Source organism: Spermophilus citellus (genome assembly GCF_964194105.1).
Source record: "Spermophilus citellus genome assembly, chromosome: 2".
NCBI lineage: Eukaryota > Metazoa > Chordata > Mammalia > Rodentia > Sciuridae > Spermophilus > Spermophilus citellus.
Window position 1 is genome coordinate 198418536 of NC_138183.1, and position 53514 is coordinate 198472049.

Here is a 53514-nt window from a genome sequence, read left to right on the forward strand (position 1 = left end):
AAAACATGGGTACTTCCTCATTAGCACTGTCTTTTGTAAATTATGAAATAATTCAAATAACTCCTGTGATGAAGTAAACCCAATAACTGAGGTTTCAATATTTTTGGTAACTCTGACTGCATATAAGCTGTCAGAATAGATATTAATAGGCTCATTTGAAAAATAATCTAAGGCCAAAATCAGGGCTTGAAGTTCTGCCCTTTGAGCTGAAGTATAAGAAGTTTGTATTACCTCTGTGTGAACACGGCTAAAGAAACCTGCCTTACCAGAGCTGGAACCATCTGTGAACACCGATAAAGTTCCCTCTATTGGATGAGAACGTACAATCTTTGGAAAAATAAGTGATGTTAATGATGCAAATTGTACAATCTTATCACGAGGATAATGGCTATCTATCTGGCCAGGGAAATCTGCAAAAGCTATCTGCCATGAAGTAGAAGTTTGAAAAAGCCAATTAGTCTGTTGAACAGAAAATGGAATAATTATGATATCAGGCTCAGATCCAATTAATTGTAAAATCCTAGTTTTACCCTTAATTACTAATTGAGCTGTAGAATCATGAAAAAGAAGTAATGTTTTTTGAGGGGAATGAGATAAGTAGATCCATTCAATAACTCCTAATCTTTGCCATATGGCTCCTGTTGGGGTATGCTCAGTTGGAAATATTAATAAATACAGTATTTCTTTAGGATCTATTCTAGTAAGCTGTGCATTTTTAATTGCAATTTCCACTTTCCTTAAGGCTGCTTTGGCCTCCAAAGTTAGTTGACGTGGAGAGGTTGGAGAAGGATTTCCTTGTAATATCTGAAATAAAGGACTTAACTCAGAAGTAGTTAACTTTAAGGATGGTCTTAGCCAGTTGATATCTCCTAATAGTTTTTGAAAATCATTAAGGGTACGTAACTCCTTAACTCTTATCTGAAGATTTTGAGGACGGATTGTACTCCCTTGAATTATCTGACCTAGATATTGAAAAGGAGATACCTTTTGAATTTTTTGAGGAGCTAGACATAAACCCATAGTTGTAAGGGAAGCCTCTAACTGAGTAAAAATTTCTGAAAGTATTTCTGGATTAGCATGGGCCAATAATATATCATCCATAAAATGAATAATGTATGCATCAGGGAAGCTATTTCTAATGGGATCTATTGCCTGATCAACATATTTTTGACACAGTGTAGGGCTATTACGCATTCCCTGAGGAAGGACTTTCCAGCAGTATCTTTTAACAGGTTCCTTAAAATTAACTGCTGGGACAGTGAAAGCAAATTTTTCACAATCTTCAGGATGTAACCTTATAGAGAAAAAACAGTCTTTTAAATCTATTACTATCAAGCTATAATCTAAAGGAATGGCTGTGGGGGAGGGAAGTCCTGGCTGTAATGATCCCATAGGCTGAATTGCCTGGTTTATTGCCCTTAAATCCTGTAGTAATCTCCAATTTCCTGACTTTTTCTTAATAACAAAAATAGGTGTATTCCAAGGGCTAAGTGTTGGTTCAATATGACCAGCTTGAAGTTGTTCCTCAACTAATCTATGAATTATTTTAAGCTTTTCCCCTGAGATGGGCCACTGAGAAATCCAAATAGGCTCTTCTGTGAGCCACGTAATTTTTTCAGCTGTCTTAAGGATCGGGGAAGTACTCAGTGCCCCTAATAAAAATTTTGTCCTGAAGTATTTACTAATCCTTGCCGTGGAGACTGGCTTGTAAACAGATATTTTTCCTGAAAGGTTTCCCTATCATCTCCAGGAAAATACCTCTGATTAATTTCTTCAACTGACCTTATAGAATTTGGGGTAACTAGTAGCAGTCCCATTTTGGCTAGAATATCTCTTCCCCATAGATTAGCTGGTAAAGACTCTAACACATAAGGCTTAAATATTCCACTGTTTCCATCAGAACCTTCCCAACGGAGATAGTTGGCACTTTGAGCAGGCTGTGAAATTTTTCCTATTCCTTCTAGGTTAGCTAAGGCTGTATGCAGAGGCCATGTCCTGGGCCAAAATCGGCTGGACAACACGGAGCTATCAGCGCCTGTGTCAATAATTCCTAGGAAATTTTTATTATTAATTCTAAGTTTTAATAAAGGGCGTTCTTGTCGCACTAACTGGGACCAATATACTCTGTCCGGCGGTTTAGAAACTGAATCTGCCGGCAGGTGCCTTTCTGAGACACAAGGCAATAATATTAATTGAGCAAAAATATCCTTTGGGGTGAGTCTTAGGGCATAATTGGATCTTACAGTAACATATAATTGTCCTTTAAATTCTGAATCTATCACACCAGGTATTACTTCAATAGCTCCCTTTAAATTATTACGCCCCAAAATTAAACCTACAGTATTCTCAGGAAGTGGCCCGGAAATCCCAGTAGGGATTTGTGTTGGTCCCGTTTCAGGATCTAATTCAACTGTCTCTGAAGGTCCTAAGAAAACTGTCTGTGATCCATGTCTCTGTTCCGGTAAAAATCGCGGACTGTCCTGGTCGGCGCCGCTAGTGACGTCACACTGTGCGACCGTTCCTGGAATTCCCTGGCTCCCACTAGGAGAGAATGCCGGCAGCGGTGAGAAAGCGGGCTGATCCGCGCCATTTAAATCCTCCGCATGGGGCTGCGACCTTAAGTTCACATTTCTAACCTTGGTCCCTAGTGCTTTTGTTAACTTAGCCTCAGGCTGATTTTCCATTTGAATAGACTTAATAGGTCTTTGAATGTCTCTTAAAAGGTCTTCAGGCGGCTGTGAACTCTGGCCCCTATTTTTAAAAAGACAAACTTTTTTTCTTCTTAATTTCTCCCAATTAAGTAAATTTGGAGACTCTTGGTCACAAAACCAAGGACAATATTCACCTACAATCTTTAAGAATTGCAATAACTGAGTTTTCTTTATCTGTTTTCCTTTCTGATTAATTATACTGTCTAAAATAGTTAGATACATTTCCTTATCCGAAGAAGTAGAATTTCCCATTTTAAGTAAATTAACGTCTCTTTCCTTCAATATCTCCCGGTACTTTTGTGACTCAAATGTCACTTTTTCCTTTCTCTTATCTTATTTCTTATTTTCCTTATCCTCTTTATTACCTTTGTGACCCAAATGTCACCTCTTCCTTATTTTTCTCTTTATTCTTTATCTTCCTTATTTTCTCTTTATTTCTTTATTTCTATTTCCTTATCTTCCTTTCTCTTTATTTCTTTCCCTTAATCTTTTTAGCGCGCGCTCCCACTCAATCTAACTAATTCAGAATGCCCCCCTCTTGGGCGCCAATTCTACCACGCGGCCTGCGCAGTGGTTTCATTAATGAGGTTCTGGCATTCAGTTAGCTAGAAGAGATCAAAATAAAACACACAGACAGTACCTTATTTTAATGCTAGGTCCAAGACGGCTCGCCTCCGTTTCCCTGCCTCCAGCCGCCCAGCAGGGCAGCGAGGATTACTCTGGGCTAGCAGGGGAGAGAGAGAGCGAACACGCCGGGGATCAGCCTTTTATTTGGGGGAAACAAGAGATTCAGGGGAGAATTCCATCCAATGAAGGTTGAGGGGGGGCTGCACTCCAAGGTCAAGGTCAGTGATTGGGTCTCCAGGGTCAGTGGTTACGCACACCCCCACACGGATGGGCTCTCTCATCAGGAAAGGGTCGGGATAACTCCGACACAGCCAGAGTGCCTCAGGCCCTTAACGGGAGTCACCCAATCACGTGTCAGAATGGCTCCCCACAGACCTCTAACAATTTACTTAACAGTTTTTCGGTTTGTTTTTTACTGGATTCTAATCTACTATAAAGGTAACGTAACCCAATAAGATAGGATAAAACAAAGCCGAAACAGAATGAAACAAAAACGGAGCAGAGAATGGTTGTATCGATTTTCTCTTTCTCAGGGCCGAATAACTTCAAACCTTGAGCCAACCATTTTTCCCAGTTCGCCTGAGAAAATTCTAGGGCTAGGGAGCTCGAAATAAAAACAAAATAAATCAAAACAAGAACACACTGTTTTTTGAGATGGGCACCCATCCTGTCGCCTTCCCTCAGGGGCGAGCAATTTTACTCACCTCTAAGCTTCAGGCGTTCCCCGCGCGGGCCGCCAAATGCCGCAGTCTTGGCTGGGCACAGAATCATGAGCCACTCAAGCAGGAACAAAACTTTATTTTGAAAAAGCCGCCAATACTCTGTAGGCGCTGGCAAGCCAAACCCGGTCCTCCCACGCGGGCCTCCACCGGAACCGCGCGTTCCCCGGAACCGGGGGTCCCCCGGACCTCCCCCGGAATTCCCTCCTACTATCCTTCCCCAACCAATGGGAACTCTCCATGAGTCCCGTAACATGAATCTGGTAGCAGGCCAAGGTGAACAGCGGGAGTCCAATTTCCATATGAATGTAAATCTTAACATAATTATCTCAGTGGCTAGCTGGCGTCACTTTACAACCAAAGGTGCCATACATTGTATATTTGCTTGTGGCTCCTAGCACCAGCCTGGAAAATTGATTTTTAAACACACCTTAATAACTTTCTTGCTTTCAACTAAAGGGAAAAATATATCTGGCCACATGAGGACCAAGAAGATGGGGAAATGCTGGAGCCACAGATGATGTAAGGATGGGAGGGGAGGAATGGACAGCAGAAGACACCCTGGAGAATGTCTAGGATAAAGCCACTGGCCTGGGGAAAAGGATAGAGAGGGAAAGTCAGGATGAGACTAGGGACAGAAAAATTTGAGGATTCTATACTGTTTGGCTAAGATCCTCAACAAGGGTTTTATCTCTGATGCCTTCATGGCATGATCACTCCAGTCAGGAATTACTTGCCTCCCTGATTCCCACACGTACACATTTGGGAATAAGAATCTTTGGCAAATTCAATTTACTAGGCCTGAATCTAGTGTCATATTTTAGACTTTGACTTTTTTAAATACATTTTAATGTCTATATTTAAGTGGTTATTGTAGTGAATTAGGGCTACCCATCATTCTCACTGCCATAAGAGAAGCTATGATCTACTCATTCAACAAATGTTTCACACAGCACAAGGTTATTGACTGCAGTCCTCAGTGTTCACATTAGATCTTTCCTACTTGTTCATCCCTATTTGCAACTTGGGATCTTTTGACCTATGCCTCCACATTTCCACCTCCTACCTTGATCCTAATAATCATGATTTTATTTTCAATATCTGTATTTTGACTTTTTAATAAAAGATTCCACATATAAGTGAGATCATGCAGTGTCCTTTTTTCTGCTTCTGGATTATTTCACTTAGCATAAGTCCTCCAAGTCCATTCATGTTTTAGCAAATGGCAGGATCTCCATTCTTAAGACTGAAAATACACACACACATAAACAGACACCACTTTCTTTATCTGTTCATCTTTCTATTCAGCTTAAACTGTACCTTCTCTCTCTCTCTAAGCTCCTCCAGACCTTGCAAATATTCACTATTCCCAGAATCCCTAAGATCAATCAGCCTTATCTCTTGGGAGCTCAGGGCAATCTCCAGAGTCAATGTCACACATAATAGTAATGGTGCCTTTATGTATCAGGGGAGAATCAATTCTGGGCACCCTGGGAGTCTTTGCTTTGGTTATTTAGTGGACCACAACTTGGATGCTGGGGGCAGGAAAGTAAGGAGATGCAGGGTCATGAGTTTGGTCTCCACAACCAACGTAATATTTGCTAAAACACACATGCACACATATGTACATGCTCACCCAAGCACATTTTCAACAGGTGTCTTGGAAAAGCTGCCCACTCTCTCACTACCTCACTTTCAGGTAAGTAGTTCCAGGTAAGGGTAGACTTCAAGTTCACATTCCCATTGCCTGCTCCTTGAGCTCAGCTATTGTGTACCTCATTCTTCATCACCACTACAAAATCTTCATTAAAAATATCCCCACTACCTCTGATCCTATATTTACTAAAAATGTGTATTTTTAAATGTTTGAATACAGGATTCAACATAACTTTGAAGTTATATTAATTTTAAAAATTTGTTGCTAAGTTTCATCTTTTATTTCCTGAGAGGGGGAATTTTATTTATTTAGTTTTGTGTTTCTGTTCATTTTTGTTTTGCATATTTTAAGCTCTATTTCTTAATAGAAATAGATTAAGTTCTTCATATATTCACATACATTTAATAACCAAATTTTATTAACAAATAATTAATCAGTCTAGCCTTAATAAAACATTGATCATAAAACAATCTTTTAGATACTGATGCTGTTGTACTACATTATAATTGCTGTAATATTTCAGTATAGTCTTATATTGCATGACATACACTGTCAAAATTTCAGAATCATTTTTGAGTATCTTAACATTCTAATCCTTGTTTTCCACTTGGAAGCTCTTGCTTTTATAATACTGAAGTTCAGGCAGTGTCTTTATTGCTCCCCTCAGGTACTTCACCAGGGTGCCGCCATGACTACTTGCAATGTCACAGGCCACCCTTCTTTCTTCATTCTCCAAGGCATTCCTGGAATGGAAGACAAACACAAATGGATATCTATTCCCTTCTCCTCCATGTACTTTATCACCGTGCTCGGAAACTGCACCATCCTCTTCACCATTTCCACAGAGCGCTCCCTGCATAAGCCCATGTTCCTACTCCTGTGCTTCTTGGCCCTCACAGACCTGGGCATGTCGACAACCACCATTCCTAAGGTACTGTGCATCTTCTGGTTTGGCCAGAGTGAGATCAGCTATGAAGGCTGCCTGGTCCAACTGTTCTTCATCCACTCCATCTCTGCCATGCAGTCAGCCATCCTGATGACCATGGCTTTTGACCGCTATGTGGCCATCTGCAAGCCCCTGCACTATGCCACCATCCTTTCCAATAATCGCATTGGGGTCATTGGTCTAGTGAGTTTGGTGAGAGCCATCCTCTTCATTCTCCCCATGCCCATCCTCCTCCAGCATATGCCCTTTCATGCCAACCGTGTCATCCCCACCACCTACTGTGAGCACATGGCTGTGGTAAAGATGGTATGTGTGGACACCACAGTCAACCGGATATATGGTTTGGTGGTGGCCCTGCTGGTTGCTGGATTAGACATCTCTGCGATAGCCTCATCTTACGTGCTAATCATCCAAGCTATATTGCGCCTCTCGTCTAAGGAAGCCCACCACAAAGCAGTCAACACCTGCACCACACATATCTGTGTCATGCTTATTTCTTACACGCCTTCTCTCTTCTCTTTTCTTACGCACCGCTTTGGCAGAGGTATTCCACCCCACGTCCACACCATTCTTGGCAATCTTTACTTCCTTGTACCTCCAATGCTCAACCCAATTATTTATGGAGTAAAAACCAAGGAATTTCGGGATAAAGTAACTAAATACAGTTGTTGGAGGAAGGAGCCTATAACCATTGCCCACAGGCAGAAAGTTGTTTGATAATCCAGCAGTTGTGGGTTCACGGAAAAAAAATGTTAAATGAATGCCGTGTAGGGGGGAATTGACTAGAGATAGAAACATGTCATGCCAGTAGATTAGCTGATGGGATGTTTATATTTGGACAGAGGGCTAATGGGCAAGACAGTTTCTTGGTCTCAGTAACTCCAAAGCAAGGTAATTAAGCCCTATGAAATAAAATAATGACACCTGCTTTCCATACCTGATAATGCTTGAGCAAGTTATACCTGATAATATATGCAAAAAGCATGTTGAACACCAACACACACAAAATACATGTAAGATGGGGTGGAATGTTTCCATATGGAGAGAACATGAGAGCAGAAAATAATTTGCCCATCACTGATGAATAGTATTCTGTCTGCCAAGGCAAGGCCAAGGTGTGTGTAGACATGGGTGAGTGTTTGTATTTGTGTGTCAAGGAGAGGGTGGGATGTGGAGAAGTTCATCTGAAGGGAGTGAGAAGAGACAGGGAAAGTTTGAAATTGAATTTAGAGTCACTATTTTGTTGCCCCTACTGAAGAAGCATTATATCTGGGCAACTGGACTTGCCACTTCCTTGTAGACCTAGGGAATATATACAGGAAGCAAAATATCCAATTTCCAGAGAAACATCTGAGGAAAGTGGATAAATAGGAAGCTCTTAGAATGAAAATGTTGATATTCATAGTTGTGCAGACTCCTACAGTCAGTTCTTCTGCTTGTCTCTCCTAAATCTAGCATCTGAGAAGAATCTTCTTTAAAGATACAACTCTGAGAACATTCTGTTAAGGGTTACAGTTATGTAACTATGAATTGGAAATTATTATGAAGTGGTATATAAGAATTGTCTAATTTAACAATCAATGTGACTTCCTTTGGGATCAATAAAGGGTTCACCTTTTGAGCCCACTCCACAGATATTTTTTATTAATTTTCCAACTTTTAGTATCAAAATATCTATTTTTATTAAGAAAAATAAATTTTTGCAACTACAGTTATTTCAGGTAGCTTTAGAAGATATTCTTTAAAAATACATTTAAAAGACCCCTGGTAGAAAAAGAGCTTCTGCAGGTATGCATATTTCCAAATCTTTACTTCTCTGTGAGTCTTACTTTTCACAGAGAACTAAATAAGAATGTTACTACTACTACTATTATTTTGCTATCTATTTTTTTGCACTGTTGTTAACAACATATGTGTATTTGGCAAAGCATTCAATTGTGGTAGAATATATAGTAGAATGAAAAAGTCTCTGTTTCCACAGAGTTATATTTTATAGTTCTACAGGAAAACTACAAACTTCGTTCTTTTAAAAATGTGAGTAGGACAGAGGATAGAAATTGAATTTGTTCAGATCAATTCAATTTGTTAATAACAGAAGAGGATGGAGAGTAACCAAGTCTCTTTGACTGCAATATAAGAAAACCTCATCAGAAGCAACCCAGACCTTATCAGACCTTAGAGGAGTTGACCAGGAACGGTGGACTGTTAACATCGGTTACACTGTGGCAGAGCTATCTCAAAGGTAGTCTGTTTTTAAGGAAATTCCTGCTTTGGATTGCTGAAATATACCTACAATTTAATTAGAGAATGTTTAAGCAATGGTTGACAAATGAAAAGTGGAAAAAGATTTCATATGGTAGCAGGTCTTCTCCCACCCCATTCTATTTATTGTCCGCCACTAGTTTCAATATAGTATTAATGGGAATTAATATTGTTTCTATATGTTCTTAAAAAGCTATTTTATTTTTAATACAAATTTTTTTAAAATAAATTTTTCAATATTTTTAAAAAATATTTTGGAGGTTATAGAAACAACAATGTCTGTCACCATTAAGATAATCAGATCTTCTTGTGTACATAAACCCCAAATCCTAAAAACTCAGACTGGGGCATTCATATGTGGATAGATGACACAAATTGGGTCATTATAAATTTGGTATTTGAGTAGTTTAACTTTTAGCTATTTACTAAGTGTGAACTTAAGAAAAAATACATATTTTATGTAGGATAAGATTCATATTTACAGTAATTCTATTTAACATGATATACAGTGAAAATAAACAAATACTATCTGTGGGAAAAATTGAATTATGGTGTACAATTTACACAAAGGCAAATATGTTATTAGAAGGCTTTTGTTTATTTAATTCTCTTAGTGATTATTCTATATCAGCATAGTAAGCCTATTTTATTACTTCTCAAATATTTATATTCTTCCTTTGCATATTTGTCAGTATTCACTTAAGTAGTCGCTTGCTTATAGACAGATGTTTGTTTCTAGACTTTTTTTTAAAAAAAACTACATGAGAACCTTGCTATATTGACTGTTTATTCATTTTTTGCACAAAATAAGTATTACTAAAAATAAATATATAAAAATAGCTACCACATAAAAGGATATGTGCACTTTAAATTTTCACTCATAGCAATTTTTGCCTGATTATTAAATTCATAGCATAAAATTTAAACATCAAAAATATAACTTGCAGAAGGTAAAGATGCTCCCAGATAATGAGTGGTCATATTTTATCATGTGTATTTCTTTCTCAGAGCTGGTATAACAAACTGCCACGAACTGGGTAGACTTTTCTTTCTCTTACTGTTCTGGAGGTACAAGGCCAAAGTAGATTTGTCAGAAGGATCACTCTCTCTCTGAAGGCTCTTGGGGAGCATCTTTTCTCTGCCTCTCTTCTGTTTCTGATGGTTGCTGTCAATCCCTAGCATTCCTTGCCTTGAAACACATCACTAACATCTGTCAGTCATCTCATGGTGTCTTCCCCATATCATCATGGTGTACTTCTCCCTATCATCCTCTTGTGTTCTCCTTCCTGTGTCCATAGATCCCTCTTCTCATAGGACACCAGTCATTAAATTATATCACCATAACCCAGTATAATTTTATTTCAACTTTATTACATGTGCAAAGACTTTATTTCCAAACAAGGCCACATTCTGGGTTGATGTGATTTTTACTGGTTACTCAAACCAGTAAAACACATGTCCATTCAGACATGTGTTTATCATGTAAACAAAATCCTCTAAGTGTTATTATTACAAAAGGGAAATAGCATATTTATACACTTTATAATATATTATTTACTCTAATATTATTGATATCAACCCATGATAGTATATATAGATTTAGTTTTTAAAAACTGTTTCATGTTTTTTTTAATCCTATATTATAGATATTTTGGTTAATCCCAATTATTTGTTTTTGAAAGCAATGATGTAGCTGTGGAGCAGAACTTGAAAAATTATGGATTATGAGCTAAATTCAGTCTACCACCTATTTTTGTAAATAGCCAAACCTATTTGTTTATATATCATATATGACTGCTTTTGTACTATATTGATAGTGTTGCTTTATTGTGACTTTAATACCATTACCTGAAAATTCAAAAATATTAAATATCTGAAATGTTACAGGAAAAATTTACTGACCATTGCCTTAAAGGAATACAGGAGAGGGGGGGGAGAGGAAGATTTACTCATAATTTTCTTTTATCTGACTTAAAAAAATTTAACCGTCAATTTAATATATGGAGAACATATATTTTAAAATGCTGTGGACATTTCATTAGGTCCTGTGAAGAGGGAAAGTGAAACACGCATGACATTAGCACGTTTGCTCTTGTGATGTGTATTCTTATAGCATATAGGTCTTTTGGGCCATGTGGTAAAGTCCCTTATTTTGATAAGCACCTCAACTCCCAAGAAAAGTAGCACAGCCCCCAAAATCTAGAAGGCAGGACTCTAATTTTCATATTCAGTCGTGAACTTCACAATTACAAAGTTGATTTTAAATTATGTTCAAACTGTGGCTATAAATTTTCTCAACATTTTTTATGCATTGTATTTTCATTTTGTTTAACATTTTCTAAGAAAGGGATCATTTCTGTTTAACCATCTAATCTTGCATTTGCTATTTTACATTGTGCAATTGATCTGGTGATAACTATATATTTAAATAATTCAATAGAAATGTCACTCATTACAATGATTTAAAACATGCCAACAATTAATGGACAAGTAAAAGGAAGTCTCATAGAGTAGAGGAAGGACAAGGGGAGAAGGGAGGGAGAACCAGAGGGAAAAAGGGAGATCAAGAGCAGAAATCAGTTTCTATGTAGGTATGAGTTTGTCAAGATAAACCTAACTACTATGTATAATCATAAATCTATTAACAACAACATCAAAAACAACAACATATCAGTTAGGCATTCATCATCACAACAATACAAGTTTCGATTTTCTGCATGATGCACATCACTCTAGATCACTTCAAGTAAAGGAATATCATTTCGGATACAGGTAGCTTCCTTATTACACATGCTTTTAAATATGTACTTCCAGTCTCAGAAATCTTTTCAATTATGCATTTGGATGCATGTTTTTCCTTGCAATAAAATCTTTTGGAATATGTATTTCACCAGGAAGGAAAATGAAGAAAGGGAGGGAGGAAAGAAAGCAGACTTCCATGGACCATCCTTTTCACTCATTTGGAAATACAATGGAGTCTTAGATGGTTGGACAAAAGCAATGTCAGTTGTCTTAATTGTTCATTTACTAGCAGGATTAGTTTTGGACCTGCATCCTATTTGGATCCTCTGCACAGGCATTTGGTTACCTTGACCCGTATTTCCTTCATCTTCATACCATAGATGATGGGGTTGAGCACCGAGGGTAGGAGAAGGTAGAGATTGGAGAGGAGAATATGGGCATGAGGTGGGATATTTTGACCAATATGGTGGGTGACAGAAGAAAAGAGTGCAGGCACATAAGTGACCAGGATGACAAAGAGGTGAGCTGAACAGGTGTTGAGGGCTTTGAAGGTGGCATCTCGAGAGTTGAGTCGTGCTACAGCCTGCAGGATCAGGGCATAAGAGAAGCCAATAAGCAGCAGATCAAGTCCTACCACGAGCAAGATCACAAAGAGTCCATAAATTCGATTGGGTCTAGTGTGGCTACAGGCCATTTTCACCACAGCCATGTGGTCACAGTATGTGTGAGGAATGACCCTGTGGCAGAAAGTTAACCTTTGAAGTCGAAGAGGCATGGGCAGGATAAGAATCACTCCCTTGGCTACAGCCAGCAGTCCCAGGCGTCCAACTAGAGAATGGCTCAGAATTGTGTTGTAGTGTAATGGCTCACACACAGCCACAAAACGGTCAAAAGCCATTGCAACAAGGAGGGCTGATCGTACTACGGATGCTCCATGGATGAAGAACATCTGGGTAAAACAGGCACTGGAAGCTATGTCTCTATCATTGAACCAGAAGAGACACAGGACCTTGGGCATCAGAGTTAGAGTAGATATGAGGTCAGTCACCATCAGCAGGGCCAGGAACAGGTACATTGGTGTGTGAAGCGTGGGCTCTGTGATCACGAGGAAGAGGACAGCACTGTTGCCAATGAGGATAGTCAAAAACATGGAGAAGAAAGGAAGAGATAGCCACAAATGCTGTGACTCTAAGCCAGGTATGCCCATCAGAGTGAAGGTCATGAAGCTGGAATGGTTGAAGAGTAGCATGATGGAAACTTGTTGGTGATTGTTTAAAACAAAGTTTAGACACCTTCCAATGAGATATGCATGGCAGGTTGTTTTTATTTGTTTATATTCTTTTTTAAACTTTATTTTCATTGCTATTTTTTTAATTATTTTTTAAAAAAATAAGTGACAGTGGAACACATGACAATTCTTATTACACATATACAGCACAATTTTTTCATATCTCTGGTTGTATATAAAGTATGTATGTATTATTGCAGTATGTATATACGTGACTGTATGACCAATGTGATTCTGCAACCTGTACAATCAGAAAAATGAGAAATGATACCCCATTTGATTCAAATGTATGAAATGTCAAGATCATTATATTGTCATATGTAACTATTAAAACATAATAAAAAGGTTTGGGAATAAAAATATGGCAAGCAATGCTTTTTCTGTAAGCTCAGATTCATTGCTTCTCTTAATTGGATCACTAGGGAGAAACAAATGTCAACCAGGGAAAAACATTTAGAAGAATATGGGGAAAACTAAACATGGAGTTCCACTATGATCCAGCAGTCCCTATTCTGGGTATGTACACAAACGGTTTTAAGTCAACATTTCAAAGAGATATCTGAATATTCATGTTTATTTCCACATTATTTACAATTGCCAAGTTATGGATTCAATCTAAGTGCCCATCAAGAGAAGTACAAATAAAGAGGAATGATATATACAAACAAATAGTACTTTGACTTCAAGAAGAAAATCTGCCTTTTGTGATATTAATGGAGTTAGAAAACAATATGCTAAGTGAAATAAGCCAAACACAGAAAGACAAATACTGCAAACTCTCTCATGTGGAATCTATAACAATGGAACTCATAAAAGCAGAGTGTATAAATGTATTTACAAGAGACTGCATGTTAGAGAAATGGGCAGCTGAGGCAAAAAGGGGACAACACTTCTGTTAGATGGGAGAAATAATTCTGATTTTTAGGTCAATTAAACTGAATCCTGAATATAACTAATAATTGATTACTGAACATTTCAATCACTGAGAATAAATTTGTAAATAATATTACAAATTTATTTAATATTATATATTAAATATTAAATATTTTGGGTGATAAGTACATTAATATGTTTAACATAATCTTTTCACAATGTATTAAATTTTTTTTTCTTTTTTTTATTGGTTGTTCACAACATTACAAATGTTCTTGACATATCATATTTCATACATTAGAATCAAGTGGGTTATGAACTCCCATTTTTACCCCAAATACAGATTGCAGAATCGCATCGTTTACACATCCACATTTTTATATAATGCCCTATTAGTGACTGTTGTATTCTGCTACCTTTCCTATCCTCTACTATCCCCCCTCCTCTCCCCTCCCATCTTCTCTCTCTACCCCATCTACTGTAATTCATTTCCCTCCTTGTTTATTATCCCATTCCCCTCACAACCTCTTATACGTAATTTTGTATGACAATGAGGGTCTCCCTCCATTTCCATGCAATTTCCCTTTTTTCTCCCTTTCCCTCCCTCCTCATGTCTCTGTTTAATGTTAATCTTTTCTTCCTGCTCTTCCTCCCTGCTCTGTTCTTAGTTGCTCTCATTATATCAAAGAAGACATTTGGTATTTGTTTTTTAGGGATTGGCTAAAAATTTTAACAACACTTTGTGCCCCACAAATAAATACAACTACAATTTGTCTATAATCAGTAAATAAATTAAATAGATAAAACATGTAGCTTAAAAAAAGAAAACAAATGGGAATACACCAAAGAGAAAAGGCTACGCAACATGAGGCTATAAAGTGATAAATAAGCATTTCACAGAAGTAGCAGGTTTTGTATAACCAAATGATTCCCATTCCAGTTCTCTTTTGGAATTCTCATCTAATTTCTGGAAAAGAAAAAGAAGACTGCTTTATCTCAAAACCTGTTTCAGACTTGACTGGTTGGGTGACCTTACAAGATAAAGACAATATGAAAAGCAAGAATTTTTGAGGAAAGATAATAAGTCTAATTTTGATAATAAGTCTAGTTATTTAATTTTTAACAATTCTGAGCATCCCCTGACAGTTTTCTCAATATGATAGATAAGTCATCTTGCTAGATAGGATAAAATTCCTACTCAGTGGTTACAAATCTCAGAGACCTTTTGTTCAACATTATACCTATCATCAACAATTCTGTATCACACACTAAAAATTTTAAGGTGATGGAAATCATAGTTACTGTTCTTAACACAATGATTTTTTTAAAAAATCATATTGCTTACACTTAATCCCACTTTTCAAAGTTCTTTAGGACTCAACTAGGGGAAAAAAGTGCTAAGATCTATGCCATTATGTGATTCTTATTTGAAATAGTCATCTTCCATCACTTAATTTCCTGTCAAGCAATTCTTTTGTGATCTCCTTAGATGGGCACACAAAATATTATGAAAGGAAATATTTCTACCCCCAATCTGTGAAATAGTTTATTTCTGTAAGTCACTGAAGTTTATTATTACAAAATTTTGGTAGACTAGAATAAAACGTCAATGGAATCAACTTTTAATGAAATGGCCAAAAAATTTCATCACCCATTGATAATTCTACACTAAAAGTCTATTTGTTATTAGTTAATAAACACCTGAGTCAAGGAACCTTGGGATAAATATGAAGAAAACAAGCACATCCAAATAATTGAAAAAGTTTCTGAAACAATAAAAAAGTTGGAGAAAGGCTAGAATCAATAAATAAATATTCTAGCATGGGATAATTGAATATGATACAAAAGGATATTTGAGATTCACGATAAGTTTCTCTAGATAGTTAACATAATAATTGTCTTTGTTGTTGTTGTTGTCTTGGCAGTGTTGGGGATGGAACCCAGAGGCTCATGCATGCTAGGCAAGCACTCTGCCACCAAGTTGCACACCCAGTCCCCAAACTGTGACTTTTAAGTTTCCTTTCTTTCTAAAATCCTAGAACTTTCTTATAATTCACCTTAAATTATGGTAACAGACAGACCGGAACAGTCATTTTGTTATAGCCCCAATCTATACAGAGAGAGTTCAAAAATAATATTTAATAATGATAATATTCAGAGATAACAACGCTGAAAATTTTTTTTCTTTTCTCATAGAAAAATATGTCTGCATCTTTCAAGGGCTCCAATAGCTCCAAATTCCAGGTCTCTGAGTTCATTCTGATGGGATTCCCAGGCTTTCACAGCTGGCAGCACTGGCTCTCCTTGCCTTTGGCACTGCTCTATCTCTCCACAATTGGTGAAAACATCCTCATCCTTACCACCATCTACCAGGACCCTTCTCTGAAGCAGTCTATGTACCTCTTCCTGGGCATCCTCTCTATGGTGGACATGGGCCTGGCCACCACCATAGTGCCAAAGAGATCCAGGCAATCTTCTGGTTTGATGCCAAGGCCATTAGCCTCCAAGAGTGCTTTGCTCAGATTTATGCCATTCACAGTTTTCTAGGCATGGAGTCTGGAATCTTCCTCTGCATGGATTTTGATTGATATGTAGCTATTTGTCATCCTCTTTGCTACCCTCTAATTGTCACCAATTCCTTTATCATCAAAGCTAACCTGTTCATGGTGCTTAGAAATGGCTTGTCGTTCCAGTGCCTGTACTTGCAGCCCAGCGTCATTACTGGTTCAGGAATGAAATTGAACATTGCCTGTGCTCTCATCTTGGGGTGACAAGCCTGGCTTGTGATGATAGGAGGCCCAGTATTTGTCAAGGCCTGGCATGGCTTGGAATGCGGAGTGATCTAAGTCTTATCGTATTGTCCTATTTTCTGATTCTGCGCTCTGTCCATAGGCTGAACTCTGCTGAAGGTGTCTCCAAAGCTCTGAGCACTTGCAGCTCCAATCTCATCCTCATCTTCTTCTACATGGCTGTTGTAGTGGTTTCAGTAACTCACCTGGCAGAGACTAAGAATGATTTGATTCCAGTTCTACTCAACGTCTGCAAAACATCATTCCTCCTTCCCTCAATCTATGGTTTATGCACTTAGAAACAGAGAACTTAGAGAAGGCTTCCAGAAGGTGTTTTGCTTAGGTTTACAAAAGAAGTAAGACACTAGAAATCTTCTCCTTGGTGTACATGAACTTTAGCTTCTTCTATACTGTATATTAGACTTCCAAAGAGGTCAGAGGAGTGGGTGCATGCCTTTCAGATCCTTTTTGTTCATGTTTTTACATAAATAACTGTGAAAGCTTCTGAAAAGACAAGACAGAAAAGTGCACATAGTCAACCTAGGAAATAAGTGACAGGAGCATGAATTACATGTCATACTCTCAGAATGTTATTGTATCTCTTTTTATAATCTTAAAACAAGTGAAGAGAAGAAATATTGCATTACATATTTTATCTTATATTTCAATCTGACCTGTGTTGCTTTGCTTTGGACTTTGATCTTTTCTGTTTTCTTTTGAATATACACTCAGAGTCTATCAATAAGTAGCTGGGATATTTCACAAGGTATATATTGAAATATGAATATTAATTTGGTGTTCAGGTCTACCAATAGCTAGAAAATCTATCATATATTATGTACTGTCACTCTCCTTTTAGTTAGATTAAAAAGGGTCATTCTACGTGGGTCTCAGGTATGATGAAAATAATGTGAAGAGTTTCCTTTATTAGCCTGAATCTATTTCTTTGTGAGACATGAATATTTTTTCAGGTAATACAAGAGAGACAAAAGACATGACGTTTTATGGATCTATGAAACCATTTTCTTTAATGACAATGTATTTCGAGACATTAAGATGAATTAAGAAAACATGTGCTTGATATTTTCAGTTTCTCCCAAATAAGCATTACCACGATACATAGGGGAACTAAGGGAAATCAATAAAACAGAGATGACAAATTTTCTCTGTATTTTTATTTGTACATTATAACCAAAGATGCCATGATATCCCAGTACAAAAATGTACACACTACAGTCCAGAAGAATCAAAACTATCATGAATATATGCAAGGGCCTATAAAATGCTGCAAAGCATAAAGAAAATGAAGAAAACATTGTGAGAAGAGGTAAGGAGTGTAAACCATGGATTTTCAAAGTAAACCATGATGTTGTTACAGAAAAGAAAACCAAGCAAAAGTCACCCCAGTGTTTGTTTATTGTGGGTGCAGATTGAAGAGCATTTATTCTACACCACTGTCCTGAGTGTTGAAATCAAGAGGCTTCTCTGGTTTAAGGAACAGCATCCCACTTCATCCCACATCAGCCAAAAGTGTATAACCTAACACAGGATATAGAGGTTTACCACAGAAACCAGGGAGAAGTGCAACTCATTTTTTTTTTTGATTTTGCAGTTTGAAATTCATAAGAACTAACTTACATCCAGTCCCTTTAAGCTACCTGGTCTCTCTTCTAGTGTGTGGGGCTATGTTTGTATCTGTGTGTTTCTATGTGCATACATGTGTCTCTGTGTGTGAGAGAGGTGGGGTAGGGAGAGGATTGTTCTCTTCTCACATGGTCTGGTTTTCCCTGTCTCCCTGTAGACTACCAGTTTCAGATCCAGGTTTTCTAAAGTTGAAGTGTATTCAAATTGAAGGGCTTTCTTTAGAAAATAAGAATTTGAAAATGAACAGCTATTTATTTTAAATGAAGAAAGAATACAACTTTAGAAGCTGCCAGCAGATATCACAGAATCCTGAACAAAACACAACATTTTAAATAACTTATTTTCTGCTATATTATCTATAACATAATTTAAATTGTTTATATTTTGTTGTTATTTTAAGTTAATGGAAATGTAAAACTAGAACAAGAAATTATGCATTGCTCCATTACTTTATGATTTTCTCTTTATTTCCATGTGTACATCTATATATGTGTTTATGCACCATTTTTATGAACTCATTAAAAGTAAGTCATAGACACTCTGCCTGTTCACTCAAATAATTCACTGTGTATTTACAATAATGAAGACAATGATCAATATAACCATAAAACAAAAAATACATGATACTATAATAAAAACTAATGCATAATACACATCTGTATTTTACAAACATCTCTATAATATCCTTTATGGCAATTATGTCCATGTTTGAGATTTTATCCAAGACCAAATGTTTTATTTAGTTATCATGTCTTTTTGTACTATGATCTTTAATCTTGATTTTTTCCCCCAGCTGTCCTGAAGTATGATCAGTCAATAAACTTTTATATATTTACATAAGAAAGTTATGTCAGACTCATTCCCTTGTCCTTCGTACACTACTTTGAATCTCAACATCATGTACATACATAAGACAGGGATCATAATTAGAATTAGCATAAGACACGGATATTAATTAGAATACTACAAGCATATTCCATGTTTGTATCAGTACATCAAAATAGATTCTACTAAAAAGAACAACAAAAACGCCCTTGCATATAAAAGAACAACAACAAAAAGCCCATTTCACAACTAATAGGTGAAACAAAATATCACATTGCATAAGGTATATAGAAACAGTATCTTTTTCTCCATCCTAACCTATTAGTTATAAAGTGATCACAGGACTATGGTGGTTAACATTTCCATGTCTGTATAGATAAGATGTACTTTTGTCAAGCATATAGAAACCATTAAGACAATTAGATCATATTCTTATTACTGAAACTACCCAATTACCATCAAATCCCAAAAGGAGAAATGATAAAAGCAACTTCCATCACAATGCATTAAATTTGGTTATATAATTCTCATTTCCAGTACTGGGTTTTAACCCAGGGGCATTCTAACCCTGAGCTACATCCCCAATCTTTTTTAAAATTTTATTTTGAAGACAGGGTCATTAAGTTGTTCTGAATTTTCAATCTTCCGGCTTCATCCCTGCAATTTGCTGGGATTATAGGCATGTGACATTGAGCTCTGCTAGCAATATAAAATTTTAAAACAGTATTTTATTCAGCAATCAGTAGCATTATTAAATGATGATTATAGTTTATTATCAATTTGGCAGATATCTATTGGCATGAAAGAAAGGAAGGAGAATCTAATACACTATAGAAATTTATTTTGAGAAATAATTAGATCAGAAATGTCATAAAAGTTTCACAGTGATGCTCATTTATCATAACATTTCTTCTCAAAATGTTTATATCTATATATGCCATGTATAAATAAATTGTACACATATGCCATCACAAGAATCCTTTTTTGGAATGTACCACTTAAATAACTTTAAATCAATATAGTAGCCATTATGTTGTAAAACAGTAGCATCATATTTTGTTAAAACAATAAATGCATATCAATATTCATATATTTATTAATGTAGAAATATACCTAACCATTTTCTTTAATAATAATATATTTCAGGACATTAAGATAATTTAAGAAAATATGCATTTGATAATTTCAGTTTTGATGATGTTTAAGACCACTATAATATTGATCCTTCATTTTTCTTACATAAGAAAGAAAACTTTTTAACAAGGAACCCTGTTCACACAAACCCTAACCTAGCTCAGAAAGTAAAAAAAAATCTCCAGAAACATTACTTAAGTGGATAAAGTACTACATTAATAATGAAAGAGATTTAATAAATGAATTATGGTATGGATGCATAAAACATTCTCCTGCTTAAGTACTTTTGATTGTTTTACATAAAGCAGTAAGAAACAAACACATATCTGCCATAGGATTAAGTCTCATTAAAGTAACATACATTTTTATTTTCTTCCTTTCTTGTGTATACTTCCTAAGAGACAAAACACACATAGGACATTATTTCCTTTCTTATCATAATGTTGGCACTATGAATTCAAAGTCTCATTCTTTTTCTCTCCCCATAGAACTTGATTTCCATAGTTGATTTCCACAGCAGCATCTGTGTCTCTGATATTCTGAAATAGTCTCTTGGGGACACATGCATACAATATCCTTTCAAGGATCCATTCATTAGTACAGATATAAAAGAATCCAGAGTTTAACATCTGTGCATGTACATTTATTCTAGGATTGTGTTTTTCTCCAACCAAGACCCTGAACACCTGGACTAGATTATATTCAGCTTACTATTGCCCAACACAAAAATTAAGGTATTCAAAACTATAAAAGAGGCGATAATGACAAGATTATTTTATGTAAGCTGTATGATAAAGTGGAGACGAGTGTTGGATATAAAACGAATTGCTTATTATTTTTCCAGAAATAAATATGATTATATTCACATAATTTGAAGGTGACAATGTTGTGTGTGGTTGGATTGTTTTGGAAAGTGTTTGTGTTCCCAAATCCAGCACTAAAATTCAGTTGCCTTTGGGTGACAATGATAATCCATGTTATTTCTATATCCAAATAGGAAATACTGATTTGGTAGTGATGGATGTCAGGTGTGGATCATTCCCATGAAATGGAGAAATGAAAAAAAAAACACCTAGAGAACAGTTCTGTTGCTTACTTTTTACCTGTTGTTCCCTTATTCTTTGAAATCGGAGTCTAATTTTCCTTGGTTATTTTCTGGAAAGACTGAGCAATGTCTTTGTTTTGTGTAGCAAGATCTAGATAGAACAAGCAACCTCATATGAAAAGAAGAATGATTCAAATAAGTGAATATGGTTTAATAGAAAAAAGTATTACCTACAGAGTTTAAGAATGAGGACAAATAGCAGATAACATCAAAGTTATATTTTAGATGGTGATACTCATGCATAAATATTACTAATTCAGTTTTTCTGCCCACACCTTAGCATAGCTGAATCAATTTCTCTGCAGAAGAAATTAAATAATGATGTGTTGAAATTGTTTTAGGTCTGTTTTACAAAGGCAACTGCTTACATTTGTAGTTAATACTAGAGTCTTTAATTTCGATCTTGGAGAGCTTTGTGAATGTATTGAAGATGGAACTAACTTGTGTAAGCAAAAGACCAGTTATAGTGACAAAGCCATACAATATAACAAGTAATTATGAGAAAATGTTTACCTAGTATTTTAGAAGTACTTCAGAAAAGTGGACAAGTAATCAAAATTTTTTTTTCTGTTTAGGAGTTATTTATTATTTTATTATTCCTTTTGTGTTTATGTGTGTGGCACCAGAGATTGAACCCAGGAGCAATTGCACCACTTAGCTACACACTTATGCCAATTTTATTTTTTGAGGCAGGGTCTCACTAAGTTGTTGATGCTCCTGCTTCAGCCTCCTGAGAGTCTTGGAGATAACAATTTTGCACCACCAACCAGAAATTCCCCTTAGTTTTTCTGTCTGCTTCTGATACATGGATACATATTTAAAGTGTAATAGAACTACCTGCTTATACTTGGATACATGTAGGTCAGTATATAGCCACAGTATCTTTTGCTCCATCCTAGGCCATTACTCTTTCTGCACAACTATAATTAAAACAATAATCTAACATTTTGCACACTTTACATAAAGTACTTTAAATCCAAGAGAAGCTGTGAATGTGCTTTGTGCAATGATATTTACAATGCAATGTATATCTTGAAGCAAGTATTGAACTTTACAGTTAAGAGGTACTGTTTAATGTACTAAAGAGGTATAGAGGGAGGAAAGAATAGTGACCCTATTGACTAGTTCATACTAAATAGTTATAAATTATTGAAACATAATTTTATAAACTTCTTATGGCAACCTTAATTAAATGCATATTACTTATATGTTTCTGTGAATATATACATACATGTACACATGTACAGACTATATATGTTTAACCTAATAATATATGTGTAGGAGTCCTGAAAATATGTTGAATAAAAATATAATTTACAAATTTACTGAGTTGTAAGGACAAAACTTTGTTTGTAAATTTAGTTTTTAAAAGAAAAGCCTTTCTTATGTTGAAAAGGCCAAATTTTATGCTTCATTCTAAAATAAAAATTAATACACTCCTTGAAATTCCAAGGCTAACATTTTAGCTTATGACTAATGGAGTCATCATAAATAGAAAATTAAGAGTGGTTTATAATAAGTCCATATTTTAACTTTCCTTCTGTGTTCACAAAATAAGAATGTGAATGTGTCCTTCATCAATTGTATTATGAAATATCTTATAAGGCCTGGAAATCAAACATGTTGATATAATTAGCTTTAATTTCAAAATGCCAAACATTTTATTTCTCCAAAGTGCTCTTGACCCAAGTGTTTTTCCTTTAAATTCTCTTTGTCTAACATTAATATAGTCTCCCTGATATTTTGGGATACTCTTTATTTAAAAAAATGTCTGTATACATTTTTAAACCTTTGTGTTTTGTTTTTATTCTATGCACTCTTTCAAGCTGCATAAGTAATTTAAAAGTAATTATAATCGTGTTTTGTAATGGGAAGTTTGAATGATTTGTATTTCTGCCCAAACTAACATAAAAATATTATAATATAAATATATATATATATATATATTGTCATTTTATGTTTTCTTTTTCTCTGTACTTTATGACAATGATGATTTATTTATTTATCTTTCCCAGTAATATTAAGGAATATAATCTGTAGTTTTCTTTATTCTAGTGTCTTTTATGCACTCTAAGTGATAATACTTAGATTATAATTTTAGTCATTCTCAAAGTGAATTTCAACATATCATGCATTCATTACTCATCTATTTTTTACATTAAAGATACCTTTATAAATTTGTATTATGTGTGATTTGATTTGATAGACACTGGTGATAGTTTGTTGGACACTGTCCTTAACATACATGATTTTATTAAACTGTGAATAATTCCTAAATATGAATTCATTTTTATGGTATCATCAGATAAGGAGAAGTAAAGAGAATAATTTTTGAACCAATGGATTTCTTACCATTCATCACAGCTGTTGGTAACTGCATTATTTTTGGAGTATTAAGAGGATGAATCACTATCAAGTCTTAAGGACATCTTAGTCTTCCTGATGATGGTTTTTCTTGAATAATGAGTAGGAATTGGTCACATTTGAAGAGCATAGGCAAAGGGAAGACAAAAAGATAGAGGATTGTCCATCACTCACAAAACCAAGAATACCAGTTTATGTAAGTAGGAAAAATAGCAAATAGGAAAGAATAGGATCCTCCCCATTTTGATATGTCAGCATTGTCATAATGCTTCAGGTCTACAGCATTTTCCCATTTCGCTAAAAGGTCTTCTTGAGACTAGGATAGATACACACGTGCTACTTTGACACTGGAATAGCTCTAAGATTTTTGTCATTGCCTAAAATTATGCCCTTGGAAAGTATACTAATTAATCTGTACAATCTGTGTTTTTTTACAGTTTTTGAAAGAAGTTGCCTTGTGATTTATCTCACTTATCTTCCAGATGTTGCTTTATAATACGAAAATAAAACTGTGCATCCTGAGAAATTAAATGATGGCAGTATACTTTAACAAAGTCTTTAATTTTCTCCAGCAATATGATTTTATTTATTTATACTTTATATTTTAAAAATTCTTTGGTAGTAGTAGATGGACAGTATGCCTTAATTTTATTTGTTATGTGGTTCTAAGGCTTGAACCTAGTGCCTCACATGTGCTAGGCAAGCACTCTGCCACTGAGCCAAACCCATCCCCATGATTGTATTTTTAAATAAATTATTATCAATGGTAAATGCCTGACCATAATACATGAAGATGTTTAGAAACAGTAAAAGAAATTACCTGTTACCATTCATAGATTTTATTAATTTTTAATAAAGTCATTTATGTTTAGTACCTTTAACAATTTTCAATTATGAGTAGAAGTTTAATTTTGAAAAAAATTAGAAATGCACATAGACTAGATGTGGGAAAGGATAAGAAGCATGCATCATAAAAAGTGAGAAGACTAACTCAAGCATTTCACTGGCTTGTGAGATCCTAGGATCATTTGAGAAATGCCATTTAATAATTCTAGAATGCTTTGAACAGTGCTTGGTAACCAACAATAAATGTCAGTCATTAATTTTAATTTTATTTTGGTACTACGGATTGAACCTAGGAGCACTTAACTACTGAGCTACATTCCAAGCCCTTTTTTATATTTTATTTTGAGACAAGGTCTCACTAACTTCCTTAGTGCCTCACTAAATTGTGGAGGTTGGCTTGTGATTCTCCTGTCTCCCTGTGTTGCTAGGATTACTTGGTTCACACCACAATGTCTGTCATCAGTCATTATGTTTTTTGGCCATCATGAGATGATCAAAACAATCTGCTTTAAGATCACATTCACAGTGAGTATGCACAATAATTAAGAGTTAAATCAGGTAGTCTAACAAAAATTTTTATTATACTTGGTTACGAATTATGTAATGTGAATCAGTCTCTAAAATAATTAATGTAGATTCATTGTTGGTGATAAAAACAGACTGCATAAGAAGAATTTACTGAATGAATCAATGAACTAACAACAAATAACAAGCAAACAAAGCTGTTCCTTGGCCACTCAAAAAAATTTGACTTATGATGAGAAGAAAATATAACTATGCATCCTGAGCACTTAAAGGATGGCAGTATGCTTTAACAAAGTCTTTTATTTTCCCCAGCAATATGATTTTATTTATTTATTTTTTATATTAAAAAAAATTCTTTGGTAGTTGTAGATGGACAGAACAGCATCATTAAAATGTATAATTTTAAAAAATGTGGTTGATGGGAGACAGTAACCTTAACCTATGCTTTCTGTACTTTTTTCCTATTTCAGCAAAACACATAACTTTAAGCTGATTCATGACCATACTAACTTGATCATGCTGATCTTGAATCAAACAGATCTGATCCCAGCTTCGTTCATTCTTAATGGGATCCCAGGCCTGGAGGACATGCACATCTGGATTTCCTTCCCATTCTGCTCCATGTATGTTGTGGCTGTGGTTGGGAATTGTGGACTCCTCTACCTCATCCGCTATGAGGACTCCCTGCACAGACCCATGTACTACTTCTTGGCTATGCTTTCTCTAACTGACCTTGTCATGTGCTCTAGCACAATCCCTAAAGCCCTCTGCATCTTCTGGTTTCACCTCAAGGAAATTGGATTTGATGAATGCCTGGTCCAGATGTTCTTCATCCATACCTTCACAGGGATGGAGTCTGGGGTGCTCATGCTTATGGCCCTGGACCGCTATGTGGCCATCTGCTACCCTCTGCGCTATTCAGTCATCCTCACCAATGATGTCATTGGAAAGGTTGGGCTCGCCACCTTCCTAAGAGGGGTGTTGCTCATTACTCCTTTCACTTTCCTCACCAAGCGCCTTCCCTACTGCAGAGGCAATGTCATCCCTCATACATACTGTGACCACATGTCTGTAGCCAAATTATCCTGTGGCAATGTCAAGGTCAATGCCATCTATGGTTTAATGGTAGCCCTCCTTATCGGAGGCTTTGACATCCTGTGCATCACAGTCTCCTACACCATGATCCTCCGAGCCGTGGTCAGCCTCTCCTCAGCAGATGCTCGGCAAAAGGCCTTCAGCACCTGCACTGCCCACATCTGTGCCATCGTCTTCTCCTACAGTCCTGCTTTTTTCTCCTTCTTTTCCCATCGCTTTGGAGGCCACACAATTCCTCCATCTTGTCACATCATCGTGGCCAATATTTATCTGCTTTTGCCTCCCACCATGAACCCTGTGGTCTATGGGGTGAAAACTAAGCAGATACGAGACTGTGTCATGAGGATCCTTTCAGGTTTTAAGGACACCAAGTCCCACAACATATAAATAAATAAGCATATACAAGGGGAAGAGAAGAAAATCATTATACCTAAAATTTGCCTGTTTTTTTCAGGAGATGGTAAATTCCTTAGCTGTGTAAGACAATACATCTGTTATAACCACACATATACATACAGATGGAGCTTGTAGAATTGTGCTTTTTCCAAAAGTGCCTTGAGAATTTTAATGTCACTGGCATGTCCAGCAATTTTCTTTGAATTTCACATTCTGATATCTGTGAAAAGGTTGTCTAATAAGTAAATCAAGTTTCCCCTAAAAATACCTAAAGAATAATGAACAAAGTGGAATAATGTAATCTGAGTCTTATTTTCAAATAGTAATTTCCAGATTGATGGCCAGTAGTTACATTCTTCTGGAAATATGTGCTACATTTTTCTTTTCTTTTGGGGAAGTATAGGGGTAGGGGTTGAACTTTGCCACTGAGCCATATACCCAGCCCTTTTTTATTTTTTTGAGACAGAGTCTCACTAAGTTGCTGAGACTGGCATTGAACTTGGGATTCTTGTACTTCAGTCTCTCTCCTGTGGTTACAGACATGTACCATCATGCCCTACTACATATTTCTTCCTTGTTTATTTCTTTTTAATTATTGGATTTTAGTTATACATAACATTAAGATTCATTTTGACATAATTATACAATTATGAAATATAATTTGCTATAATTCAATCCCTAGTACTTCTCTTTTCCTAATCTCCATCCTTCCCTTTTTACCTATCTCTAATATACTGATCTTCTGTATTTTTGTAGTTTTTAAAAAATGTCTTTCTTCAGTGACTTCTTACTGAAGGAGAAGATGGAATACTCCCAATGAGGTCATTACTATTATGAGTTTGAAGTCTTTCAGCATCTTATTAGAATCATAATTTTAGTCTGACAAGGTCTTTCCTAGTCCGGCCACACACATAGTTATTTCACAACAGAATCATTGGCCATTGAGTTTCCTGCAACACACCCTTAAAAAGCATACTCTGGAAAGAGAGGTTATGTTTTTAACCAAATGTAAATATAAATATATATTTATAAATATATATATTTGGTAGGAACCACATGGGAAGCAATTAAAATCCATTGCTTTTAGCTTATTTCCAATCGTGTACATAATAATGAAGTTTGAAACAGGATATTTTCATATTTATTGCTTATTAACTAAACCAATTATTGAAGGAATATATAGAGTAAACTGAACTTTAAACTTTTTATTTGTGCATTAGAATTTTACATAACAGTGGGATTCATTATGTCATATTTGTAAATGTACATTACATAATTTTCTAATCTCCTTCCTGAGTACCTTTATTTTCCTCTTTTTCTCCCTCTCCATGATCACTTTTCCTACTTTACTTGTCTCCCTTCTATTATTATTATTATTATTAATTTCAATTAGTGCATTATATACATATATATGGATAAACTGTGATATAATTGTACGTGAACAGCATAATTTGGCAGATTTCTGTTTTCTCTCATATTCCGAAGCTAGAGAGAGAGAGAAAAAAAAGAAATTTAAAAAGAGGTGTTGGGTGTGGTAGTACACACCTGTAATCCCAGCAACTCTGGAGGCTGAGGCAGGGGATCACAAGTATGAGGTCAGTCTTATCAACTTAGCAAGATCCTATCTCAAAATAAAAAGTAAAAGGGGTTGGGAATGTACTCAGTGGTAAACTGACCCTGGATTAAATTCCAAGGACTAGAACACAAAGGAGGGTGGGTGTTGGTATTTAGGAAATCTTCAGGAAAGTGATCTGCAATTTATTTTTCTATACAACTGCAGAATATTTGTTATCTATCCCACATTCAGTTAACTATAATCAAATTATACTTCTTATTTCATGAATCTTTCTTTATAATCCTATTGCAAAATGTGCAAAATATGTGGCACATACATGGTTTAATGTATTTTATCTTCACGTATTCTTCTTCAGCATCATCGTCTGAAGCATTGTCTATGAACTATTTATTCCTCAGAGGAAGGCAGGCTCCAGGAACTGTTTTCCACACGCTCCTTTTAGGGCACTCTTCTTCAGACAATCCAAGATGTTTTTCCTTCTCTCTTAATCCTCCAACTATACTTCTATTTCCTATCTCCCTTGATTCTCTAATTAATCTCCCCAGTAGTTTTGGCATATATTTTCATACAAGTTTCTTTGAAAACAGATGTTATCATTAGTTATTTTGTTTCAACTTAAATCTGTTTTATTATTCTAAAGACTTGAATCTATTCTTTATATTCTCACTGAGTAGATTAATATATCTCTCTCTTGGTATTTATTTTTCATATTTACTGACTTGTAACATTAATTTATATTTGTTTTAAGACTAATAAGACTAGATACAACTTCTGTTGAAACATGTGTCTCCTAACTTTGCAACATAGAAATTCAGTTGTGTTTCTATACACTAAACAAATACTCCAAAAAGAAAATCAAGAAAACAACCTCTTTTGTAATAATATAGAAGAATGAAATCCCTGGAAAAAAGTTTATCCAAGTAGGCAAAAGATTTGTGAAATTAAAGCAAAATCTAACTGAAAATATTAAAGATGACACAAAAAAGTGGAAAGATGTTCCATATTCCTGAATTAGAAGATTTTCTATTGTTAAAATGCTATTGTTAAAATACCCATATTACTCAAGGTGAGAATATCATGCTACAAAATAAGTTAATCACAAAAAACAAAGGCCAAATGTTTTGTTTGATATGCAGCTGCTAATTCACAATAGTGGCCAATAGGGGCCAGGGTGCCCTAGGGAAGAAGAATGTTACTTTAGATTAGGTAGAGGGGAGTGAAAAGAAGGAAGAGGACATGGGGTAGGAAGGGTAGTAGAATGAATCTAACATTACCTTATGTACATATATGACTGCAGGACTGATGTGATTCTACAAGATGCACAATTAGAAAAATGAGAAATTATACTCTATTTATGTAAGACATATCAAAGTACAAAAATGCATTCTACTGTCATGTATAACTAACTAAAACAAATTTTAAAAAATTTCAAAATACATTATTACAGAGAGCAGTGGTGCAGGCCTAAATTCCTAGTGGCTCTGAAGGCTGAGGCAGGAGACTCATGTATTCAAAGCCAGCCTCAGAAAAATTGAGGCACTAAGAAACTCAGTGAGAACCTGTCTCTAAATAAAATATAAAATAGGAGTGGGTATGTAGCTCAGTGATCAAGTGCCCTTCAGTTTAATCCCTAGTAACCTCCCAAAAGTAGTACTATTATTTTTGTTGGCAATATAAGAAATGTGCTCTTAAATGATTTGTTTTTATTGAAATAGTATTTGCAATTGGTCCCAAAATCTGCTAAAATTTGGCCCAAACATATTTTAATCTATTTAGAGAAGTAAAATAGCCTTGGAATTATTCCACAATAATGTTATAGATAACATCAATGCGAAATCATGAGCATGTGAATTCTAAGTTCATTTATCTAATATACTAATTCTGTGGTCTCAAACATGTTTCATGATATAGTGTGCATCTGTTTCAGCATTTATAAAATGTAAAAAGAATGTCACATAACCTGATGAGGGTTGTTATCAGGATTATTTTTTAAACATGTAACATACTTAAAGTAACATAGTATATAGGAAATATTATATAAAGACTTGCTTGTTTTATTGTGAAATAGAAAAATTAACCCTGTATCTAGCTTGCTTGTAGGTAAAGTTGTCAGTTTCAGGAAGCAGTTTAGGAAAGGGTGTTGTTCTATGCTACTAAACTACGCTCATGCATCAATAAAATGTACGACAGAAAATTAAAAGTTCATGTGCATTTCTGATTTGTATTTGCTTATTTGAGATTGGGAGGAAGGGAAAGAGTCTCTTGAATACTGTTTGTAGGGTTACCCAGAGAGAGTTAGGCTACTCTGCAGATTGTCAGAGAGACCAGAACTTCATATTCTCTCCCATTTATGTAACACAGCTCAGACTACCTAAGTCAAACACAGAGAGATGTAAGAACTTCAAGTTTTTCTCCTCTGGTAGCTAATCAATCAAGTGATCATTTAGTATTATTTAATTTTTAGAGCTTCGCAACCCAATTATTTTCAGAGTTGCCTTCTGTCACTCAAAATTAGAAAAATCCTAGAGACCCAAGTTGAGAGAAAAATCCCTCAGAACTTGTGCATGTACATACTTAAAAAATATGGAAAGAAGTTTTCACATTCTGCTTTTCTTTCAACAAGAACTACTAAAAGCTTTCCTACCTAAGGCCTGTTAATCCTTTCTTCTTGCCTTTTTCTCCTTTTTTTGTAAGGGGAATGTCAATCCTATCCTTGACCCACTGTTACATTAGAGAGTTCATAAGTTGTTTGATTTCACAGAATCACAGTTGGAGAACAATTTGCCTCATGATTAATTGTGCCCCAAGTCTTATCCATATCTGATATAGATAAGACTTTTGAGTTGATTTGGGTAGAAGTAAGTTGATCTGATAGAGACTAGTAGGATAAAGTGAATATAGTTTGCCTGTGAGAAGAACATGAATTTGAGGACCAGGAACAGAATGGTATGGTTTGAATGTGTCCTCATTGTGTCAAAGTTCATTGGTCAGAAACGTATTCTCCAAAACAACAGTGTTGAAAGCTGGGATCTTTAAGGAGTAATTAGGTTATGAGGAGTCTACTTCATGAATAGATTCATGTCATTATCTGGAAATGAGTCCATTATTGCCTGAAAAGGGTCATTCTAAAGGAGAAGTTTGTCCCCTTCCTTTTACCCTTGTGATACCTTCCACCATGTTATGATACAAAAAGAAAGCCCTGACCAGATGCATTTCACTGAAATGGACTCTCCAGTCTCCAGAACTGTGGATCAAATTAACTTTTATTGTTTATAAATTGCTCACTCTGTGGTATCCAATCATAGCAGCACAAAATGGACTTAACACTTTAATACATCAGATTTATGGTACATTGATATTAGAAATGTAAAATGATACAGTGACTGAAGGAAAACATTTGACAATTCTCAAAGTATTATACAGAATTAACATATGATACAGCACATATTCAAAATAATGAAAAACAAGTGTTAAAACAAAATCTTATCTCTAAGTGTTCATGGTAGTATTATTATCTAAAAGGGGAGAAATTATCTATATCCAAAGGAGGCTGGTTTATAATCGGGTAGGGAGGGAGAGCATGGGAGGAAAAGACAAACTCTAGATAGGGCAGAAGGGTAGAAGGGCAACAGAGGGGTAGGGGGTTAGCAAGGATGGTGGAATGTGATGTACATTATTATCCAAAGTACATGTATGAAGACACGATTTGGTGTGAATATACTTTGTATACAAAGAGATATGAAAAATTGTGCTCTATATGTGTAATAAGAATTGTAATGCATTCTGCTGTCATATATACATTTTAAAAATTAATTTAAAAAATTTACTCTTTCTACAAAAAAATTCCATTTGAACATGGCATCTTTGGCCTTTATCTGTAACTAAATTTGATGAGGTAATAACTTGTTTAAAAATGTTACATTTATATTTACATAAGAGTCTGTATAACAGTTTTTATTTTGTAATATCTTTGCAGACTAAGGTAGAAACATTACAAATTGGGACTTATTAGTTCCATTTTTCATTCTCTGGAAGGCTTTCTCTAAATTTTTGTTTTGTTATAAATGTTTGGAAGAATTCAGTGAAATAAATCCTGAATTTTTTGTGAGGTTCTTTATTGGTTTGTTTTAAAATAATAGTTCAATTTTCTTTAATAAAAATCATACCATTAATATCAAAAAAGAATCTCTATGTCCATTAGTTAGCTAATGTGTAAACAAGAGTCTATTTATGAAATGGATCAATATTCTGCCTTAAAAGAAGTGACATACTTGTATAGCCTGAAACATGAACTTTGAAAACATTGTACTAAGTAAAGAAAGACAGAAAAAGAGTCTACCTATTTTGTGATTCTGTTAATATGGCTGCCCAGAATAAATTAAGTCCACAGACACAAAAAGCAAATTTGCTTTTGCATGAGTTGGGGACAGAGGACAATAAGGAGACACTAATTAATAGTTATGAAACCTCCTTTGGGACTAATGAAAATATTATATAATTATAGACTGATAATTGTTACATAACATTCTTAATGTATTAAAAGTTCCTCAATGTATGTTTAAAATGGTTAAAGTAGTCACTTTTTTATGGACTTTTCATCTCAATGAAAATAGTTTAAGAGTTGTGCTAAAATTGTTCTCTGAATATATATTTGTTTTATCATATACTATAAAATAAAAGAACATAGATGTTTAAGAATAGAAAAGTGGCTTAAAAAGTATATAAATGTACACTGTATCTTGGATGAGTTATACTAAAACTGAACAAACTTTTTGAATATGGTTAAAATTATAAATAACAAAATTTATAGTTTATTATGTTATTAAACAAAACTTTTGTCAAAAACATAATAATTATAAATTTAAAATGTGTCAGATGGCATCTCTACATTTATAGAATGTAAGAGTTGTATATAACTCTTTTCAAATACATTTTTATTTCACATATTAAATTTTCCTTTTAATAAAAATATACAGTTTAGCCATGATTTTGGTATTTGTGTAAAGGAATATAAAATTAGAATCATTTATTGTGTTTTATTATTGGTATGTTCACCATAATCATTACTATCTCAAACGTTCAGTGTTTAATTACATCTTTTTTTTAAAACTGTGCATAATAGACCTAAACTTCTCATAAAATTCTACAAGGTAACAATACTTATCACCAGACTCAACTGAAATTAAATTTTATGAAAACCAGAACTCATGTTATGTGATGACTTTTTTATTGTTCCTAGTCTGATTTTTGAATTGCAAATTATCAGTTTTTAAGATGTAATAAAAATGAATATAGAAGAATGAAATTATGCCATTTGCTCCTGCAAAAGAGATCATCATGTTGAGCAAAATAAATCAGAAAGACATATATTACATATTTCATCTTATATGATAAGACTAAAAGAAAATGGGAGGAAGGATATCATGAATGTGAATATGACACTAAGAGTGTAAAGGAAGGGAATCAGGGTAGAAAAATAAGGAGACAAAGGAGAGGGAAGAGGGAATGAATATAACCATATTATAAGCATGTACAATACATGACATAATGAAACAAACTATACTGTATAATAAAAAATATGAAGTAAATTTTGATGACAATATTCCATGTGATATTTAGCACATGTTTTGGAAAGACCCTAAGTAACTCAGTAACAACTTCAAAACCAAAAGGAAATGAATACAATATATGAATCTACTAATGTGAATGATTGAAACATTTTGCACTTAAATACTTTCTGTATCTCACAAGGTCTTGAAAATACTATTAAAATCATAATTTTTATTAAAAATAACATGATCATTCTCACTCCCTTCAGTATTCATATGCTCATGTGCAAACACACACATAGGTACCTGCAAATGAAATCATTTCACTTTTTAATGTATTATCACATAGGCCTAGAAAGATCCTGAAGATTTTTTTTTCCACACTAACTCTGATATATCCTTTAGGATATATAAGGTACATTTTCCTTTAATGGCTCAGTTTAATTCTACAGATATCAAAGGAATTAGACAGTGAGTACCAGGCATGTATACATTGTAGATTGTGATATTGTTTGAATAAGACCCAGAATAGCTAAATAGATTGTTTCCATCTCTCTGTTTTGTCATTCAGAAGTGAGGTGTTAAAGGACATGCAAAGGGGGTACTACTTACAAAGTATTTTTTGTTGATATTAGTACATACATTGGTGAGAGGCTTTGCTAATGTGCAGAGCTGCTTTGAATATATCCTAACTCATAACTATAACCTCAGAAATACAGTTTTGATTCCACCCACCTAGCTTAAACACAGACAACATTGGGAAGATTGCTTGTCTTTGAAAATGTTTCCTTTTTACAATTCTTAGATTTCTATTCAGTGCCACTTTTCATAATGAGTATGAATATTTGTTTTCCCTAGACAAATAGACACTATTGGAAATGGTGGAAATCAGGTATAAATTGAAATGGCACAGAACCAAATTAATGCCATTTTGTTCTGACCTGATTCCATTTTATGGTTGCTTAACTAGATTTTTTTTTTAGCCTCCTGACATCTGGATCTCTGTTGACAGTACCATAGGACCTTTCTGCATCCCTGACTATGGCCATGATATATAACAAAGATGACTCTGAAATGTGTCATCAAAAAAATTTTCTCATGTAATCAAAATATCTGTCTCAACAGAGTCTTTCTGACCTATATGTGCTGAATTGTCCCTGAGATTTTTGCTTTATGAACTCTATATACTTCCAACATTCAGGGGCTGGGAGTTCTTTGTGATGTTAGTCTGCCATAGTCATTAAAGGACTTTTCTCCCCTTTCTATTTGGCTCAATATGTGTGGTGGTTTGTAATTCCCATGCACTGTGTAACAGAATCACCCATAACAAGAAGAAATAGCTAGAGAAGTGTTGTTAATCATGGCCAGTACCCTATTGTTTCTACCTGTGCTCCCTTATTCCTCCAGAGGAGAACCTAATTAAACTGCTCTTTTCAACATAGACTTAGACATAGGACTATGTTTCACTCATCTTAGCAGAAGTGACTGGAATGAGCCCACAGTCACGTGGACAGAAGAACTTGGGTTGCAAAAATTGAGTATGAACAATTGAGGAAATAAACATAACATTTATGGGTTTTGATATTTTCAAAGTAATACTTTACCAGTGGTGATGCTCCTATTCAGAGTTATTACTTCAGTTTAGTTATTACCTAACACAGAATAATGTGAGCCCATTTTCCCTGCAAAATGTAAAGTATTGGTATTAAAAGTATGGTATTAAAAGCATTTTAGATGCATTGTAAAATGTCTAATTTAATTTGTTCTTACTTCTATATTACTTGGTATCAGTTAGAATTTTAACCCAGAGATTTAAAAATACATTGAAGATGGGATATAGATTTTTGTTACAATAAAACCAATATTACCAATTAAAATTATAAATACGAAGGTGTGATGAGAGACATAGATAGGAGATTTACAGAGAGTTTGGGGATATAAACTCTTGAGAATACAACAAAGGTCACCTCAGATACGTATATCCTATTATCAACTAAGGGCATCTTTGTTTTCCCTAGTTTTTCTCCTTGTTTCTGTTACATGAACAAATAATAGTTAAGAGTTGACTCTTAAGTCAAATTTATTGAGAGAGAGTGTTATGGTTTGGATGTGAGGTGTCCCCCTAAAACACATGAATGAGACAATACAAGAAAGTTTAGAAGTGAAACTATTTTGTTATGAGAGCCTTAACCTAATCAGTAAAAATAATAATAATAATAGGGATTAATTGGATGGTAAATGTAGGTAGGAAGGGTGTGGCTGGAGGAGGTGCAATCCTGGGGACATGGTTATGAAGTAAATAGTTTGCTCTTGTTAGTGGACCTCACTCTCTGCTTCCTGGTGCTTTGCTCCCATCTGCTTTCCTCTGGCACACACTTCTTCCATGATGTTCTGCCTCCCCTAGCCTAGAGTAATAGAGGCCACCTTCTATGGATTGAGACCTCCAAGGCTGTGAGCCCCCAAATAATCTTTTCCTACTCTAAAGTTGTTCTCATCAGTTCTTTTGATCACAGGAGAAAAAAATCTGATTAAGACAGAAATGAACAAGTAAAGACTGCATTTTTTTCAGCAATTATTGACAATGTTGAAGATAAGAGACAGGTATATTATACTATTTTATTTATTTTGTTTGGGTTTAAAAATCTGTATTAAAATTCTTGTATAAAAAATGAAGTTTATCTAACATTTAGCTCTTAGGATTTTGTTTACCTTTGGGGACGAGGAAAGGAGAAAGCAATTTTCAGTGGGGTATAAGAGAAGCTGGTCTGTTTTTGTTTAAAAAAGTGTTTTCACTGTGTAATCATGCAGAGACCTTTATGTATACACAGCCTGTGCATACATTTGTGCACGCACGTTATCTATGAATAAAAATTTAATTATTAGGAGCTGGGGATGTAGCTCATTGTTGCAGTGATTGCCCAGTGTATGTGATGCCCTGGGTTCAATCTCCAATACCACCTAAATATTTACTATTAAAACCACATCTATATATCTAGCTTAATTCCATCATCATTAATTATAACTTAAAAATGTGTTTGTTTGAATATATATCTCTACACACATACAAGTTCGTAATATCTCAAATAACATAACTTTAAAAAGTTATTATATAACCTCCAGCAGCAGAAGTTTCATACATTAAAAAACCTTTATTGTGTCTGCACTATAGATCTCTAATGCAACCAATTCATTAGCAGAGTCAAACCTCACAGTCAGACTGTGATATCAGATCACTTTCATCTTCTGCTGCTATTATGACCTACAACATGAATGATCTTTAACGGTCCTGATTTTCTCTAGTAGTCAGTTCTTTAATTAGAAACATGGAAAAATATTACCTGATTTATGGAATTTTAAATTGGTTTATAGAATAAATTAATGGATTGTGTCTCCTATTAGAATTCCTTTTTTTCATAAGAAAGAAATAAGAAAAGTGAGTGAAAGGATGAGAACATGAAAGATACTAAATTCTCTTTAATATCATGATCCTAAAAAAATAATATCATGATACTGGGTTAGACAATTTCCAACACTCTAACACTGACAGTTAAGAGGTATAATATTAAGCTTTTTTCTCTCTTACTACAGGATGTTCCATGATCTCAGAGATTCCAACAGTTCTCAGTTCCAGGTCTCTGAGTTCGTTCTGATGGGATTCCCAGGCATCCACAGCTGGCAGCACTGGCTCTCACTTCCCCTAGCTCTGCTCTACCTCTTAGCCCTTGGGGCCAACATCCTGATCCTGACCATCCTCTTCCAAGAGGCAAGTCTGCATCAGCCCATGTACCATTTCCTGGGCATCCTGGCTGTGGTGGACAAGGGCCTGGCATCATGCCTGAGATTTTGGCTTGTGGTTCAGTTCTAAGGCCATCAGCCTCCCTGAGTGCTTTGCTCAGATGTATGCCATCCATTGTTTTGTGGCCATGAAGTCAGGCATCTTTGTCTGCATGGCTATAGATAGGTGTGTAGCCATTTGCCGACCTCTGAGATATCCATCAATAGTTACTGACTCTTTTGCGATCAAAGCAACCATGTTCATGGCAGTTAGAAACTGTCTAAGTCCAATTTCAGTGCCCATCTTAGGTGCTCAGAAAAATTACTGTCTTCATAATCAAATTGAGCACTGTTTTTGTACTAATCTTGGAGTCACTAGCCTCTCATATGATGACAGGAAAATCAACAGTATCAATCAGATATTTCTGGCTTGGTTGATTATGGGAAGTGATCTGGGTTTGATTATTGTATCATATGTTTTGATTCTTCAGTCTGTACTGAAGCTCAACTCCAAAGAAGCTGCATCCAAGGCCTTAAATACCTGTACTTCCCACCTCATCTTAATTCTTTTCTTCTACACTATCATTGTTGTTATTTCCATCACTCATACTGGAGGAATGGAACTTCCCCTCATCCCAGTACAACTCAATGTGCTACACAATGTTATCCCCCCTGCTCTCAATCCCATGGTGTATGCTCTCAAGAACAAGGAGCTCAGGCAGGGCTTATGCAAGTTGCTTAGCCTGAGCATCAAGAGCAACTAACATGGAGAAGACATGCTTTTTATTTTCTCCACATAGTTGTCCATTACAGTGTTCAGTGAGTGCAAATATGAAAAGTCAATAATAGGAATACAGTAGCATATTTTCAGTTTTCATATGGAAGCTGTGACAGCAACTAAAGCTTCTGAACAAGACACATGGAGCTAATATTTGAGATCTCTGTATTACCTGCAAAAGACAAGTATAACATAATGATGCTATTTGTTTCAAGAAATCCAAGGGGAAGATGTGAAGAATTTTCAATTTATTATCTTGTGTATTTTCCATGACCAGAATGTTCAAACAATGTTGAGTAAATATGGTTAGAGCAAATATCTGACAATATCTACTATTAAAATTGAGTGTATAGTACTTTTATTTTGATGTAATTATTGATAAAATAAGAACTATTTTAATTAATATTTATTGATGCAATATAATTACATGTAGTGAGATTCATTGTAACATAATAGTACACACATGCTGAGAGCCATAGCTGAGTCCAATGACGCATGGCATTTTTTGCCAGAACGGAGTGGTTGAGAGGTGATGCCAGCAAGCCATTGAGATGATAATGGTTATGTTAAGCTGTGTATATTAGACCCCTGCTGTCCGCCTTGGCCTGCTACTTTGGAGTTCTTGCTACTTTGGAGTTCTTGCTACTTCGGAGTTCTTGCTACTTTGGAGTTCTTGCATGGATCCTGGAGAGTTCCCATTGGTTGGGGAAGTGCTGGAGGCGGGATTTCCGGTTGGTGTGTGGTGTGTCCCGGGAGAAGGCCGCGTGTGTGGCATTTGGGAGATTTCCCGGGGAGCATGTGTGGAGTGTGCTGTGGAGTTCAGAAATAAAGTTTGTTCCTGCTTCAGTGGCTCGTGATTTGTGCCCAGCCAGACTGGCACACACATATAACAAAATTAGTCACTTTCACTCCCCAGTCCTTCCCCTTTTCGTCTCCTCTACTGCCACTGAATTCCCTTTCTTAGCTCTATGTCTTCCTTCTGATTTCATGAGAACCCTAATTTTTCACCCGTGTTTTTCTAACCTTGAAGATATGAGAAAATATACAATGCTTGACCATCCTAGTCTGTTTTATTTCACTTAACATAATGCTTTCAATTTCCATTCATTTTCCGGCAAATTCCAAAATTTTATTCTTCTTTAAGGCTGAATAAAACTCCATTGTGTGCATATATGTATGTGTGTGTTGTGTTATGTTGTGTACATACACACATATATGTATGTGTGTGTTGTCTTATTACATTTTCTTTATGCATTCATCTATTGACAGACACATAGATTGGTAAAATAAATTGGTTATTCTGAATTGCACTGATATAAAACATATATAGACCCTGGAGTTGTGTCTCAGTTATGGCACACTTGCCTTGTATGAGTGAGGCACTAGGTTCGATCCTCAGCATGACATTAAAATAAATAAATAAAATTTGTATTGTATCCATATACATCTAAAAAATGAGTGTGAACTATATGTCACTATAGTATGCTGACTTTAATTCTTTTGGATAATTACTGAGGAGCAATATTGCAGTGTCATATGGTGATTCTGTTTCTAGTCTTTTAAAAATGTTTTATTATTGCATTATATTTGCACATTATAATGGTGTTAATTTTGATATAATCACACATGCATAGACTGTAATTTGCTCCATTTCAGTTCCCAGTATTTTCTCTTTCCTTTCTCTCCTTCATTCTCACATTCCCTTTCATCTACTCTATTGGTCTTCCTTCTATTTATTTGTTTTTAAATTGATGATTTATAGACATAAACAAAAATAGAATTCCATATGATATATTTACTTACATGCTTAGAATAATTTGGTCAATTACATTCCTTTTCTCATTGCTGCTCTCTTTTCCCTGAATACCTATCTACTCCACAGATCTTCCTTTTATTTTCATGAGATTCCCTGTACTACATACATACTTTTCTCCTTATTTTACTCTAGCTTCTGCATATTAAAGAAAACATTTGACCCTCTGATCCTGGCTTATTTCACTTAGCATGGTGTTCCATTATTTGCCAGCAAATGCTATAATTTCATTCTTCTTTATGACTGAGTAAAACTCCATTGTGCATACATACATACCATATTTTCTTTATCTATTCATCTACTGAAGGGCACTGAGGACTGGTTTCATACCTTGGCTTTGTGTATTGTGCAGCTATAAATATTGATGTTCTCATAATAGTGCAGTGTGCTAAATTGAGTTCTTTAGGATAAATACCAAGGAATAGGGTTACTGAATTACGTAGTGGTTCCATTCCTAGTTTTTTGAAGAATATGGTAGGAATTAATTCAACGGTTTATCATTTGTCTTATTATGTGTCATGTCTTTATTTGAGCAACAAAGGACTTGAATATGCATTTCTCTAAGAAGGTTTGCAAATCACTAACAAATAAATGAAAATATGCTTGATATTGTTATTCATTAGGCAAATTCTATTTAAAACCACAATAATATATCCTTACACCTACTAAAATGGCTATAAATAAAACCAGAAAGAAATCAGCAAATGTTGATATATTGCTGTTGAGATATACAATTGTACCATAGCTGTGAAAAATATAGACCATCACACAATAATTGTAATGATGATAGGTTCCAACATTTAACTCTGGTGTATAAATCCATCATCACTGAGATCATATGTCAGAACAAAAACTTATATATGAATGTTTTTAGTAGCACTATTACTCAAAAAGTGGAAAGACACTATAAGTATATTTAAGTTCCTGAATGGATAAGCAAAATTCAATATAATTATCTATACAAAACAATTATTCCATCAAAATATAACTGTGAGGTAAGATATCAGTTTCACACTATACTCACTATTTTGCTATTTGTTATGTATCGTATCACATCATCTTGTAAATCTTGATATACACAATAAAAAGTTATCTTTGAAATGTTCTATTCAATTAAGCAGTTAAGGGCTTCCTACATATTACAAAAACAAATCCAAACTTTAATGCAGTAATAATTCAAAATAATTAAAAAATAAATGAACCAAATGAAAAAAATGAGAAAGTACCGATACATGTTACACATACACTTGTTTTATGTATACTACATGTATAGTTTCTTCCAAATTTTTAATTGTTGTATTAGAGTTATACATAGTAATGGGATTTGTTGTTATGTACATGCACACAATATAACAAGATATTTGGCCAATATCACTCCTTAGCACTTCCCCCATTCCTTCCCTACCTTTCACACATGGTCCTTTTCCTTTACTGATCTCCCTTTGATTTTTATGAGATCTCCAACCCCCCCACATTTCTTTTCCTTTTTCCTCTCTACCTTTCACATAAGAGAGAAAACATACAAATCTTCCCCTTTTGAAATTGTCTTATTTCATTTAACACAATTGTTTCTAGTTCCATCGATTTCCCTGGAAATGACACAATTTCATTTTTCTTTATGGCTGAATAAAACTCTACTGTGTATATATACCACATCTTCTTTATTGATTCATCTTTTGATGGACATTTGGCTAGTTCTATAGTTTGTGTTGTTATAAACATGGGTATGAGTGTGCCACTATAGTATGATGACTTTAATTCCTTTGGATAAATACTGAGGAGTGGTATACATGAGTCATATGGTAGTTTCATGCCTAGTCTTTGAGAAACCTCTACACTGATTTCCATCATGGTTGTCCTAGTCACCATCCCATCAACATGTAAAAGTGTTCATTTTTTAGACACTTCCTCTCAGTATTTATTAGTAGTAGTATTATTGAAGACTGCCATTCTGACTGGTGTGAGATTAAATCTCAGTGTAGTTTTGATTTGCATCTTATTAATTGCTAATGAGTTAAATATTTTTCATATATTTATTAACCTTTCATATTTCTTTTTAAAAGTCTCCGTTTACTTAATTTCCACATTTATTAATTGGGTTATTTGCTTTTTATGGGGTTTTGTTTGTTTGTTTGTTTACTTCTTCATCTATTCTTAATATTAATCCTCTGTCAGAGAGTGGCTCGTTGTCAGAGAGTGGCTTGTAATGGTTTTCTTCCATTCTGTAATTTGTTTCTTAATATTCCTAAAGTTCTCTTTTGCTGTGAAGAAGACTTTAATTTTGTTTAAATGTTTTTATTTTTTCATTTTAATTATACATTACAGTAGAGTATATTTTGACATATTTATACAAACATGGTTTGTTTTACCCTATCCAATTACTCAACTTTTGACTATTTCCTGAGCTTTAGGGCTTCTATTAAGAAAGTCATTGTCTGTGCCTATATATTGGTTTTTTGACCCTACATTTTCTTCTAGGAGTTCCATAGTTTGTGGTCTAATTCCTAGGTCTTTGATCCACTTTGAATTGATTTGTGTACAGGATGAAATATAAAGATCTAGTTTCATTCCTCTATATGTGGATAACAAGTTTTCTCAGCAACATTTGTTTAAAAAATGTGTCTTTTCTTCAAAGTATGTTTTACGTACATTTGTCAGGTTTTATTAAAAAAAAGTGTACCTGTACTTTTTCTGAGTTTCTCTGATGTCATAATATACATCTTCAACCTCATTGGGAAATAATTTTTTTTTTAAAACCAGAGTCCATGCTATCTAATGTTTTTTTTTCCTAGTTACATTCTGCTTTGGTGAGTACTAAGCACTGTAAATTCATGAAACCAAAAATGAATAAGAAACATATAAATGCATATGTGTGAGTGATTAAAATGTTCTATACAATAAATGATTTCCTCTTGTCTCCAAAAGGCCTTTAGGAGAAACAAATCTGAGATAATAGGAAAATTATGAATTTTCATTCAAATTATCTTGTGTTCATTATCATTCCCCTCCATCTACACATGACCACCCTCAAGAACATGTACTGACATAGGCATAAGAAATTATTCATGTATTAATGCGGTATCATATCATGCAGGCGGTAAAGATGAAAAGCAACCTCTTTTTCCCTCCTTCCATATGAATTATCTTGATTCTGCATCAGCATCTGTGTCCTAAAGCTGTTAAATATTCCTTTGGGTTTTTTGTTTAAAGGCTTAGTTCAATCCTACAGCTATCGAGGGAATTAGATATTTAGAGCTATACATGTTTGTATGTTGCAGAATTCTGATTATTTAAAACACCAAACCCAGATTGCTTGGACCAGATTGTGTCCTGCTTACTCTATCAACACACCGAAATGGTAATAAAGGGCATGAAAAGGCAGACAAAGTAGTGTCATAAATCTTTTAGTTTTTATTTTTAATAGCATATCACAGAGATATTTTGTTTTGTTTATGTGAACACTGTTTGATTATACACTAATTGGTTATAATGTTCTCAGAAATGCAGATTTGATATCCATCACCAAGTTTAAGGCATTAATGTTGTAGAAGATGGCTTTATCTTGGGAAATATTTACTTCCCAAATTCTCATGTTGCAATTAAAGGTGACTTTTCATGATGATTGTGAATATTTATTCTTTCATGACCAAAGAAAAATCTCCAGGAGTGCTAGAAAACAGGTTAAATTACACCATGATGAGTAGAAATAGCTGGAGAGGAGTTTTGTCAATTTCAGAACACTGTCACTTCTTACTTGCACTCAAAAGTAGAATGTAATTTACTTGCTTCATAGCAAGTCTCTCTAGAGAACAATTATGACTTTCTTTCATCCTCTTTTGATGGCAAAACTGACTTGGATAAACCCAGTACCAAGAGATTTGACCACAGGTTGTACAGATTGAGGATGTTAAAGTGTGGACACACACTTATTTTCTATGAGTTCAGGAGTGAAGACAAGATTACAGATGCTTTGAAAGTTGTATATTCTATGGTGATAATTGTGTTTATTGTTATTACTTCAATGGACCTACTTGATCACATCATGACATATGTCTATTTTTCTTACAGAAAAGTGAAATCAAACAGTATTGAAAACACCTTAAATTTGTGCTGAAAAAGTCTAATTTAATTGTAGTTATTGCCACATTTCATGGTATTGATTTGGATCTTTAACTCAACAATGATTTTATTCTATTTTATTGCTAAGTAAAATTCCATTGTTTATATATGCCACATTTTTTAATCCATTCATCTATTGAAGGGCATCTAGGTTGGTTCCACCTATTATGAATTGTACTGCTATAAACATTGATATGGCTATTTCCCTGTAGAATGTTGATTTTAAGTCCTTTGGATATAAACTGAGGAGTGGGATAGCTGGGTCAAATGGTTGTTCCATTCCCAATTTTCCAAGGAATCTTCATACTAATTTCTATATTGGCTGCACCAATTTGCAGTCCCACCAGTAATGTATGATTCTAATGACTTGCTGAGTTGGGGTCAGAGAAAGATGGTAGGAATTCTTAAAGCCAAAATCTGGTTCAGTTCTATGTCTCAGCACCTTTATTATCCCACAGTGAATTCTTTATGGTGATTTGGCTTCTTTTCTGCATAAGACATGATGTAGCAGACCTTTATTTTCACCCCTCCCAGTTCAGCAATCCTATACTCCATTTTTTTTTTCTGAAATTCTGAGTAAGGATAGGGGAAAATATATTTTATCCTTGAGGAAATAAAGGAAGAACATGATAGAAGAGCCATGGTATTTTCGTTGGGAGGGTTCCAACATATATAAGGTGAGAAAATATGCTTTTTCACTCCTTGTTCCAGGGATGTTCAACTGTCGAGTTTATTTATATATTTTGGATTTTTTTAGTTGTAAATGGATGCATACTTTTAATTCATTGTTTATGTGGTGCTAGGGTACAAACCCAGTGCCCCACACATGCAAGGCAAGCACTTTACCACTGAGCCCCAACCCTAGCCTGAGCTGTTGAGCTTCTTAAATCTCATGTGATATCCTTCTTTCAGAAATCTACTCTCTGATGATAATAACTTTTCTTTCCCTTGGGCCCTTTCTTTTCAGGAGAAATAATGTGGAAGACATATATACCAATGAGGACATTATTCGGTGATGTATTCCACCATGTCCTAAGCTATGCACATATGCACTTACTGGACAGCCCTATGAGATTTTGACCAAATTTATGCATGTCTTTGTGTTCTGCTCTTACTGGACTTCGTGTGTAGATTGTATTACCTTTAATCATGACGTATTACCTTTAATCAAACTATTCTTCCACTGGGCTATTTAAGAGTACTCATTTTTATTCAACTCCTGTTTATATCAAGCAGAATTTCCTCTCCTTGTAGGGATGTATGGGCACTATAAGCAGTAATTAAATTAAGGAGTCTTTCTGCTAATAAACACCTGTCTGTCTTCCATGGTCCACACATTGTCCATTGCATCTATGATTATTAGGACATTGATATTTAATTTAATTAATAGCTAATAGCCTCTTTTTATGGCTCTGGATGTTAGGAAACAAGGTTATAATATTTAAAATGATATTTAGAAATCCTTTTAGCTGCTCAGTCATGAGGATGATTGATTATTCTTTTTTATGTTTTTTTTAGAGAGAGTGAGAGAGGGAGAGAGAGAGAGAGAGAGAGAGAGAGAGAGAGAGAGAGAGAAAGAGAGAGAGAATTTTTTTAATATTTATTTTTTAGTTCTCGGTGGACACGACATCTTTGTCGGTATGTGGTGCTGAGGATCGAACCCGGGCCGCACGCATGCCAGGCGAGCGCGCTACCGCTTGAGCCACATCCTCAGCCCCTGATTGATTATTCTTATAAGAAGTATGTATTAGTATGTAGGCAAAATGAAGGAAATCAGTGTTACACTTGGACTTCTAGAAAGAAGCTAATGTTTCCAGAGATTACTGATATAGTATAGTGCAAAATATGGGACAAAGGACCAATAACAGAGGAAAATCATAACTTGAATAAATGAAAAATATGGTTACCAATCTTTTGAAGGACAGATTAAAGGAAACAATCCTCATAAAAGTGATGCAAGGTGCAATTTGAAGGGACCTTGCACTTGTGCCCAAAAAGACACTAAGAGTGGTTGGTTCTGAGAAGGCAAGCAACATCCAAAATGGGGATTGCCAAGGAGGATCTATAGATCCTATACAACACAAGGAGAGTGCTGAAAATGAAAGCATGTATGTAGTCACGTGGCTTGGACTCCTTAGTTATGTAAGAAGCCCACCTGTAAAGAATACCCTGACATTTTCATAGCTTAGTGCCGCAGTCTGGCTGGGCACAGAATCACGAGCCACTCACACCTTGCAGATTCAAACAGCAATTCTTTATTCCCGCACTCACACCGGCCCTCTACAAACACGTTCTGGGGAAATTCACGTTCTGCCCCAAAATTCACGTACTCCACCAAGCTTGAATCCCAAATACTTTCTGAATCCCATGAGAACTCAATGGGAACTCAAGGATCAGGCGTGCCTGAGGCAGCAGGATACGCCCTATTCCCAGCAGGAATAACCTTAAACCTGGAACTGCCCTAAACCCAGATTGTCCTAAACCGGGAACACCCTAAACCCGGATCCGCCCTGGTCCTTGAGCAAGGTCACCTTACTCAAGCATACATGCAATGTCACAGCGAATGTCCAAGGCAAGTCCATTTCCACGAGTCCTTCCTCTAAGCAACATGGGGTACACTGGCAAGGAAATTTCGATGTGTCATTCCTACTTGGCAATGGCTCTCAGCAGCTTAGCAACATAATTTCGTGAATCACTAAGTTCATTAATATTGTCACAGAATATAATTAGTACTATAAAATGTAGGGACTATAGGGGATATTTAAGTTACTCCTTTAGAACCTTATAATTTTATAACTATTTGTTTCAGGTTGTCTGTAGTGCAATTAAAAAGAATTCTGTCTAACTTAAACAAACTGCACCACACACAGGATCATTGTAACTTGCATGCATGTAGTAAAATTATAAATATTAAATTTATTTATGCTAAGTATTGTCTGCATTTTCTTCATCTTTTTCAAAACAATCATACTTCATTATGGTTCACATTCTAGAATCTGAATTCACTCTTAATTATCGCTCTTCTTTTTTTATTCATTCTTTAGTTAAAAATCCCCTTGCTTTTTTTTTTAATAGTGATCTGACCTCCACCCCCTATTACAAACTAAAACTATCAGTGAGCAGCACTCTTTACATATTACTCTTCCAGACAACTAAAATTTGGCACTCATAAATTTAATACTTTTGGTAAGGTTGCTATAGGATTACATAGAATTTAAACTTCCAGATATTTTTTTGGGGGGTGGTGGGGTATGAGGATTGAACCCAAGGATGCTTAACCTCAGCCCTTATTATTTTTTTATTTTGAGATAGGGTCTCACCAAGTTTTTAGAGCCTCACTAAGTTGCTGAGGCTGGTCTTAAACTTGCAACTCTCCTGCTCATCCTTCCAAGTCACTCAGATTACAGGGGTGCACCACCATATCTGGCTGAGCTACCAGATTCTTTCACTTTCTTAAAGCTGATCTCCATTCACAAAGTATCTGAATTAGGTTAAGGTGAAAATTTAGCTGAGAAAATGATTGATGGGATATTGATGAGTTTCTTTATTGATTCTGGATCTAATGACACATGAACAGTATGGGAATGAAAATATGAATAGGGACATGAAAGGCACTACTAAAGAGACAGAAAAATTATAGATTATACTTTTATACTTCTTAATTCCTGCCTTACTTCTGGATCAGTTAAATATTGAGGCAGATGAAGTGATTTCACAATTCAGTGTCTATAACCATCCCTGAACATATTCATATCCTTCCAAACTTCAAACTCACCTTGCCAATAATATATTACTTTTTAAGGTATAAAGATTTCTGTCCTTTTGTTCTTTACATTACTTATCTCTATATCAATGCACTGACTTTTTTTAATATCTACAAAATAGTGCACAATTCCAATAGATCTAATCATCCACTTATAGTTAGTCAATCTGAATTGAGCTCTAAAATATCAATAATTATTTTTCATGTAACATTTGTTTCAAAAGTCATTACCTTTCATAAGGCCAATAGCTATTATCTCATATTTAACTTACAAATGAAAGCAAGAGGATTTTTAGGTGAAGAATTAATAAAAACAAGAAGAGTGATAATTAAGAGTGAATTCAGATTCTAGAATCTGAACCACAATGAAGTATGATTGTTTTTAAAATGACAAAGAATAAAAAGAAAATACTTTGCATAAATAAAACACTTCAAGTTTTGAAAGAAATAAAATTGTCAGAATTTGAATTGTGGCTTAGAAAGAATTATAAGTTAGATTATCTCCTGGCAAAATTGCTGTAATTCCACACATTGATGTCAGCCTCTGTAAGTCATGTTCTCAAAAAGATTGATAGTGCCCTGAAATAAACACAGTCCACAACTGGAGCTGGAGGAGACCCTCAGATCCCCTTTTGCCTTTGTTAAACCAAACTCATCCCCCAATGTACCCATCCTCCACTGTCAACACACTATACGCCCTGTCCCCTTTGCCACCACAACCTATCTATAGGAGGTACCACAAAAGGATAAAACTTGGATCTGAACAAAATAATGTGTTAGGTTTGGACATCCATTTTCCCCTCAAATGGTTTCAGAATTAATCTCACCATATCTTACATCCTTATTTCCTGTTGCCATTTGAAGAAAATCTAGGATTGCAGTTAGGTTTATCATCAATATTCTTTCCTTTTTTAAAAAAAAAATTGGGGCATTATAGTTATATACACAATAGTGGTATTTATTATGGCATATTTTTTCATGGACATAATATTATTTGCTTAATCTTATTCCCCGGTTTATCATCAATGGTCTTATCACTTAGTTATGGATTCTCATTACCCATGCCTTCCAAATTCTTTACATTGTGCACTTCAGTTTCCTTTTGGGCTACTGCTACAACTCCTCATTGGTCTTTCTGCTTATCTTTCTCCTACAAACTGCCATATTATCTTTAATGTATATAAATACAAATAATAGGACATCATAACCTTCAGTGGCTTCCTGTTATAATGGAATGAAATCAGACCATGGTGCATGAGGCCCTCTGATATATTCTGTCATGAATGCTGTGATGCTTGTGATGTGCAAGGAAGCAACTGGCTTCTGCTCACCCCTTCAGTTTCAGCATCTGTCACTCTCCCCTGACTCACTTTGTTCTTGGCTATTTAACTCTTCTTGAAAGAAAGCTTTGCCTGCATCACAGTGCTGGCCCTTGATTTTCTGTTCTCAGAAAACTTCACATGACTCCTTTTTGTACCTTAGACTGTGAAAATTCCATTGTTTAGTATGGATAAAACATAAAACATTTATGTTTTATTTATACTAAGCCATTTACCATCTTTTAAAATGACCTTTGTTTCCAAACACCTTTATACTTCATGGAATCTATGAAGTGATTCTCAGTTCTGGCTGCATGTAAGAAGCACTGAGGAGTTTTAACAATTGTGATAACTGAGTTTCTCCAATTCAATCAGAAAACACAGAATCAGAGCCCAGCAAATTCTTGAAAGTGCTTTCCTGTGTGGCCTCATTGAGAAGGGCCAGCCCCACACAAGCCAAATACCCATCAGTGCATGCCACTGCGTTCACCTCACTCTCTCTGTTTTCTTCTTTTGTCCCCTTGCCCCTCATTCTCCTTCATCACTCTTTGTTCCAGAGACAAACTTTCAATAGTGACAGCACAGTTTAACAAATGCTACAAGTTGGGATATAAAGAAGTTTATGGATATGAAGAAACTCTTCTTTCCTAGGGATAAAGAAAATTTTAAAGAAGTAATGTTTGTTGTAGCCTGAAACAATAGTAAGATTTATTCAAATGGAGAAGTAGGGGATAAAATTCTGGATAAAGGAAAGAAGCAAAAAGATACATTATCAGAAAATGTAGGTGTATAGAGGGAATTGAGAAATTCAATGTGCTGTATCATAAATGAGAGTCCTGAGGACAACGTCAGAAACAGGTCCTTGACTGCCATCTTCTTTAGAATAGGATGCTTTCCTCATCTCTCTACTCAATCTTTTCTTCACTCTTGCTCTGGCTCACATCATGGCTTTGCCTGTATCCATGCTGCTGTTGTCTAGTGCTTATGCTAAGTTTCTTTTCTTTAAGCAGTTCCTCTTATTTAAATAGTGTTTATTAACTGCTGTCTCTGAGACAGGATTTGTAAACTAACTCCAACTTGCCATAATTTATAACATCCCATTATTACTATTTTTTATTATTATTATTATTATTATTATTATTATTATTATTATTTTGGACATAACCAGGGTACTCTACCACTCAGTTTCATACGCAGCCATTTTTCTTTTTTAAATTTTGAGACAGGGTCTCACTGAGTTGCCCAGGCTGGCCTCCAGGTTTCACCCCTGCTTCCTCAGCCTCCTGAGCAGCTTCGATTGCAGTACATGCATCTGCCACTGTGCATAGCTTCTTTCTTCATTATTTTGAAGCCCTATGGTCTTGCATCTTAATTCCTTGACTCCTTAGAACTTTTGTAACCTTGCTCAACTTTCAGAAGGGAGGCAGTCATTTAGGTATCTACAGTAGAATTGCTGGGCAGCTAGGGAATAATAAGCAGCTGCAGAGATTGGAAATTGAGAGAAGACAATATGATGGGAAGAAGGGGATACAGGGGAGTGGTTTTAATTATTTAAAACAGAACTTACCTGGAAATGATCTACTATATTCTGTTTAACAACTTCTTAGCTTCTGATAGCCAGAGCATTTTTACTTGAAAGTCACAACTTGGATCTGCCTATCCCAGAATAAAATGTGATTTCTCTTTTTTGCTAACCTTGGGAAGCATGAGTGGAGGAGCTTTCTGCCAGCACTGGTTCTCCTGTCTTTCTTTGCTGCAACAGAACACTTAAGTTTCCTTGTAATAGTGGGCAGAAACTCTCCCACTACAGAAGGGAAATTTTGAACTCTATGATTTCATCTTCCAAGAATTCTGGGCACAGCTGACTCTTTGGAGACCAAGAAAAGAGGGCGGGTACAAAAAGTAGTTCATTAGGAGATCCCTTTGGGCCATTTATTCAAGGGTCAACAGGATCTGAAAAGCAGTTCCCAGAGTAAAAGTTATAGTACTTTTTTGTTGTTGTTTTTCTTTTTTCTGGAACAAAATAAATAAATTGTACTTTTATTGTGATTGCCATTTTTTTAAAGATTGTCACAATATCTTTTTTTTTTTTTAATGTGGTGCTGATTGAACCTAGTACCTCAAAAGTGCAAGGCAAGCACTCTACACCTGAGCTATAACCCCACCCCCATGATTGTCATTTTTTAATTTTTAAAAATTTGTTCTAATTGGTTATGGATGACAGAAGAATGCATTTTGATTCATTGTGCACAAATGGAGCACAACTTTTCTCTTCCCTGCTTGTACACGATGTAGAGTCAAAGCATTTGTGCAATTATATATGAACCTATGTAATGATGTCCATCTCATTCCACCATCTTTCCTAACTTCATGCCTCTTTCTCTCCCCTCACTCCCTTCTTACTAATCCAATGTTCTTCCATTCTTCCTATGACCTGCCCCTGCCCATTATGGATCAGTATGCACATATCAGAGAAAACATTTGGCCTTTGGTGTTTGGGGATTGGCTTATTTCACTTAACATGATATTATCCAATTCCATCCATTTATTACACTGCAAATGCCATAATTTCACTCACTTTTAATGCTGAGTGATATTCCATTTTGTATGTATACAACTATTTCTTTATCCATTCATCTACTGAAGAGCATCTAGGTTAGGTCCACAGCTTAGTTATTGTGACTTGAGCATCTATGTACATTCATGTGGCTGAATCACTGTAGTATGCTGATTTTAAGTGGTATAGAAATAGTTTGAACATTCCCAGTTTTCATGTAATGATTAAATCTTCTTTTGCTTGTGTGGTTGCATTATTTTCACTTTTGTCACAATAGGATCAGCTGTTGGGTGATGATTTTACCCTATGAAGCCAAGATCTCTTTTAATAAAAATATGAACTTGCAATTAAACTTTCTTCCACTTTGATGAAATGCTAAACAATGTTGTTATTCATATTCATTTTTAAATGGTGTGTGATGATTATAATTTTTGTGAAAATCTAGATGGCCACTGATAAAATTCTTCTGTTTTGTGTTAATTTAGTGGTTCTTCTCTTCTCAAATTCAGTGTTAGCTTAAGTGATTCTTAATTAGGAACCTATATGCATAATCTACTTAGTAGACATAAAATCTATATACTATTCTAACTGTAATATAGAAGAGCAATAAAAATAGTTCACAATATATTTAACAACTGTATGTTCAATGCATATAATGCACACATAAATAGATATATGTATGTATAATATGTGCAAAAAAGAAGTGATCTGAGACATGATAAGAACAGAAAACTAATTAAGAAGTCAGAACTTAATCTCTAGAAATAGTAGATGGTGATGTTGATCTGAGCCATGCACCATGTTAGATGTCACAGGAAATTGGGGAATTGAAGTTCCATTCCTCATTTTTTGTGTTCTGACAATATAATAATTATTAAAATTAATAATAATAATATGAAGTCAGATATGAAAATCCCAGTTCTTTTTGATGTTGTCAGAAGTTGAACAATTAGTACAATTGATTGATCCTACCTTCTTGGGTATTTCCCTACAAAGGAATGCCTGGATAGAATAGAATTACAATGCTTAATGCTAGAAAAAAAAAAAAAAAGACATGTGGTCATTACAAATCACTACCGTTGGAGATGTTACATTATGGCCTATAAATGTGATCTTAGTACACCTAGGTCATTGGAAAATCTTCTCATTAAGGTAAATTATATTTTCATTTTTCATATATGTTAAGCCATAGTTGAGTTCATCTATTCCTTCTTTCCATAGTTAATGATAGAATGTCAAAGACATGAAAATAGTTAGGATCAAATTTGGAATGAATACATATGGCTCATATCCACCACAGGACATGTAAATCACAGAGCTCCAATCTGTTGGGAACAATGTAAGCACACTTAATTATACATGGATTAATTTGGTTAAGAAGTATGATGGATTCCAGAATCTCTTTTTCCAGAAACTTTTTAAAAAGAGATTCCCTTATGTTTTTTAAATGGGCCTTTACTTTGTTCATTTATTTATGTACGGTGCTGAGAATTGAACCCAGTGCCTCAATATGGCAGGCAAGCATTCTACCACTGAGCTACAACCCCAACTCCTTTCCAGAATCTCAATGTCAACATAATTGTGATTTTACAGGCTAATGATTGGCTTGGGAATAATTGGTTCTTTTTTTCCAGAATTAGATGGCCTACTCCTAATGGGGCACAATGGTTATTTGGTACCAATTTATGACCCCAGTATCTATGAGGTTGGTTGGGAAG

General features: G+C 35.0%; 3 protein-coding genes and 2 pseudogenes across 5 annotated transcripts; 4 read left to right on the forward strand and 1 right to left on the reverse strand.

The window, feature by feature from the left end:
• Positions 1-6365: 6365 nt before the first annotated feature.
• LOC308642146 (olfactory receptor 52P1-like) lies at positions 6366-7377 on the forward strand (the record flags this gene model as incomplete). The annotated part of the gene is made up of 1 exon (XM_081280750.1): positions 6366-7377. Exon 1 carries the CDS (start codon positions 6403-6405, stop codon positions 7375-7377), a length of 975 nt encoding a protein of 324 aa, XP_081136876.1. The 5' UTR covers positions 6366-6402.
• Positions 7378-11977: 4600 nt separating this feature from the next.
• LOC308634670 (olfactory receptor 52P1-like) lies at positions 11978-12913 on the reverse strand (the record flags this gene model as incomplete). The annotated part of the gene is made up of 1 exon (XM_081268658.1): positions 11978-12913. The coding sequence occupies one exon, from the start codon at positions 12911-12913 to the stop codon at positions 11978-11980; it is 936 nt and encodes a 311-aa protein (XP_081124784.1).
• Positions 12914-16027: 3114 nt separating this feature from the next.
• On the forward strand, positions 16028-16974 carry LOC308642084 (olfactory receptor 56B1-like; annotated as a pseudogene). Its single transcript has one exon. The product of its transcript is annotated as an olfactory receptor 56B1-like (transcript).
• An 8599-nt stretch (positions 16975-25573) lies between these two features.
• Positions 25574-26539, forward strand: LOC308642039 (olfactory receptor 52N4-like; the record flags this gene model as incomplete). Its single annotated transcript, XM_081280639.1, has 1 exon — positions 25574-26539. The coding sequence occupies one exon, from the start codon at positions 25574-25576 to the stop codon at positions 26537-26539; it is 966 nt and encodes a 321-aa protein (XP_081136765.1).
• Positions 26540-37262: 10723 nt separating this feature from the next.
• On the forward strand, positions 37263-38211 carry LOC308634677 (olfactory receptor 56B2-like; annotated as a pseudogene). Its single transcript has one exon. The product of its transcript is annotated as an olfactory receptor 56B2-like (transcript).
• The last annotated feature ends 15303 nt before the right edge of the window (positions 38212-53514 follow it).